Source organism: Alligator mississippiensis, chromosome 1, assembly GCF_030867095.1.
Source record: "Alligator mississippiensis isolate rAllMis1 chromosome 1, rAllMis1, whole genome shotgun sequence".
Taxonomy (NCBI): Eukaryota; Metazoa; Chordata; order Crocodylia; family Alligatoridae; genus Alligator; species Alligator mississippiensis.
In genome coordinates this window covers 291741201-291813289 of record NC_081824.1, presented here as the reverse complement: position 1 = coordinate 291813289, position 72089 = coordinate 291741201, and the positions used below count along the sequence as shown (strand labels likewise).

At 43.6% G+C, this 72089-nt stretch overlaps 2 protein-coding genes across 2 annotated transcripts; both read right to left on the bottom strand.

Moving 5' to 3' along the window:
• Positions 1-40106: 40106 nt before the first annotated feature.
• On the bottom strand, positions 40107-42221 carry OLIG1 (oligodendrocyte transcription factor 1). The gene has a single exon (XM_059720689.1). The coding sequence runs from the start codon at positions 42081-42083 to the stop codon at positions 41475-41477; it is 609 nt and encodes a 202-aa protein (XP_059576672.1). The 5' UTR covers positions 42084-42221; the 3' UTR covers positions 40107-41474.
• A 23241-nt stretch (positions 42222-65462) lies between these two features.
• OLIG2 (oligodendrocyte transcription factor 2) lies at positions 65463-66934 on the bottom strand. Its single transcript, XM_059726440.1, has one exon. The coding sequence runs from the start codon at positions 66932-66934 to the stop codon at positions 66086-66088; it is 849 nt and encodes a 282-aa protein (XP_059582423.1). The 3' UTR covers positions 65463-66085.
• Between the last annotated feature and the right edge of the window lie 5155 nt (positions 66935-72089).

The window sequence follows — 72089 nt, the reverse complement described above, 5'->3', positions numbered from 1 at the left end:
ATTTTGTGCCCAAAGTTTATCTAATGTCACTTTTGACTCTGTCCAATGAAAAGGATTACTTCACAAATCTTGATTCTGCTTACTCCTAGGACCATCACAGCTGGGCTACAACAACCCTAGTGCCCGGTGCCTAAGTCCAATTAGCAATTTAGGCACTTAGATTGTGGAGTCCCACTGCCCCTGCAAGCTGACACCCACCACCAACCTGTTATGTTGGACAGTGCCTCATTAATAGAAAAAGCGGAGCTAATTTTTCTAGAACAGTTTGCAAGATTAGGCTGTAGTCAAAATTTCAGGAGGTCAGATTCAGATTGAAAAGAAAATCAATAAAAGCAGGTGAAACAAATCTTAAAAAAATGTCTGGACTACTATCACTAATTAAGTAGTACACCTTTGCTCACCTCTAGAGTGGTTTGTCATGGAAGGTACACTACAATAATTAACATCTAACTTAACAGGGAAGATGCAAGTTTTGGGGGCAGTTTGACTGGGAGGAGTCATTTTGATCCACCCTATGCACAACCCTACTGTGCGTGCATACTGTACCATACTTGCCATTGCATCATTGAAGACAGAAGGTGGGTTGCCCTACACCAGAGTCCTCTGCAAGTAGACCTGTAACTCCTTAGAGACTTTTATTTGTTCTCCTGGTGGTCAAGGAAGAAGGTGGAGCTGGCCAAAGGAAAAAGACCAAACTCTAAGAGACAGCAGAGTTACAAGGAAAAATTCATAAAGAGCTAAATCATAGTACAATCATAAGCTCTGAATGAGGGGCAGTGCTTGAAGCTGGTTCAGGTGGCAGTAAAATATTAATCTATTTTCTTTGCTGCTTCTTTCAAAAAACACTTGGTTTGATCTTGGCTGAGTCAGGATGTGTTTGGAGGGCAGAAGTATCATCTGATGCTAATATCATCTGTGTTCCTTTGAGAGGTAGGTAATGCTGTAGTGTGCATGACCTCCCAAAGACAGACCTTGGATAGAGGCTTTGTGGTCACGGGAGGCCTGAATGAGTTGAAGGAAATGTAATACCTTCTTCACAGATCAGTATTATAGAGGTCTGAGAACACAATTTTACATTATGGATGTGCCACTACACCAAAACTTGCTAATGGTGTAACCCCCTGTAGACAGTAGGCAATTCCAAAGCAAAGCAATGGAAAGCTCTGAATGGCCTTGCCTGAGGCAATATTTATTTGCACAGCAAGAGTAGTGCACTTGCTGCTTAATGGACAAGCTAAATAAAAAGTTCTTGGCCTGAGCAGATTCCTCCTTAACTTAGAAGAGAGTTGCTTATCACCAAACCTGTACCTCAAATTGTGTAGGGTTGCAGATATGCTGCCCACATGGCTTTAAGGGCAGGATTGAGGTCTCACACTGAACACAGAAAAAGGTGGTAAAGAAGGGAGAAAGGAGGTTAAGGTGAGGGGTCAGAGTGAAAAGTTAGGAGGTGTTTTCTTCTCTCTCATCCTTTGATGTACTTTGAAAAAGAGCAACAGGAATGTATCTGGGTTTGTGATCAGCACCCAAGCTAAGGTTTGGAGTGGAGGTGAGTGGCAGAGGAGGTGCCTTAAAGAAAGGAGTTTAGAGGAGAAAAATGAAGCTGCCTGGGCCCATGCACAGGAAGGTTATTCCAGAGAGACTAGTTGTATCTTGCCATTGCTTCAGTATCCTTCAGTGTGAGAATTCCCTTGTCTTCAAAACTGTGCAACATCGATTGAGAGATCTGAACAAGGATCAAGGGGGAGAAGGTGGTCCTCTAGGAGTGGGGGAAAATTGATCCCTGTGGAAGCAGAGTGTATCACTGAATTATTAGAGGACCCACTTTGATGCGCTCAGTACAGATGTCTCACTGCAGTCTGTGAGACACTCCTGCCTATGGAGTGGCAAAGCACACCACTACTCAGACCAGCAATTTGCATTATCTAACCATTCGGTTTATATTTACCACTAGTGGTTATATTCTAGCAGTTTTAAATATCTGTTTGTTACTAACATACTAGATCACAAGAGCTATTTCAGAATGCACTCAAGGGCTTTTGCCCTCTGGCACAGAAAAAATTTACAAAGCTGGTGGCACTAATATGACATGAACAGAACTCACCTACTTAGTCTCATCTACTTTGTTCCTTTTTTCCCCTTCATCAACATCATTATTATTTATCATTATTTTGTCAGATCACATGTTGTTCAGGACAGCGACCCACTGTATATATAAAAAACACCAGGCTCCTTGTGGGATTCTAGAATAATAAAATACACATGTTCAGAATGGCACTCTGAAATGTTAAATAGCTTACTTTTTCCCTTACCTAATCTGCTTTTCTAAAGTTAAAAACCATGCCAATTTTATAGTTACTCAGAATCAAATTGCCCAGTGGCCTTGGTTTAATCAGAACTGTTGGAGATGGCAAAGACTTATTAGGACATTTTGTTCATCCTCTTGACAATGTGGGGCTGTCCCTGCAGAGTACATTTTTGTCCTGTCTCATCTCAAATGCTGCAAGTGATGGGACTTCCACAGAGGGATTTATGCTGTAGATTAATGAGCTGCAAAACTTCACATATGTTTAAATCATTGTACTTGCTCTCCCTGTTTATATCTTGATTGTCAGTAAGATGGTGGTGTGTCTACGGTCTATTCATTTATCACGCAGCCTTGTAAGCAACATACAGCTAGACTTATAAATTAACATCTGACATGATAATAAACAGCAAAGCGTTAGCACAAGGTGCCTTTCCTCTCAAAACATCTGGTCCCTTGATAAATTGTTACAGTTACCAGTCCTCACCACACCATTGCTCCCTAGAATATTACAGAGCCCGGCACCACACGTGCTGCTATGGATCTGTTCTCAAGTTGTTGCAGTGAGCCTGCCGTATGATGACAATTAGAAGCAGTTAGTGTGCAGATGAGACTCGCGAGTGGCAGGTGGTGAGAATGGGACTCAATTAACTAACATGCACAAAATCCTTTGCTAATGAGGCTGGGCCACCCCAGATGAGCAAGAAAGCATGTGTCACTGACAGCAACAGAGGATTTGAAACTGAGAGGGAGAGAAATTGGTCAACAGGTATCAGCAGCAAGAAAATAATCTTTTCTATTTTACTGTAGTCAGATTAGAGGATAGACTCAAATTTACACACTGAAAGTCAGCAAATGAGAGATCTGTCTAATGAAGAGCTAGGGATAATTTAAGTTCTACTTTTTTAACCCAGCTACCTCTGTTTTTCCTTTTATCATCCTGTTTCACTTTTTTTTAAGTACAACTTCTCTGTGGCAATTAATAGGATATTTTGCAAAGCTGTATACTGCTGGTCAGACCCTGCAAAAGTAACCAAGGTCAGAAAGATCGTTGATGAGCATCCTTTGACCCTCAAATCCAATCCTGTGAAGAAATAGTGACTTATATTTAACTAATCTATTCACTAGTAGCCAAAACAGAGGACATTTTTTTCAGTAGGTCTTAGGTCAGTATTTTGTATTTGGACTGAATATTATTGCAAAAGTTGTCAAAATAAATGTAATTTCTCCATCCCCAAATATTGATATAATGGGTACTTTCTAGAGCAGCTGGAGGGGTAGGATTTTCAGACATGTTTCTCTGTTATTTTTTACTCAGTCACTTAAAAAAACTTTGGGATGAAAATCTAATTTTGTAGGTCCGTATTTCTCAGGGTGACCTAGTTTGCTATCCTCCTCCCCCCATACATTGAAATAGGCCAGCTCTCTGGCTTTCAGCTAAACAGCTACTACCCATGCATAGTAGCTTGTTCTGCCTGGAACAGTTCTCTTGTAATGTGAAGTAGGTAGAGAACCCTTAGACATTAGGTTCCTTTATTACAGACTGTGGAAAGTCCCAACAAAACATGAAGGATGAGATCCTTGGGAGTTCCTTATGCATTGCATTGACTGACCCATTCTAGTAAATCCATTCCAAAAGAAATTGAATATTTCCTTGAATTTAAAATAAATACTGTTTTAAGTCTGCTGTACCAGAAACATACCAACCTCTTGATTATAAAACACACAAAAATACACAGTGATTTCTGAATTAACAGGACTGTATAAGTGAACTTGATGATAACAAGAAAACAGTGATAAAGCTTCCCTTTTGTTGTCCACGCATTACGTTGTGCCTGGGTATTATAAAGCACTCGGATCAGTGTCATGTTACCTACCATATCGACCATACTGCAATTTCTAGAAATAATGAGGCAAATTAGGGATAAAGCAGAGTCTGGATTCTGAATTTCCCTGTAATCCTTTTGAGACCCTTGACAGTATTTCACCCAGTGAGGGTTTGTTGTATATTTCATTGACCTATGTGTTTTTAAGTTATGCAGTGTAACTGTATTTAAAAGGAAGGTGAACTCTACTAAACTATTTCACTGAAGCAGATCAAAAGGGAGAAGTTCAGTCTATTGATTAAAAAGGAGACTTGGTTTGATGCATTTAAAGTGATTCTGAAAGGATTTTTAATTCCACCAATAGGCTTTTAAATTCCTGTTATATTTTCCCCCTTAGAATTATTTTATGCAAGCAGCACCAACCGAATTTCTCTCTCTGAGGCATAATGATAATTAGTTCTATCGGAAACATCAGTTGCGTTAGCCCCTTGTACTGTTCTTTCTGATGGGTTTTCAAATTTGCCTCTGATTTACACTTCCTCTATATTCCCCTCTCCACCCAATGAAGTTCAGGGTCTTTAGTTGATGTTAACCACAGAACAGATACATGTTCAGTGATACACAGAATGTAAATGTTTCATCAAAATATGAAGGTTAAAGCCTGTAGACATGTGTCCTCAATTCAGTAGCTGAAGGAGACTCTTCCATTGTTCCTTAACTTGGATGCAATGAAAGCACCTTTTGCTGTGAGCCAGTCAGACCTCAAAAGAAAGAATCATGGAGTAATTTGTTTGGAAGAGGCCTTAATGGTCATCTAGTCATCTAGCTGATGAGTGATTGCACTGGAAAACCTCCAAGGTGGTCTTGCAGGAAGTGAGGTGATTCAATATGGGGGCATACATCCTTGAATCAATGCAAACAAAAGCTTTATCATGTTGCAAGGGCCTGCTGCAGGGTTGTTTTTTGAATCAGAGTCCTCACCACACTCAGTGATTTAAAGGGACCTGGCCATAATATTTCTTGCTTCCTGTCCCAAACCCATGTGCAGTGTATGGGCAGTTAAATACCTGTTGTATTCTATTCCAAAGATGGTCACTATTTTGAGTGCATGAAGTGATTATATACATACACTCGCATACGTATAGATGCCCCGATTTCCAAATAAGCTGGGCACTTGCAACTCATTAGCATTATTGGATTTGAAGATTCTTCTCTCTCATGTGTGTGTGTGTCTGTGTGTACTTGTGAGGAGAGAAAAATACTTCTATATGTTTTTCTTTTTTGAGGTTAAAAATTAAAACATATATTTTTTACCTCGCTTACTGTAGAGCCACTGTGAAAAGATCATTATTTGTTTATTCATTCATGATTTATACTAACCATAACATGATTTAAAGTTGATTTAAAACATATAATCAGGTCCAAATACCTTTTAGATATGGGGCAATTCAGAGACGGATCCAGATATGAGCTATTTTTCTATGATTCTATGGTTCTGTGTAATTTGGATGCACCTCTTCATTTGAGGCGCTATGTCTGTGTTCAGAAAGTGACAGAACATTTTTGGAGCGAACACAGTAGAAACACTAATAGTTAGCAGTGTAACTTGGGGGCACGTTAGGGGTACCTGGGTGCCAATTCAGAGGGGACACCAGAATGGCAGCCCCAAGCCTGCCCTGCTGCAGCAACAGCCCCTGTTTAGCGGGACCTGGGAGTCGGCAATGCCACCAAAATTGCTGCAGCCATTGCCTGGGGAGATGAATGCTCACTTCCTTTCCCTGTCCCTGCCATGCTGCTCAGGGCACCAGAATTTTAAGCTATGCCTCTGCTAGCAGATAAATAATACAGTTACTATGGAAAGATATTATAAATACTGGAGCTATTTTTTTGAGTGACCTAAGAATTAGGAGAATGCTTTTGAAGGAAAAAGCACTAGCCTGGAAATTTTGCCACACTTTGCTGTATGTTTATGGCTGCTACCTACTCCATATCTCAAATCTTAATGAGGACTAAGAAGGGAGGTGCTTTTATCCTTCTTTATAAAAATGTCCCTCAACTCACGAAAAAATAGGGTGTTCCATATACATATCAATTGGTGTGAGGGACAGTGGTAAAGAGTGTAAAGGAACCAACTCTAAAGGAGGTCAAAAAGAAGAGGCTGCAGGGTGGGCAGAAAGAGCAGGTGTTAAATAAGAGTAAGAAAATTCCCTAAAGATGCTGTATGAATAATGATGCAAAACTGTCAGAGGAACATGGAAGTCTGTGCTTAGGTGGTACCTTCTCCTGAGAAGGCTGGTAGCTGCTTCTCTGAAACTGAGGCAAGACTGGAAAACAAGGGATGGAGGATTGTAAGAATGAGTGCACTGAGGCCACGAAAAATTCAGCTCCTTTAGCTAAGGAAAAGAGGAAGGAAAAATGATCCTGTGAGTGTCATCCTCTGTTGGAGCAAAAAATAAATGATGTATTGAGGAGGAAATAATAATAATAATACCTGAGTATCGGAAAGGGATTCACTCACAGAAAAGGGATCATTGTGCCTGGATGGCTCTGCGGCGAGGGTATATCACCATATATAGCATGCACAGTACTCAGGTATTTCCATAGGTGAAGGCAATTTTTCAAACGGTGGATTCATCCCCAGACGGCTTTCTTGATATTTGCAAATCACTCTGGAGTCTATAGATAACCACCTTCCATTCATTTAACCAGAGTAATGGCTAAATTCTGGAGACTGCTTTGAAATTAGGAAGCCTATACCTTTAACATCCTACAGCACAACCCACTGGGATAAAATGAGACTAGTTGCAAGTCATGCCCATATCTCTGTTGGATAAAATCTGTTCCTATTTTGATGTACCAAGTTTGAACTATGAAACCTTTTCTGGAGGTCAGCATTTTTTTTACAACAGAGATTCAATATCCATAGTTGGTGGCATATGTGCAGTAGACCATGAGAAATTTTCATGGTGTTGCAATTAAAATAACTTCCCAGGCAAGAAGAAACATAACTCTAATTTATAACCTAACTGTGGAGATTACTAACGCACTGCCCACTCCACCCACACAGGGTGTATATCCATTCTCACTCCAACCTATTCTATTATATAGAATATCGAATAGTAGAATGAGGCCACACATAATTTGTGGGGGGGCACAAATGAGCTAATATTTTGTTAAAATGGCTTTTTAGAGGGATATTGGGAAAGGCCTTTTCCTGTAGAGATGTCAGATTCTGGAAATGCTAAAACTTAATTTAGAAAGAAAAAAGAGAAAGCAGCCCAACAAGCTAAAAAGCAACAAGGGGAAGACTGGTTTGAAAAATAAATAAAGCGTTGCTTAACAAAAACGGCAAGACCACCTAATGGCAAAAAATGTCCAAAGGGGGAAAAAAACAATTGAGTATATACTAAATATTCAAGTTACATTATAAGTATCAGATCTTCAACTGGAGTGAATCAGCAATCCATGTCTATAGGGCTATGCTGATTTGCATCTGTCGTGGACAAGAAGTCAAGTAGTTTAAGAACTATTTGATGTTAAGAGAATGGCTGGAAAAGTATTATCATATATTACATTCTGGGACTGGCAATAAGATGAGATGATGGAGTAGTATGGAATAAGATTGATGGGAGCACATCTAGCAGTACCTTTAAAGGGTAAAAAAGAGGTGGACAAATCTGAGCTTTTGAGGTTTTCTTCTCCTTATTGGAGACCTGACTTAGATATCCTGTATTTCAGTATAGGCATTTTTGTTAGATATATTCTTTGTCACTCTATTGGTACTTCCAGTTTTCAGTCTTTGTTTCAGACAGCCTTACACATTTACATTTATGCACTGAAATTGAATACAGAAATTGGCCGTGTATTTTGGATTTTGGGACTTATATTTTGTAAAATTAATAAAGGATATAAATAAATATGAAATGAAGTAGAAAAAGTCTGGGATCCAAGAGTCATTATAGTCGTAATAAATTATGAAAATGACTATGGTTCTGTCCTTAACTTTCCTGAGACCTCTACTCTATGGGACTAGGAGAGAGTGAGTGAAGGCAAATTAATTGCCTATAGCTCAGGGCATGCTCAATTCATAGAAAGTTTAGGCTCAGCCCCAGTTTTTGCCTGCAAGCGAGCTGTCAAATTATCTTTGTTGGAAACTGCATGGAGGTATTGTAGTTAATTGCTATGATAATGCTCCGTTTTGACAGCTACAATACCTGGTTCAACGTGACTGTTAACAAAAAAGTCAACTGTTAAGCATGTTTTCTTAAACAGTGACTGATAAGTTGTTATCTTTCAGCATCTCCAGCTAATTAGACATCACGAGTCAAAGTTAATTTGGTGGAAAACATTTCTCGACTTAATGACATTTATGGGCAATTAGGCACGTTGTAGAAAGGAATACACATTTACATTTCAGCCTATTTCCAGTGCTTAACAAGAATCCACCTCTTTCTCCACTGGAGATTTCTCATTCTCTAAGGAATATGTTCGATACAGACACCACGGGTCCTCTTGTTATTCTGGAAACCAGCAATTGTTTGCATGAAACAAGCTACCACACAGTAATGAGGCACAGACAGAGATAAAATTAGGCACAATAAAAGCTTTTATGTTGTTTAGACCTCTGTCTTGTCATGACAAGCTTTGTACTTAATTCCAAGGTAGTAAAAACAGAGATTAATAGCAGGTTCAGTTGCTACATTTATCCCCTCTTTACTATTTTTCAGGAATGTGCATTATTCTCATGCAAAGCTTGTAAATGCATTTATGTACGGAATTTGAAAACGAAATAATTGGATATCATTTCCCTCTCTCCCCCAGATTTTCTGACTTTTCATAACAGAGCTCATCTGCAGCCAAACTTCACTTTTAAAGGGTAGATTGAATCCTCCTCCTTTTTCATCAAGTCTGAACGTAACTTTGCGATCATCCAGCCATTTGAAAATGAATTTGGACCTGTGCATTTTAGTGCTGGCTGGGCCCCATTTGAAAATCTATCAGCCATATAACTGTTGCTTTCAAGTCTTGTGTTCTCTAGCAGCATTTTCTGAGGTACAACCAGAGCTTAATTCCTTTCTTCTTAACATTTTGTGAGGAGAGAGATTGGGTGGAAAAGGAGCGAGGTTCTTGGTGCCAGGTAAAAAGGATACTGGACCCAGTTCTCCTTTCAATTCTAATTTACAATCACTGAGGGCCACACTTGTTACTGTTTTTCTACAGTAGAGAAATAGGTTTATGTAGGTCCTTGTGTAGGTTGTTTCTATAATGGGATGGGAAATTGTTTGGGCTTGCACCTGAGCAATACTCAGTAGTTTGACTTATCCTCCTCTCATTTTGCCTCCCACATGGAACTGGCTGGGTTTTTGGCCACCAGACCCACTGCATCTGTGATGATACTTAGAAGAATAGTAAATAACCATGTCATCATAAACACAACCTACTGATGTCCTTCCGGTGTGGAGAAATGGTGCCAGGGTGAGTGGCTTGGCTTGCCTTTGCCCCACAGAAAGTTTTTCAAAGAATCTGGGGAAGGAGATGAGATTCAGCTGAGAAATATATTTCCACCATCTATGTTGCTCAGGCAGGATCTGAGGTTTTGTCTTTCACCCTTGAAACAGTAGGTACAGAAATCTATGCATTTTCTAAAGTTAGGTAGCAGTGCCTAGATACTACGTGGAGGGGCATCTCAGAAATGCTGCTGCTTAACATCTGGTCCTGGAATCACTGGGTGTGTCCAGAGAAGCATGGACATTTGTTTCCCCTGGGACAAGTAGCAGTGGCACACCTTATACCACTGCTACTTGTCCCCTGTAACGTGAGCACTAGCATGTGGCAGATTACCGTGGGTGAGGTAGAGGAGGCTAAGGCCAGCAGCTGTGCTGGCCCCAGCAGCCTTGCCTGGGGCCCTGGGGGCCTCCCAGGGCTGTAGCTGTGGCAGGAAGCCTAGATAACAGCCAGAGCATGGCTCCAGTTGGCCAGGCCCCCGTTTTGGGTGGTGTGCAATGCCACCATGTGCACCTCCCTGGTTTTTTTCAGCCTGGGTCTTTTTGACCCTAGGATTGCCTGGGGTCAAACTCCCCCTGCTCCCCATCTGGCGCTGCAAGGTAGCAGTGCAGGAAATGCCTGTATGTGTGATGTGTGGTGTGTGGTGCCACGGACAGGTCTGTGGTCCCACATACTGCATGTCTGCGCTCATCTGGATGCAGCCACTGAATCCTGGCATGTACTAAATGAAATCTGGTTACTCCACTTACAAACTACATTGCTCAGTGCTTCCCAAAGAATAATAACTAGGTCTGCCAAGATGATTTTGTTCCTGGCCAGTGGGGGATTGTCTCAGAGTCCTTACTATGTGATTGCTTCCTTAAGGCTTTACCTTTTTAATACACTGAAAAATAAGGAAACTTGTTTATGCTGCACCAGCATTGGCATGAATCTGGGATGGTTGCATTACTCGAGTGGCAAAGCCACAAGTGAGTTGTCTATGAAAAACATGCTCATATTACTCTTACTCATCATGTCTTGTACCCAATTGTTTGTCTCAGCTGCCTGTTACATTTTGTTCCATATTTAGATCTGGATCTTTAAATAGCCTCTGCATAGTGGACTGCTGCACTGATGCAAAGTTTCACTGGAGTCAAGTGGAGCTCAGTTCCCTGAGATCCAAACTTTTCCTTGGGACGTGGACTGTCTCTTACTGTCTTCCTGGATTATATGTAGTTCAGGGCTGCCATGAACTATTTGGCATACTACAAATAAACATAAAAAAAGAGTTGAAAGCAAGGGTTAGTGCCGTTGATGCAAATGGCTTTTTTTTGTCTGCCCTACAAAATTGTTCTGTTGAAGTTGGACCCAGAGGGCTGAGGTTTGTGTCCAATATATAGCACAAACAAGTGAGCTATTAGTTAACAACTAATAGAAAGTATTATTGCCAGCAGTGTGGTCACCAGTCATCCATGGAACATAGGCTTCAGACCACTGGAATATGTGATCCGAGACCATGTGTTTTGACAAAAGTGGGGTGGAAGGACATAGGAGAGACAGCGTTCTTCTGAACACTTTCAGTAGTTTCAGAAAGGTGATGTCTGTGTGGACAAACAGCAACAAAGTTCTGTTCTGGTCCTGATCTCTTCCAGGATGTTCAGCTTTGGAAATTGAATACAGGCCATCTCTGGTTGTCATACTTCTAGTTTTATTGCTAATGACCTCATTTGTCACAGCATAAAAACTAGGTATGTTTTAGCCTAGTGTAGCCAATCTGGTAGATTATTACTTTTGTGGATTTAATACAGCTAGAGGATCAGGTTTTTAGCCTATATATTTCCACAGGCAAGTAAACACTATATCATGCCTTGTCACAATCATGTTTAAATATGCCCAATTCAATTGTTTAAAATTTCTCTTCCTGATAACGCTACATTTCATCTTAACTGAAAGGTTTTACCAGTAAATGTCAAGTTTATATAGCTACTTACCTACTAGTAACTGCCAAATGCTGTGAAACAACATTAATAAATGACCTTTAAGGCTGCTTGTACATGTGATGGTCGTCATGATGTACACGTGACAAAAATGTAATTTGTGTGGCTTAATGGCACCATGCATTACACATGCTCCGGTTTTGAGAGTTTTAAAAGACTTTTCATGGTTGCAAACTAAACTATATCTGGATGTAGTTTTGTTTGCAAAATTGCAAAATGCAACAATGCAGCTGTCAGCTTGCCCCCAAGCCACGGGAGAAGCAGGTAGGCTCTGCAGAAGAAAAGGATTGGGCCCCTTGCCATTTCTACCTTCAGCAGGCACCTGGCTGAAGGCAGAAGCGATGAGAGCCCCAATCCTTTTTTTTTTTTCTGGAGGATCCTTTCCGTCTCTTCTGCAGCCCCGGGCAGGGGAGACGACAAGATGCCAGCAGGCCGAGTGGCCCTTGAGCTGCAGGGGGCTCCGGTCCTTTTCTCTGCAGCAGCTGCACCCCCTGGGGCTGCTCAGGTGGGCTGCTAGAGGGCCAGGGGCTGCCCCAGCTCGGAGGTAACACCTGGCTGGATCCAACTCTTTCTTGACCCCACCAGAGCTTCCAGCGCCTCATGCACTGTACTGCCTTCCCACTGCCTAGGACCACCCAGGAATGGGCTGGCTTGCCCCTGGGGCAACGCAGGGAGGCAGCAGGAAGGTGGCTGGGTGTGCTGGTGGCCAGAGAAGGCAGCAGTGATGGTACGGAGGCTCCTGGAAGCCTGGGTGGGCTTGGGGAAGCTCGGGCAGCATCCGATCCTCTAGCACCTGCAGATGGCCCTGGGGAGTGCTGCTGCCTCGGAGGTAAGGACCAGGGCCCTCCACAGCTCAGGGGCTGCTCAGGCCACCAGCAGCTAGCCCTATGCTGGGGCAGGGGGCTGGACTCGATGATCTTCTGAGGTCCCATCCAGCCCTAATGTCTATGAATCTAAGAAAAGAAAAAAAAAGAATCAGACCCCTTGCCATAACATGACATAATGTGTCGTAAAAATTGAAACAATAGGTTTCAATTAAAAACCCACAGTTTCAGGGGTTTTAGGAGCTTTTAGGGATTATAAAGATTTTAGGGGTCATAAAATAAAACTTTGGTGATTAAACCCCTGTCACGTGTACAAGTGCCCTGAGAAATCAAAGCAAGGACACACTTAAATTGCCATGTGAATTTGTGTTCTGTTTTGAAAGATAAACATTAGAAATCACCAAATGGTAGTAATATATTTAGCCCTCAGAACAAAGAATCTGGTGTTGAACCAAATAGGGCATATTTTGTACCCCCTCCAATATGTTCACTCAACCTAGTTTATACTTCAGTATATGTAAATAAGCAGCACTTCTTAATGAATGTAGTGTACTTTATACAGCCAGACTATGTAGAAGGTCTGTAAGAAAACCGCAAAATGCCATAGTCAATTATTTTTTAATTACTCAGCCCTTTGGCAATATCCATGTAGAATTCTATTTCAGGTTTTAATTTAAAATATATTTGACAGCCCCCCCTTCTAGTTCAGTTATATACTACTATGTTGTGTCTCACATTCTGAGTGAGCTGAGAATATATTTCTATCTTTTTCCTGTCATAGGGGGAAGAATTTCCCCATCAATATAAGCAGACAAGGATGTCTGCCTTCTGCCTATGTCCTTAGACCAACATGGCTACAACCTACACCCCCGTCAATATAACACTCCTTAGAGCTATCTCTACAAGGGCTGTGGAACAAGACTGCAAGGTATTTAGAATCCTTGTCATAGTATTTGAAGGGCTGCTTGTTTTCCCTCGTGTTCAAAATGTTGGAGAGAGTTATTAAATGTTCTGTTTCAAATGTTGCAGAGGAGTTTGGGGGTGCAAGATATAACCATGTGACCAGTAAGTGGCGCTGTTGATTGAGAGAAAGGAGTAGTCAGAGATTTTACATTAGAGAATTGGTCAGAAACTGTTGCTGTTCCTAAATGTCAAGTGTAAAATGGCACTCAAAAAGCAGATATCTGAAAACTGACAGCTCCATGCTACAACAAGATATTTAGAAGAACCATCACTATTCAACAGAAATGCTGACGGGAAGCAACGCTAGGATTTTTTTCTCCCAAATTTAAAAACAAAAAAATAAAACCTTTCAAGTAACTTGTTGACTAAGCCATGATGTGTGAGGGAGAAGATAGAATAGAAGAGTCTCTTACCTTGGATTTTCTGAGATAGGAGGGTCTGATATTCTTTTTAGAGTTTAGAGAGTCTCTCCCTGAGATGCCAGTTATGTGATGATATCAACCAACATCTAATAATCAATTGATCTCTGAATGAGTTTTTAATTTTCTCGTCAGACTGGTATTTGTGAATGACTCATGTATGATTCCACTGATGCTAATTTAGAAATTCCCAAAAAGTCTTACTTAATTTGCTCCATTGCTAAGGGGCTTAGTGTTTGCTCCATTTGCTCCATTACTAAGGGGCTTAGTATTTTGTAACCTATGGATGCAATCGATTGAGAATGAATGAGAATAACTGTGGATTTTATACCTTCAGAACAACATGTGAAATCCATTGCCCTATGTTAGCTTTTCCACACAGCACTTAGTGAAGATGATGGTACCACCCTTTCCTACTGTGCTTAATGCGTTTTGAGGATGGTTATTTGGTTAATGCATCTAATTGGTACTTGAGTTCAGAGTCCCATTTCTGGCTTTGCCATCACCTTCCTTCAAGATTCCTAATCTCTGTGCATCAGTTTAGTATCTACAAAATGGGATCAATTGTTTCTTCTTCAAACAAGTATTGCAAAGATAAATTAATTTGCAAGATGAGTATATCCTCTATAATGGGGATATATACTTACATATATAATGAAATAGCTGACTTGCTCTTTGTACTTTTGACTTTTGTACTTTTGTATTCAGATGCCAAGATGATGGACACAGTACAAAACCTAGATAGATAATATGAGACTCATAACATTTGTCTGAGAATTGCCTCTTGAGCTTCAGATATGGAGGGCATTACAGTAAAATGCTAGACTGCAGTGACTGATGCCCTGTAAATGCATTTGATGGAAAGAAGATATAATTTCTGTCTAAGGGTGGTTCTGATTTGTAACCAGCAATGAAAAAGTTAAAACTCATAGGGTTATTCATGAATTCTGCTTTTTAAAAACATGTCCTATTAAAATGCAGATTTAGTCTTCCATTTGCAAAGAACATAGTTATTTCAAATTCTGTATGGGAATCCTTTTTTTGTATTTGTATCTTTTGGGTAGGAAGTCCAGCTGCCTCTTGTGAGATTGCACATATCTCTTCAGATGTCAACAAATCATTGAAAAGTGTCAGAAAGGGGGAAATGAAAGATAATTATTCAAACCATGGAGAGCTACTTTGAAAGTGAATAGAACCTGTCAGATAGTCTTTTCAGAACAGCAGTTGGCTGCTTCCGTTGGATATATTAAATGGACATATCTAGAGGCAAGCAATGTTTTAGATTTTGATCAGTTTCAGTTGGATTTTTTGGGACGGGAAAATCCAGAATGTAAGACAATACCAAGGGGTAATTAGTTAGGAAGGAGTTGTACATAAGTTCTGGCACGCTAAAAGAAAAGAGCTCTGTAAATAAAATGCGAGTTGCATCAAGTAAAGAAATCAAATCTTTACATCCTTTGAGTACTACATTAAGAAAAACGAAAAGGATTGGAACAAGGTGGGACTTGACTGAAATGGATAAAGTTTGTTAAAATGTGAAATACAGATATTCCTAAAAGAGACGCATAAAATGAATCTACATTTTTATTGGAGCTGGGAAGATACAACATTATAACTAGCTGTGAAATTATTATAAAGGTGTGCCTAGATGGACTATTTCTTGCTCTGATAACAGTCTTATTAATACTCCTGATACTATAAATTTGTAAACATACAAGTAACTTTATGCATATTCAGTGGAATTACTCACCTGCATAAACTTCCCCATATCAATACTTTTGAAGGAACAGGATTTTTGTCACTAAAATGAGATCCCCAAAGATAATTCTGAAAATTTACCTCCTTTTCCCAGCAGAAATAAGCTAGCAGGCTTGAGACAAAGAGAAGAACAGAGAGAAATGTGGACAGAGTTACATGCAGTCAGGAAGAAACCGTTCCAAAACAGCCATAAAACAAGTTTCACTGTTTCCTCCAGACAGTGACTTAATCATCTCATTATAATGTCCCAAAATGGATGAATAACACAAACTATTTTTATTAATATCTTCAATGTGTAAATGTACAGGGAAAAGCTAACCTGATTAGAGGCTACACCAACAAGTTGGGCAGATTTTAACAATACTAGTACAAGTTAAAGTAGTGCAGCCTTAGGCATAGACTAACCCTTAAATGAATAGTGAGAGGAGAGGCCAGAGAAGAACAGGCAGTACATGAAGGGTAGGAAACTGGTCTGCAGTTAACCCCTTTTCATGGTCTGTCAGCCTCCCTGTTTCTCAAAGCATCCCCTTTTGTGAGCATTTTGTTTGGACTACTTGCAGTTATCTTTTTTCTTCCCTTACACACTTGATTGTAACTAAAGAGTAAAACTTAGAACTGCATTAAATGACCTGTCCTTTTGTAAAGCTTATTCCCTAGAAGGAAAACAGACTGTTTAACAGCCAGCTTCTTGGGACTGGCTGGTGTTTCCATCTTTATTCTGGGGGTAGTTCTGACTCTTCCAGTTTTCTATTTCCTTTTGCCATTCATAATCAAATTAGTATGCACTTTATCTATAAAATCCTGGATAGTACAATTTACAGTGTTTCCTGAATGCAGTTCTTAATGCTCTCCTCTAACAAGAAATGATTATTTCTCACATCGCCCACTATATCCTTGAAGTCCACCATCTTGCAAAACTTTAGGTTTCTTTCCTTGCTTTTAAATGGACCTTACAACAGATTCAGTATCTATAATAGAATACAGGATCTGTTTATATATAGTGCATCTAACATGAGCAGAGTTAATTGTAATACTCTGGGAATTTGGACCAAATACTCTAAAATTCAAATGTGTTCCTCTAGCCTAAACTTTCCAGATACAGACATATGATTGCTATGTTCAAAGTATCAGTGTTTTTTCAAGCTTTATAGTCATGTCTATTCCTCATTTAAAAGTTCCCTTAGGTCTTATTTATTTAGGGCATATATCCTAAATTGTCTAAAAATGACAGTAAGTCAAAACAATTTGTATTCAGTATTAATTCATTCTTGTTTAGCTTTTTCAAAAAAATGTACACATAAAGGGATGTTTCCATACTATCTGTATTGCTAGCAGAAGTCCAGGTCCAAATCCCACCTTTTCCAAGATGTTGAGCTTTTTGGTTCTGGGAATCTGGTTCACTCCATTGCATATGGATGAAAGGGCCAGCTAGCAAGTAGAAAACTTCCAAAATGTTGTTTTTGGCCCATCTCTATTAATACTGTTTTTGTATTCTGTCCCATATCACTAAAAATATATTTATAGCTCTCATGACACCCCCCCCCCCCCCCAAATAAAATGCACAAAGTTTCTAGCCAGGTTTTGATGATGAAAACTTTTGGGCTGAAGTGCAGTCCCCGTCAGATCAGGGTTTTGATTTCTCAGCAGTTTTTAAAAAGTAATTTTGCAAAGAAGGTAAATAGAGTATAAGGACCTCAGTGTTACCAGTATCTCCTGCTTGCCCAGAGGAAATATGCAGAAACAAAGAGGCTAAATTATGCCCTGCATGGAAAATAAAATAATCTACACAAGTGCAAGAAACCCTGAAATATTAACCCGTAGTTACCTACAAGTCACTCTATTTCTTCTTGTGATTGCTAGCAAAGTGTCTCTGCATTAAGTTACCTGCTTTGTCAGGCAGTTGCATTGTAGTCTGAATGGGCTGATCCCAGAACACTCTTCAGTTTGAGTGTTCCTTATAGAAAAAGGGAGCCACTCACCTATGTATTTATTTAGCTGTTGATTGCACTAAGCAAATACTAAGCTCTGCCTTCTCTTGAAAACCTCTTTCAAACACATTAAAACAACCCCAGATGAGCTCGAGCTGACTTGGGCTAGCTGGCCATCACCATGGGTTTCCTGGTAAATGGTGCTGTGGAAAACAGCCTTCCCTATGAACATTTCCCCACTCCAAGATTGTGGAACAGCCCTCCTCCTGCCCTAGTTCCCTACTAGTTCCTGAGGTCTGGGGAACTTTTCCTTTCCATTTAATCTCCTCTGCACAGTGGTTCAGAGCAACTGTGTGCTACACAGGCCCTTTACCCTCATAAAAGTTTGCCTGGTTTTGCAGCTGATGTAAATGTCTGATCCCTAAGTCTAGCTGCAGTGAATAGTTTGCTTGATCATGCGCAGCAGCTCCTTTTTTGGCATTAATTAAAGACCTTGCATGTGTATGTTGCATTTGCCGCCCAAAGCACGATAAGCTGCCTCTCCACTCCTGCAGATTGTAAAGTTTGTACTCTTGGAAAGCCTGTGGTGTAGTAACGTGTTTATTCAGAGTCCAAATAAACCATTGTTCCTGACAAGCAGGTAGCTGCTTCCTGTTTGTCCACTCTTTTATGCCCAAAACAAACTTCACTCAGGCTTTCCTGGGCCTTTTCATTCTCAGCATGTCAACACCTGGCTAAGTGGTAAACCAAGGTGCACCTATCCCCATATTTGAAATAAGCATCTCTGCTTAAGAAACTTAACCACAGCTTGTGTGCCTTCTGGGAAGTTCAGACAGGATAGAGTGCCAAACCAATCCGTGCTTGAACTCATCCTGTGTTAGGAAACTCAAAAGGGGTAACTCCTTTGAAGTCAGTGGGGTTCCAGTTGATAATATTGAAGAATACCACACATTAATTTCCACTGCAGAATGAAGGACTGAATCTGGACCTCTGTTTGTACACTGTGACTTTATGGGTGAATATATCCAAAGGTTCAGCGATGGGTTATGCAGCTCAGCTATTACATGGTTGATTTGGATAGAAAGCATTCTTCAGCAGGAAGGATTTCACTACTTTCTTTGCTTTGCCTGTGAAACTCCCTTCTATGATACAATAGTACACTTGAGCTGGCAAGTTGCATACTCCTGTGCTTCTCTGCATGAAACCTTTGATACTGCTTTTCCACCATCTCTTAACCTACATTGTAAAACATTTGTCCACACAGTGGATTTCTGCTGTATATTTTGCACCTGTTCTGTGCACAGGATGAGACCAAGGCTGGGGGGTGGGGAAGAGAATTTTAAATGTCACTTTTCTTTTTCTAAGTTTTGACTCTCATTCTTTGTGCCACGACCCAATAAGAGAGGTGTGTGGTGGGGGAGGAGGATTAGGTAGTGTGGTGGTTTGTAATCACAGGGGACTGGAATTCATGACCCATGGGCTCCCTCCCAGTCCTATGTGAACTAAGCCCACTGACAAGACTTAAGATCTGATTCTCCTTTCCCTAACTCCACTGATTTAACAGGAGAGACTTTGGACTTCAGCTGGCATGAGAAAGAAGAGAGCCCGGCCTCAGACTGGTACAATGTTACTGCATGATGGGATTTCACAAAAGGAAAAAGCTCAAATGAAAGAAGTTTAAACAGAAATTTAAAAATCTTTTTTTTCAGTGGGGAGACATACTTTCTCCAGGGAGCCTTGCTAGTGGATAATCTCTGAGACTGTGGAATGAGGTATTTCAATCTGAAATTTAAAGGCAGGAAAAGGGAGAAGAAAGTGAAGAGCCAGCAAAAGGAAAAGGTGCCTTTTTCTGGGAAAAGAATTCTGCCTCCTACATAAAAAATATAACTCTGTATCCTACTGATAATTATGTTTTCAGTTACTAGCCTTTCACATTCAGACTTATTTTTTGCTTTTGGCCCATTCTAATTCTTTTTGACTTGGTAATTCTTTTAAAATTATTTTAAAAATGTAATGTGCAGCATAAATGTCATTATTTTCACAGGTTTCTTAAGTGCGTGCCTAGCTGAATGAATCGCTGAACTTTACAAAGTCCTGAATTGCTGGGCCTTCTTTAGTTCTGTGGCTGGAGATCTGTGCCCTGGAATTAAAGCTTGTATAATTTTATTAATGATTATGCTTAGAGACTGCAACTGCAATTGGATGCTTATATTATTCTAGGCACTATAAAGATTGTCTACAATACTTGACTCTGGAAGCCTGAATGCATTAGAGTAGCACTAGGTAATACAGCCACGTTTAATGGCTTGTGGGTTTTTTCCATCCAGATCCCATGGGTGCAAGGTTTTTAATTCAGTGGTGAATTAATAAACTTTGCCAGGGAAAATTATTTATATTTAAAAGGCTGGGAGTTTTCACATACAAAGACTCAGATTTGTTCGTGCAAATTGTTCTTCATGAAAATATGGTACATGGGTACCATGTCACTTACCCTTCCCATCTGCATGTATGGATTATTTTTGCATTTGAGAAAAAAATTGAGGGTGTCATTTCTAAGCCTTGTTAAAAGTATGGTTAATTAGTAAAATTTCATGGTAAATTTGGTCTTAAATTCAATACAAATCTATCAGTGTGGTTCAGAGGCACTGGCAATGTCAAACATTCTTCATTTTAAATAGTAGTTCCATTGCTATCAATTGGAAATTGGTTGCAAAGGAAAAAAACTCCTAAACAAGCATAAGATATGGGGAATGTATGGTTCAGGATGTGTGCCACAAACTTGTTACTGTATTGGAAAAGGTACTATTTTCAGGTCGGGGGAAACCAATTCCCACTGAAGGAAATGCAAAAGATATGGGACATGCTCTGTAAATTCTGGTTCAAACAAACAAAAGGTAAGTAAATCCTGAGTATCGCCACTCTCTGTTTCTACCCTGTCCTTTAATGCTCCACCATGGGCTTTTAATGAGAAACCATCATATAAACTCATGACCCTCATCCTGCTGTAATAGCCAGTAATGCCTTTACAGTAGAATTAACAGTTGTCCCCATGCAATATTTGGGCTTTCTAGCATGCAGCTCTTCACTGATATATTAAAAGAGCCTGCTTAGTGACTTTGAGCCAACTAGTCATTCAGCTCCATAAAACAGGAGTTAAACTTGTATTAATCATTTAGGTTAAAACTGAGTATTCCCACCAGCCTGTAAATACTCACTCATCAGTGGCATTGTGTCTTTAAAAGGATTAGTCTATTTAATTAGATCAATAATTCCTTTTGCTTAACTTTCTTTAAAGGGTACGGTAATACATGTGCTGTACCAGCAAAGATAAATTGCCCTTTTTTTGGAGAACAACGTTTCTTCCATTGAGATGGGCCTTTTTCTTGGGCTTGTTTTTTGCTGCATGAAGCCGCCATTCAGGTAGTGCAGTGCTGAGAGTGCCTTGTTAAAGCGAAGAAGCTATTTGTAAGACTGTGGCAGACTTGGACATCCCAATTGGCAACGAGGAGAAAGAGCTGCTTGTTTTTGGAATATCAGAAAAAAGGCTGGTGCAGGTGGTGATCCATCAGTGAAACATTGTTGGAAGAAAAGCTTGCAGGTGCTGACTCTGAAAATGGATGTGTACTTCCTGGATCTCGCACAAGCTAAAGAGGACTGCCAATACAAAACAGAACTGTACTGTTGCCTTAAGAGTGAATAAAAAAGATGTTTCAATGCTGTAGTCGGATCTGGATGGTTTGCCACAAAGGACAAAAACTCTCCTATAAAATTTGATTTAAATAGTCCTATCTCACTTGTGCCCTTGGTGACCAGATTCAATTGTGCTGGTGTCCCCTATGCAGTATGATATCATAGCTTCAGAGGAAGGCTTTATTTAGAGGTCACATTAGTTTGTCCTGTGGATGTAATCATTTTTTGTGTCACGGACAATGTTTTACTGTGAAGATATGGGCCAGATGGCTCAGCCACTTGCAGTCCAGAGCTAAACAGTGTCTTTATTGTTGGAGAATAAACAGAATCTATTGTCTGCTGCTCGTGAAACTCTAGTGTTCATCACTGTTTAAAGATGAAGTATTAAATTTTCATGGCTTAGTAAAGAATGTGTAAAACAATAAGTAAAAAGGCAGGGGTCTCGCAAACATATACCTGTTGTCTGTTGTTTCCTTATAAACATGCATGCAAATGTTTGTAGCCATTTCTATTATCTGATATAACAAGTGCCTGCCTGCCGGCCCACCCAAAACAGTTCACTAGTGTGATCTACCAACCAGTCTTGTCATCAGAGGGGGGAAAAAGGAGAGACTTGTTTTGGTATTTTCCTATTAGTGGTTTTATACTGCTCACAAATACAGCAGAAAGTTACTAAGAGGTGTTTGGCTAAGCAATGGGAAAAGATCATTGAAAAATCTGTCTTCGCCAACTTAAATCTCTCCCCAACACACACACTAAAGAAACAGCCCCATTTGTCTTGCCTGTTTCAGGAGCTGGTCACAATCTCTGACATCTTGTGAAAATATATTTTGTTCATCAAATCAAAGGGGGATATAATTTTCTTTCAAGGGTTTTTAGCATTTTTTTCTGGACAAAACCCTTCTACCGTTGTAGTCACTCTGTTTTTTTTCATAGTAAGTGGTTGGAGGATTGGTAACTCATATTTTTCTAAGAAAACACATATTTTCTATCTAAGATACCCCAGCTGTAGTTTCCTATATTGCAATGTCAGAAGTATTTCTTTTCTTTCTTTAATTGCAACCAAAGCCAACCTTGACTGGCAAGGAGAAAGTCACTGACAGGTTTGGGTTCAGTCCAGACCTTCTCAGAGATTCTGTCAGCCAACTGTTTGACAGTATGCAAATATATGTAAATTTGGGGACACTGGATGAACACCTGCAGAAAGTGACCATCCCCACTCAGGCTGTGCTCTACCTCCTATGTAACTGGGGTTTTTGAAATGCTGCTTGGTCTCTTTCTGTCAGTTTATTATGCATTTGTCAGCAGAATGTTGGGCTGATAAAAACTGTACTCTTTGTCCTGATGAGCTGCAAAGCTCCATGTGGAACTGCAAGTGCCAGGAATAGTGAGATGGCTCCTGTCCAGCCCTTGTGAATCCTTTCTGTCTTTAGGACCTTAGTTTCAGTATCTGAACTCTTTTGGGGTTGCCCGTGTCAAGGAAGGCCTTCTGTTTTCCTGGGAGTAAAGACATAATATTAGTTGAGTCCTAACAAAACAAAAAGGCTCATTCTCTCTAGCAGCTGGAACACTGGGCTTGTAGAAATACTGGATATACTGCAAAAAATCTGCATCTGATTTGTTTGAGCTAGGAAGGAATGAGAGGCACCTCGAGTGAAAACAAAGCAACTAGTCACATACCTTTTGAGAATCCTGAATGGCATAATGATTGGTCAGGGCTGCAAATTAGCACTTTTACCGATCACTAAGAGTTTTGCTACAGGCTTCACTGGACCATATTCTGGCTCTGTGTGTCTGCATGATTTGGCATAGGGTGACTTTTTCCGCTGGGTGGCTCTGTATGCAGTGCTTGTTGTCTTATATAATGAAAAAACCCACAACATTTAAAGCGCCTCCTAACACATACATTTCTGCATAGCTAGGAAACAGTGATAAAACCAGGATCTCCACATGTCCAATAAAAGCTTGACTTGCCATAGTTGCCTAAGGCCAAGTGAAACAATTTCAGCCTCAGAGTCTGAGACTATGCCTGGCAGTTATTTACCTAGGATCAACAATAGACTCTTGAATCCAAAATAGTACATTTAATTATGTTTTAATTTAAATTAAATTTAGGTTATATTTAAGCTGATGGTTGGTGTGTTCAGCTTTCTCAGCTTGGTTTGAGGTGTTGCATAGAAACAACTCTTCTAACTCCTCAAAATTTATCTGGCACCCTCCCTGAAGTTCTGTCACAGTTGGAAATAATAGTTGTAAATGTTTTAAGGGCACCCTTCAGACTTTATTGATGGATTCTCTTCTTTTTTATATTAGTTTGAATCAAGAGTTATTTCACTCAAGGTAGTGGAGTTATTCAGAACACACACCAGTATATCTCATTTTGATGAGTATCTAATTTAGAAGATGTGGGTGGGTGTGGCTAGACCAGCTAATATATTCCCAAGTGTGTCTTTAAATAAGAGCCTTGGTAAAAAGGGAGCTCTTGAGATGGGCAATTGTTGTAAATTAGTGGGGGCCAGCCTTTTTGGCAGGTGTGCCACAACTAAATTCTTATACCCTTCCTGAATGCCACTCCTGTCCTCTTCTGCCCAATCTGCTGCTCAGCTTTCTGTTCCCTGCCAAATCTGCTGCTCAGCTTTTTCCACCCAACCCTATCTACCGCTGTGCTGCCTACTCCCTCCCTGATATAAATACACAGACTGTCTGTGCCACTTGTGACATGCAACCCACCAGTTGGCTACCCGTGTCCTAAACACTGACATGGAGTTTGGGTTTTTATTAGTTGCTTATTCTGGAAGGGGCCAAGTGGCAATGAAGTTGCAGCCAGTAATAAACAGAGATCTGTAAAGAGTGGGAGGGCTCATCCTTGGCTACTGTAAGCAGAATAGCCCCACTGGAGGCATGGAGCTATGCCATCTTAACACTGCTGAGGATTTGGCCATACCTCATCATAGAACTGATGGCAAGAAAGACAGCATCTGCTAGAGTTGCTTAAAGTGAAATGTCTGTTGAGTATAAAAATACAGCAAAGTTTTTGCTGCAAAGCCAATTGGATACCACTGGTATTTAAAGTCATTGCAACTGTTTCTATGATTTTTGGGGGGGAAAGGTGAGGGGGGTGCAGAAACTGTGTCCCCTGCATTGAATTAGATAAACAGCTCTCAGCATGCCAGCCAGACTTTCCACTGGCACAGATTTTTCCTCTTACTGATTGGAATAGGAGCTGAGATGCCCTGGTTCTCCCTCAATGTATTGCCATATCCTATTTAAATGAGTCTGCTCTTTCTCTGGAGGGAGAAAGAAAATGCTCCTACTTTCTGGCTATTTTGTTTTTTTTTCTTCTACTTTGGAGCCCAAGGTAGTTGCATTTAAGCAGCTTTAATGTCCATTCACGGCTGCTGCTTGCAGAGTTGTGGTCACTCAGGCAGCAGTAACTTTGAAAAAATGATCCGTCTACACCCAAACAATAACAGAATCCCCCTTTTTATGTTGGCAACGCCCACTGCTTTCTGTTCATTTCAAGACTCCCCACGTAGATGCAACTGTTTGACCAGCCTTCTTCTGAACAACTTAATTAAGCAAAAGAAAAAGTGTCAGTTTCTGCCAACCTCACAAAAACAGAACTGTGGGGGTAAAAAGGGTATGCAGCAGTAACCCACATTCCTGAACTGGCTAACTAAGGGAAAGCTTTACTTTATAGCACTGCCAGGAATATTCTAACACTGCATCTCTATTCAGATTATCAAGGCATAGTGTTTTTGGACATCATACCAAACACAATTAAAGCTGTGGCAACCTGAGTCTTAACTGTTGGGGCAAGAGTTACTCTGAGAATTACAAATCTTGCCACTGTGAGCTACACACATGCGCGTGTGACATGCGCACGCGCTCCCCCCCCCCCCCAATTTGTTCTAAATTAAGCCTGTGCGACGAAACAGATTTTGTTAACCATATGAAAACAGGTCTTTTCTTCCCCGCTTCTCCAAGATGGAAATGTACATCGGGAACATACCAGATGTCATACATGCTCCTTGCATATGGCATCCTTCTATAGACGCTGTAAATGCTCAGTCTTAGATCAAGTGCTCCCATTTACTTCAAAAGGGCTGCTCCGGTAGTAAGGTCCTACTCCACCTGTGTAAAGATACCAGACTCTTGCTCTGAGCAGCACTTCAGTGCCTCAGCTTACAATATTGACTCTGAAGGGGGAAAAAATCAGGTCTTAACTAAGGGGAGGCATTGTGATGTGACATCCTGTTGTGCTCTGTTCTAACGCCTGTTCTAGCAGGCCTATGGAGCGCCTTGGCTTTGCATCCCTTAAAAAAAGTAGGAATTCAGTTTTAGGTGTGGAAAGATTTGCATTCACATTTAACTTTTCATGCTGTGTATAATGCCATTGAATGCAATAGACTATTCACAGTGCATAAAATAAAACAGGATGTAACCCTTTCAGAGACTGCTCCCTTCAAAACCCACTGTTTGGGTTCAGATAGGCATGAGCATTTGCTTGTATGCATGCTTCTTTTCTTTTCCAACTGCACATGGAGACTTGTGCAGTTTTGGGCTGTGGCCTAGGACACAAATGATTCAGGAATCATTGAAATAATAATGAGAAAAGGAGTCCCACTGAGCCCTTAATTTAGAAGCTGTACTGTGGCTTGTAGGAATCCACTGGCCCTGGGGTTTGTTATCTACGATAAAAGCTTAATAAAAACTCACTCAGAAATTAAATACATAAAATAGCTGTGATCACCTGTAATGTTAATTTTTTTTCCAAATGTTCAGATTTAGACAGATACGGGAATACAAGGTACTTTACGTAGGTGCCTTCCATATAAGAACACATACCTGTGATGGACAATAGTACCCCAGACAGGAAGAAAAGCATTAGAAGAGTTCTGAAAAGCCTTATCTTTGCTCCCACCAGATGAGTGGGCTTGTAGCTTCAGAATTCAAGACTTAGTGGCACTCTGTGCTGGCTTCTAGTTGGTGCTAGATATGCTGTAAAACTGACTTCAGGGTTCAATCCATAACTGCTTTTCATTTTATTCGTCGAGATCAAGGGGTAGTTGGCTGTCATGAGATTTGCAATGAATGTGAAATGACAGCTGAGCCAATATTTAAAGGAAAAAAATGAAAAATCCTTTTTGCAACCTCTGACTGCTTCATTCTTTCAACACAACAGTACAGGAACCATGGTCTTTATTGTGATTAATATCTGGGAGGCTTCTTAACAAGGCCAAGCTTGATAGGTGGCTCTTGTTGGATGAAATTTATGGCCTGGTACTTCCTCCGTAAGACTTCCCACGTTGAATTGTTGAACATTACTGACCCTGATGCCCAACACAAGGGGGGTGGGGAGTTACACAGATGTCTGGTAACTGTGGAAGGTGCAAAAATCCAGAAGAACAACCTGCATCAAATCCATTGGAAGCGGCTGGTTAACAGAGGTCAGGGGGAGGCCTAAGCCAGTGTGTGAGCCTCAGTGTTTTGGTGCAGTTTGTTTTTTGATTAGTGCAGTTCGTGACCGGGCCATCCCACCTGAATAACAATCAGTCTGATTCACAGCAGGCCTGAAGAGGGCAGGGATGCCTGCGGTGCTGTGCATATGGAGCCAAGCCCTGGGAAGTTTAGAACCTTCCAAAACCCAGATGGTTCTGTTTGACACATTTGGCAAAATACCAGAAATAACCTATTATGATATAAAATCATCAAGATCTTGCCCTGACTATATTTACAGAAACAGAGCCATATGGGAAAGTTAGTGCTGCCGTGGGTTAATGAACATGCACAAAATGGAGATTTGATGCTGCTTAACAATGCCATTGTTAAAAATTAGTGCCTGCAAATTTGTGTTTTACCTGACAATCACTGCCATAAATATATTTCTCCTTTCTCGATAAAGAAACATACAGCAGCCCCTTGACACTGCCACCAGCTGAGGGGGTGATGCTGGGAGCCCCTTGACAGGAGGTGGAGAGTATCAGTCCTCCAAAGCAATCTGAAGCAAAGCATGCAGGGAGGGGTGAAAGAAGTGGACACGTGATCCCCCTTTATTGTTTCCGAGGGCATGCTAGCAAAAACCTCTATCTTTTAAATTATTAATTTCCCTTATACTGCTGACCTGAGTCAACTAATGCAGCTGAATTTTTCAATTTAAGGTGGGCTGGCTCAATAATAGACTGAAGGCAGAGTAGATATGTGCCTTTATAGACTAACTAAATAAGATAAATAGAGAGAGCACAAGCTGTTATGAACCCACGTTCACTTCATCAGAATATCAGACTGTTAGGGAATTATCCAGGTACTTCCGAACCTGGCTACTGTAGGACAAGTGCCCTAGGTTTTGCTGTGAAACCAGAAATGATGCCTCAGAAGAGAGGTAGCACTGATTGGCTGACTGGCTCCCAGGACTTCTGAGATCTCATAGTGCTTTTTTGGAGCCGTGCAGAAGTTAACTTTGGTGCCCTGGACAGATTCCAGTTTTGCATTGTAGTGAGTTGTCAGGATCTAGAACCTTGCACAGAGAGGCAGAGCCATCCTGTTGTCTCACAGTGGCAGGCCGACCAGCAGAGTTTTATGAGCTGTAATACACGAATTTATAAAAAAGGGTTGGGTTTAAGCCAGAAGCAGAGACAACAAGCAGTGAGAAGACAGGGACACATCCTTTGACCAATCAATCTCAAGAGTGTTTAGGCTGAGGAGTAGGAGAGTAGTTGTTTAATAATTAGGAGCCAGGTAAGAACACCACCTGTCTACAAGCTAGTGTTACATTTTGCTTACCCAGTTCCCTCAGCTCTTTCAAATCCATGGCATTTCAGTCCTATTCTTTTGTTTTGTTCTGTGCTTTAAAACTGCATGTCAGTGGTGGATGAATTCTGGCTAGTGCATAATTTGTGTTTCATTTTATTGTATATTGCAACCTCTGGAGGCAAAGTGCATCATGTAATGCAGGGGCGGGCAATTATTTTGGGCAGCAGGCCGCTTACTGAGTTTTGGCAAGCCATCAAGGGCCGCATGACAGGCGGCCCAGGGCAGATGAATATTAATTTTCTAATTTTTTTAGGGGTCCTGCGGGCTGGATAGAATGGCCTGGTTGGCCGCATCCAGCCCCTGGGCCATATTTTGCCCACCCCGATGTAATGGAAGTCAGTGGATATTTATACTTAATTATTGTTAATTGCTCAAGGACCAAAAACTTGTAAGACTGAGTTTCTAAACAAGAAGATGCTGAGCCAAATGATTAAAAGCAAATCAATTACATAAATACCTCATGGTTTTCTTTTGAAAACTCTGCTCTAAGTCACTTTAGTCTCCTGAGTATTCATAGTATTTTTCAAATAATTTGTAAACTATTTTGATGAAGGCCAAAAATATCAGTTTAAGCTTCCTAGTGCTGTTGTATTCTTTCATCACATCTATGCATTCCAGATACTAATGTTCCTTTTTTCTCCTGAATATTCGTGTCCTTGGGATTATTTAAAACACACTTCTTCCCTCTAGGTTAGCAACAGGGAAATATGAACAGGAGCTCTGCTTTCATATGTATACTTTCAAAAATGTGATCCTTAGCATAGGACTGATTTGGTTATTTCAGACCTTTCAGAAGTGATGAGTGTTCATATAGGATGGTTACTATTACAGATTGGCGTGCTGTGTGCATCAAGTAGGAGAGTGTCTAGCTGAAGTGAGACAAAAAGCTAATGTCAGAAATACCATGCTAAAAAGAAGCACAAATGCATCATTTAATGCCTTGCTTCAAGAACATTCATTGAATGTCTTCCCCATAAGAGAGGTATATATTATTCCTTCCTGCATCTGTATTACCTAGGTATTATTAATCCAATTTTGGAGAAGGAGAAGCTGAGGGAAAGAAGTCATTTGCCTTGCCTGAGGGCAGATACCAGGTCAACCAGGATTAGAACCATGCCCATGTGTGCAAAATGATTAGTCGCTCTATTTCCTGCTTAGACAGCTAGGTTACTTACACAGTGTCAAATACCTTTGCACTGAGGTATCAAATGCAGTTAAGGCAAGCACAAAAACTGTTCTAAATGAACTCTGCTTTCACCTTCTTATGGTTCAAACAATTGTACTATTTACTTTCTCTCTCTTTACTTTTGTCCTTCAGCTCCTGTTGTTGCAGGTAGTAGTAGGCATCTGTCAATCCTTCTGGATAGTGGTGAATGCGTGAGTGGTCACCTACACATTTGACTTGTATGCCCAGGTAGGAGCTCTGTAAAAGTGGAGGCTGCCCAGACCTTCCACCTCCCCCACCCCTTTAGAGGGCTGAGACAGAATCCAAAGGCCATGCTGTGTCCAGATGTTCAGTGCCTTGATGGCTGTAGTTATGTGTACGTCTGAGAATCGTACCCAGGTCTCCCATTTGGCAGACAAGGATGCTACCACTGAACCATAACAGCAGTAGACTTTTGCAAAAAGAAGCATCTGCTATATTCACTAAGAACAGTTAGACTAGGGCTTCTTGTCATCTCTGGCAGAATACGCATGGGGTTGGACCACAGCCTTCACATGACATTAAATATATGCAAGACAGAGCATATATGGCAGATGCTTGGACTTGGCCAGCTCCACTGGTGACAAGTTTTTGATGCCCATATTAAAAAGATTTGAAATTAAGGGGTTGCCTTTACTGTAAACTGCAGTGTAGTGTAGAAATGCCAGGGTAGCTTTAAATGAACTAGCTTGGCCACTCGAAGCAGCCTAGCCATAGCTGCACAGTACTGTTTCTTAGCTGGTAACTAGGGACCTACTTAATTTGTGATTTCCCAGTGGGAGGCAATGGTCATTACTGCCTTGCAGCCCACCTGGGAGGTGAAAGTGCTGGCTGGTGGGGCAGCAGGAAGAACAGCCAGCAGCCAAGATAGTGGCTGCCCCCTTACTCCTCCTCCTCCTCTGCCGAGGCCTCTCTGCCAATCAGTGGTGAGGCGTGGGCTGCATGAAGGGCAGCCAGCAGCCAAGATGGCAGCCGCTCCCACATTCCTCCTCCCCCCTGGGGCCTCTCCACCAATCAGCAGCAAGAGGCAGGGCTACCAGGAAATAACTGCGAAATCAGGTCTTTGTGCCATGACCAGGCTACAAAATTTCCTTTGTCTTGCTGTGAATTAAGTAGGTCCCTACTGATAATGCATCTTGTGTGTCATTTTCCTTGAAGAGGATTGAATTTGGGTGCGGTTGGCTTTAGGCTCTGTTAATTTTGGTTTGTTTTCCTTAACTTCAACCTGGCCACCAGTTTTTTCAGTTTTATTTCTGCAATTAGCAGTATCTGCAAAATTAGGAGACCTAAAAATCAGGCAACGTTAAATAGATCAGTGAACAATGATGCAACATATAGTGACTCTTTCTCTTTCTTCTGTCCCTCCCAAATCCTGTTTTGGTTACATACGCATATGGGTTATGAACCCAAAAATAAAGAAAAACACTCAAGACATATGCAGGAGGTGAAGGAATCCCATGAATTTCAGGAGCATTAGGCTGGTAGGGAAAGGAAATCTAGTAATCATCCTGGGACAGAGGATTTTACATACAGAAGAGGACTTGGTAATAGCATGGAGAAGAGGATGGAACCATGTACATAGAACAGGAGCCACAGATAAGGTGCATGGAGGGGAATAGGAGCAGAGAGGAGGGAAGGGAAGAAGCAATGTATGTAGGGCTAGGAGTCACAGAAAGTGGATTTCATGGTGCATCTCATAAGGGATCAGCCTCTGGGGAGATGAAGTAGTTGTAGTTTTTAATATATATACGTCACAAGTGGTGCTTTGCATATATTACAATTGACAAAACACTGATGAAAAATGAAATGCCTACTCTTTTGCTGATTGCATTCAGGGCCTTTGAGGCAATGTGCGTGCCACCCTTCAAGCTGCTGGAGTGAGAGTCAGTTACTATAGCTGTTGCATTCCCTCTTCAGTTGCCTGAGAAACGTTTTGAATATCCTTACCAACACCTCCTGGTTTCAAAGTCCTCCTCCTTGCACTTGAGATTCTTTGTGCCCTGAATCCAGTGTCCGAAGGCACAGACGGAGGTTAAGACCTTGTTCCATATTCTGCACTGCTTAGCAGGATCCCTCTTCAATGCTCTTACCCCAAGCAGTAGATGATCATGTTTAGTGACCTGTCACACTAGTACTTCAGGCTTTTGTGTTGTGAAATTGACCTTCCTCTTTTTGATGTGAGAGGATTTGGGCTGTGTCATTACAGCCATCAGCCTGCCAAGGTTAATGGAGCAAAGAGAGAAAGCTGTTTTTCCATAAGCACCATCAGGTCTGAAATACCTACACCTCCTAGGGAACATGGGTTTAAATACCACCAGGGTTGACTTGACTCTGCATTTCAAAGGCAGAGCAATAGAGGACCATGCAGTTTATTGTGTGTTTTGCTTCTGGGGGGAGACTATAAAAATCAAGGTCCTGTTTGCTCTGCCTGGATTTATAATTACATGTATCAGTAACTGAATAATGGTAGCAATATTTTGGAGCCCATTGGAGTACTAAAGCCTCTTTGTTTTCCTGTCAGGGCTGTATTCCTTGCTGCACCCTTGTGGTGCTTGTGTTTTATCGATATTGCCAGAGCAGAGGGGGAGAAGAAGGAATCCAGCTGTTAAGAGAGGAAGTCACCATCTCTCACCAAACGAGCCTTGCTTGCTTTGTACTCCAGACAGGGTCAGAGCCAGAAGCCCTTCATGTAGAACTCCCGTTACTTAAGGCCAACAAAGATTCTCTTGGCTTCTCTCAGCTGCATAGTACCAACTGATAGCTGTATTCCTGAAGTGGTCTTGTAGCAAGTATGGGTCAGATTCTTAGTTATTCATGTGCTTAACGATAGCAAGAGACACATGGTGATTTTCAGAAGTATCTAGCTGTGTACCAACCATTGAAACCAAAGGGAGTTAGGCACATTTGAAAAGTCTACTAGAGGCCTATCTGCATGTTTAGAGACCTATATAGCTTTGTGTGTCTGACCCAGAGGAACTGCTCCATCTGTAGGTCTAGGAATAGGATCTCACACTGGATTTGATTCTTGGGGAAGAGCATATGCCAGGTGCAAAGTGTTCTCCTCTACCTGCTCTGCTAAGGAAGGTTCTGCTTGGCAGGGACCATGGTGGTAGTGTATAATCACACTCACAGAGGGATGGGGATCACTTTAGTTTAGATTTCATCCATGATAAATGAATGCTGTCTTCTTACCAGTGGGAGATGGCCAGTTCATCTAGATACATACCTTTGCCCATTACTAGTGCCTCCATCTGATTTGTGTTAAGTAAGTGGACTGGGGAAGCATGGCAGTAGTGCTTTTTGCCTTGCTTAAAGGGAAATAAATGCCCATGAGCCATCACTATAATTGTTAAGTCTTTGGATGTTTGAACTGTAAAGCTTTTTGTACTGTTGACATGGGAGATGGGTTTTCTCGGTTTGATATAGGGACTCTAGAGGAGACCAGATTGTCCAAGCCAAGTCTTGGAGACTCATTCAAGACTAATGAGTAAAACTGGGGAAAGGGTTCTCCCCTCTCTTGCTTGGGATTGCAGATTGGCTTCTCTGATGGGAACAAAGAAAGCCAGTAGACTCAGCATGGATGGCTTGTTATCATCCATGGCTCTGAGGATATTACCTATTAGTGCCAGCTAATATTGCCACGGTCTGTCAGAAATCAGCGCTGGTCCTTTTCCAAAGACAGGCCTGAAACTGAGATTGGTTCAGGGTACTATAGGAAAGTACCTTCAACTGTTTTCTGTATGAATTTCCCTTTGGAAAGGAAGATTCAGGATTTGGCAGTAGCTATTGAGAATGATGGGCTCTAGTGACGGTTTCTTGAATACTGTCTGGACTGGTGTATGCATCTGCTCTCCTAGTAAAATGCTATTCCTGAGAAGTGGTGATATTTCCAAGAACAGGACTCAGATGTTGATCCTTGGCCTTTAAGGATCAACTCACAAGTGTCATGCACAATCCTCGGTGGTTTTAGAGTCTTTTCATGCAGGACTAGTCCAAAGTTAAACAGGCTGAGGTTTTGTATGAGTGTTTCATCCCTTTGTTGTTACTTCTAGGGGCTTGGTCTACTTGGTCTGAAGTTGGATGCAAACATTTTAGTTTTGTGAGCTGTCTTGCTATCTGGAACAGTTCAGTAAAATAAATAAAAAGTCCAGACCTGCATCCAAAATGTGAGATGTATATCCATTTCCATTTTAAGTATATTTTGTCCCCATCCCCAATATGTGGCCTGAGCCACAGTGACTCAGTTTAAACAGGCTTAATCAGGTATTTTTAAACAGGGTCTCTGGGTGGGTAGAGTCTTAAAATTCCATTTCCTTATTTTATAAGAATGTGGTTTTGTCATTAGCTTTAATTCCCTTCATGTAGATCAGCAAATTTGCTATCTCAGTCATGCTCATTCATGTATGTCTCTAATTTTTATTTGGGTTTACAGCACAGTTCATCTGATATGGAGAAAAATAAGTACAATTCTTATGTTGAAGGTGACTGACATAAGTGATAGGGAAAGAAATCCAGACAATATTGACCAAAAAAGTGCTAATCAAACATGGAACATCTGACAAGGCCTGAGTTACTTGTATTCTTCTCCCCAGGTCTCCTAATTAGAATGGGTATTAATACACATTCAGAATAATTTCCCTGAAGCCAATAAAGTTACTATAACTTTAAACTGGCATAGCTGAGTTTGGTGCAGGAATACTGTCTGCTTCCAGTGCTTCCAGTTGATTTGGTCCCAGGGATAGCTGTTGGCCCACCTAATCACTGGTATCATTTTACTCATAGAATTCTTTAAGCCTTTGTAGGATTAGACCCATAGCCCATTGTTTTCAGTAGCTCATTTCTTGGTGAAGGGCAAACCCATAAGCTATAAAATGTGAACTTTCTTCCTCACTCAGCTCATGAGCAAGTTGAAAGGTTTGAGCCTCAAAGCTCTGAAGCCCTGATTTTTAGCTAGCAAGAGCTGCAGGACATAAGCATCTCTGAGTATCAGGCCTTGGGCATGGATTACCAAAAAGGATCTTAGAATAATGCAGGGGCATTCAGATGGTCTGAGCATTTCATTAGGTAATTAAAAAAAAAAAAATCTCAGTGTTACTCTAGACCATAAACTTAAAGTTGAGTATTCCACAAGTGGGATGATGGAAAACTGCATTTCAGGTAAGGTGTCACCCTGGGGCTGCAGTGATTCCCCTGGGGGCAGATGAAAAATAAACCAGCAGGCCACTACGGCAGCTTTTGATTACAGCTTGTCTGTCCTTGTTGACCCTTTTCTGCTGGTTTTTCTTTTTTTAAAACTTGAAAGAATTAAAAAGTACAGCTTCCATGAATAAATATAACTCTTACCTCCATCTTATTAACTAAAAGCAATTTAGGGATAAATACAGTGAATGTTAACAAAAAGCAGAAAATAGAAAATTGTTTAAGTGGCCAGAGAAACTTTATCCCATTGTGATGCAAGCCAAGCTATGCCAGCTATATGTAAATGTATGCAGTAGTCTCTGTGCATGTGTCCACTTTGAAGTTGCCATCTGAATTTAATTCTGCCTTTGTGATTAAATCAGGCCATTACGTTTAATCTCACTTAATAGTAAGAAACGCTCTTTGTTGTTTTCTATAGGCAACATATTCTGTCCCTAACATATACAGCTTGGCATTCACACTTTACTATTAATCCCCGATGGCTGATAATTGCTTCATCTCCAAGTTCTCTGTCCAATTCACAAGGGAACTGATTGCAACTATTCTTCCCCTATACATTAATGCACTGTTTTGGTCTTACTTCTTTGGCTCAGTGAACCCTATCAAGCTGTCCACATTTTCTGGGCATGTGGGCGTATTGTAAGTTGTTAAATTAAATTCTGCGCTGACCCCCTAAACACCAGAATCTATTAGCACTGCAAGTTAGCTGATTGACAAGTGGGGCTACTTTTCCACTCCAAAACCTGAAATAAAAAAACAGGCCAAATAAGGCTGAATATTTTGTTTCAAGTGAAAGTCTGAGGTCTTCTGCCTGCTGTCTTTCTACTTACATTTTCATTACTGCAGCAGGATCAATTGTATTATACCATAGTGTTGTTTTATTGATCTTGCATACGTCAGTTGTGAAATTTCTCTGGAAGACAAAAAAAAGACTAAGTAGCTGGAATGTACCTTTAATTTTCTTGAACTCAGAAGCAAATGTAGAAATTTCTTTTTAATATATTCAATAGAAGGCAGGGATTTTTTTTTTTTTCTGAGAAGCCATTTCTATTTCATAATTACTGAGCTTCCACAAAGTAGCCCGAGCTTGCCTTTTTTTCCCCTGGAAATGTAAAAGAATTTACATAGATCCCTGCAACAAAATGAAATTCTGAAGCAGAAACATAAGTAGTGTGGAATGTGTTTTTTAATATCTTGTTTGGTTTTCCTTTCCTTTATTAAGAGTTTCACATTGAAACAGACTTCTAGGCTTTTCTGACAGAAGAAAAATAGATTGACAGAATGAAAAGACACAGCTAAGGAGAGATTTCTACAATGAGTGATATCATGAGGTAATATTATTCCCTGCATAAAATCTTAGTCCGGACATCAGCTGTAAGATAGTTATTGACTGATTGTATCATAAGCTATTTTATATTTGAAACTGTTGCAGTTATTTTTTGCGTGGCACTCTTAATTTTGATTTGGTGTTTGCATTTCGTTGTTCATATTAATAATAATTCTTTAAATTTTTTCAACCCCAGGTCAAAAGGTACTGAATGAACTTTGTGTAATTTAAATGACCAATGTCCTTGTGGGGGATGAAGTAATAGATATCAGCAAAAAACCAGGGTTCTTATACAGATAACAGGAATACTTCAAGTTGTGATAGTTGTTTCCTAGAACACCCAAGAGTTAAGGAAAGGCTCTCGTGCTTAGGAAATAAGTCAATTTATTGTTAATGGACGTTAGAAGGAAATTACTCTAAACCACCATTAGCCACTCATCATGCATGAAATCCCACAAAGATTGCTTCTCTCTTTGAAACTATTAACTATCTACATGAAGTCATTAGGTGAACTGGTCAGACAGTGTGGACTCATGTGACAGCGATATGCAGATGATGCACAGTTCTGCCTGTCCTTCACTACTGCCATCAAGGTGGCACTGTGCTTGGGTGAGATAATTCTTGGATAGAGAACAACTGGTTGAAGGTGACATTTTAGTTGAGTGTAAACATCCACAAACGGTAAATTCACTCCCTAGTTTGAGTGCTCCTAGATTTCCCACTCATGCTAAACTGTCACAAAAAGCACCTGCCAATAGCTTCTCCCAGCTCTACCACCTATCCCTTCCTGGTGGGTTATGACCTAGGCTTTGCTGCATTCTGGATGGGCTACCCAAATGCAACATGGGCATGAAGTCATCAACCCTTAGGAAATTCCAGGTAGCAGAGAATGCTGCAGTGCATCTTTGAGTAATATGGGCTACCGCCTGCATCAGATTCTTCCTCAACTCTCTGTACTAGCTTCCCATAGTCATGGGCCAAGTTCAAAGTCTTGGTCCTTACCTTTAGTATGGCCTGTGCTTGAAACGTCCAAACGATTGTCTTAAACTTCAGCATAAAGACGTTGAACAGTTTAATTTCTCAGTCATTATGGAGCTTTGTACCATAAAGGTAGACCTTATCTGTGAAGGAGACAGCACTTCCTGACGGGCCAGGGCAAGCCTGTGAAATAAACTGTCACAAGAATTGAGAACTGTCTCAGACTTCACCACTGTCTGCTCTGAGGGCAAGGTGTCTTCTTCAATATAAATAAAAAGTGATATTATCCTCCTGCATAGCAAAGCAGAATTGAAAAATTGAGTTGAATGTACTCTTGTCTGAGTTTTTAAAAGTCTGCTTCCAATGTTTTGCTGTCTTTCCTGTCATATTTCTAGGAGATACATTGTAGAAGAGCAAAAGCCAACAGAATATTTCACATAGCTCATTGGCTTCAGACTGTCTCTTCCCTTGAACTTTCAGATCTATAATTGTATTAGTTAGTGTCAGCCCTGTTTCTTACATATTTCCTAATCCTTTCTTTAGTTCTTAGAGTTAAATTCAACATTCATTATCTGTTTCACAATTTTTTACTTTCTGATTTATTGTTTGTTTGGTGAGGTTGAAGGGAAATTTAATGTCGAATGATCACTCTGAAATCAGTGTAATTTATTAGCTACTTGTAGAAAGAACAAAGCAGTGTAACCAAAGGACGCCCAATCACTTGTCTACATGGCAGTTTCAAGACAAAAGGAGAGTCTAGTTTAAAAATGTATACTCTGCTCTAAAAGTTACTTATAGTTCTGGAATAGTGTCTCCTATGATCTGCTAAGACTTCCGCAGTTTATGCTGAACTATGTACTGTATTTCCATAAACATGAGTGCACATATGCTCTGGGGCTGAGTAATTTATTCAGAGTGAGTGTCTACCCAATGACTTTCAATAGTTCACTCCAAATCAGTGTCTATCAAAGGTGGCAGATGCTTTTCTGATTCTGTTTCAACTGTCTCTTTTGCTAGTAGTTACATGACTCCTGTGAGACATTTTAATTAATTAATTTACATTGGTAGGTTTCTGTACAGTTACTTAACAATAGTCACTTTATTTCCACCATACAACCACTGTGTCCCATCACACGTTGCAATCTTACTTTGTACAACCAAGTAAACGGTTTCTTGGTGGCTGGAGACTCCACTCTTAAAACAGGAATCTAATTAAATAAGAGTAAAGGATTTTGTCACTGTGGTTTCCAAGGGCCACTCTAAAGAAAAATGGTAGGGAGAGAGATTAATGGCCTAATTCAAAAAACCCTGCTGGTTTTGTCTTGTGAGTGATTTCCATTGCAATGAGCACTTCGGGACTTCTCTGTTCCAAAGTAGTTTAAATGCTGTTTAATAAATCAATAATGTCTTGCTGAATTATCTATCTGTCCTGATATTTATATGACCTCTTTTACCATTTTCTCTAAGCTGTGTCCCAGCAGGAGTCTGCATGATATTACTTTGGGTTAGACAATTCATTATAGGCAGACCCAGCACTGATGCTTGTATATCAAGTTGCCCGATGCTTTCCGTCATCAGTTATATAGAATAGACATTAATTAATAATTGCCTCCATCTGGTGAGATTTTAATCAAATTATTAACAGGCTGATGTGGTTTACTTCAGCAGAAAATGGATAAAAGTGATTTATTTTGGAACCTTCCACCAAAACATTGTTTCTGTTGTTTTTAATTTTGACCAAATCGAAACTACTTGCTACAGAGTGTGTATGTGTAAACACCAGCATTTATCTGCCAAAATGAGTAACAAATATCTGTATTTAACCCAAATGAGTTCTGTAACTAAACTTGCTAAAGTTCACCATGCTGGTTTTCTTCTAGTGCTCAGTTTGTATTTCGTCTTGCCACAAAACAATTGCCAGTGAGCACAGATTTAAGGATGCAGGTTGTTGTTGTGTTTAAAATACTGTTCTCCTTGTCACCTTATCATTGGCAGTGTCAACAGTTCAATATGTGAACAGTTGAGCTTCATTGCCTAGATTTTAGTGTGCCTTAAGGATTAGCTGAATGCTTTATTTGAAGATAAATGCAATAGTAACTGCCCATATATATGCATATTTTGATGAGCAGTAGATATTAGATGTGTGCTGAAGACATATGGAAACTCATTCTTTGGTGTGGGTGAGGAGAAGAGGATTTCTTTCTTAATTTACCAAAGGCTAAACCCATGGCTTAAATTTTTCTTTGTGCTCCATCAAAGGAGCTTAAACCAGACAGAAATGGTCTCTAGGCAGTACCCATGGGAAAACGTTGCCTAGTTGACATAGGGCCAGACTCACTCAATACTGCCCCCTGTTGGCAGAGAAGAATGGGAGGCCAAAACAGGCAGCATTTGGAACCAAAGTGGGCACATCTACACGTGCACTTTAATGCACAGTAGCTTATTTTACTGCCCATTTAAGTGTCACGTGAAAAAACGTGCAAATACACTAATGCACAAGAAAATAGGCCACTAAGCATTCAGCATCTCTAAAAAGTGTGTGCTTTTGCTACTGTGCATTAGGACAGCCTAATTTTCATTTATTTAGTACCTCACATTGGAGGAACTAAAATGAAATGTGCATTAGGAAAAGTGCATTAATGCACATGTAGATGCACCCAGAGAGACCTGCATATATGCTCAAGCAGGATTAGAGCTGCTCTAAATTATACCAGGAAATGGACAGGCAGAATGCAAAGAGAAAGGAAAACTTATTCTGGGACGAATTTAATCAATATCTAGTTAATTTCCAAGAGTTTGGTCTGCACAATTAATATCAAGGTGCAGATTACTGTTAGGCAAAGGGACTAGTAAAGTGCTTTCCTGGGAAGAAATGGATTTATTCTCACAAGCACCCATATGAGAAGTAAGTGTTGTTTTTTGTTCAGCCAATCTTTTAGTTTCATTGTTAAAACCACGTAACCTACACACCTTATGCTGCCATCAGTGAAGATGAATAATAGTCATTTTGCCTGTCCAGTTTCAGGTTGAGCTTGTCATGTGTAGCAAAGTCACCGTATATTTTCTCATTATTGCTGACCACTATAATTAGTATAATAACAGGCATAACAGAAATGGTCCACTGACTAATTTTATATCTAATTGTTTTTGAGGAGACATTCCTCAGATTAAATTAAGATTATTTTTATGCATTTAGTTACAAAAACTAGTGTGCATCCTACTTGTTTTTCCCGTTTATAAATACAATTAGTTCAGTATTCATCATATTAAGTGTTAAAGCTATTTGTTCTATGCCCTGGATACCAAGCAATAAGAGTTTGGATTTAAAATTGCAGCCAGGGGAACATTGTTGACTAGTAGTTCAGTTATTAAGAAAAGACCTGAAAACATGCAGGAATATTATGATATTTTATTTTCTATTGTAACCGTAGAATTCCATTTAAAAGGGTCACACAAATATAAAACACTACAGAGTTAAAAACTTGCTACAGAAAAAAAATAAGCAACATAGAACTGAAAAAAACCAAGAAAAAACATTCCCAGAGATAAGTGCATAAATATATAAACCAGTGATTTTCAACTCTGGTGCCATGACACCCTGGGGTGCCTTGAGACCTTTTCAAGAGTGTGACACAATATTAGCACTGTTAAGTGTGCAAACCTGATTCACAAGATAAACCCAGAATAAGAATCCACAGGGTTAAAACTGTTTTGCCCTGCTGTGGGCTGAGTTCTTTGCAAGGGAAGAAGTGCTCTGTTATCTTTCTGCCGTGAAAAACTGAGTAAAAACTAAGAGATGATATTTTCCCAGGGATTCCTCAAGTCTATCAAGGGGTGCCGCAAGCCTAAGGAAGGGGTGCCATGAGTTTATCATGGGGTGCCTTGAGTTGGCGAGGGGGGGGAAAGGTTGACAACCACTGACATAAACACTGGTTTGGCATGTGTGTTTCTGTTGCTTTTCAGACAGCAAGGATTTCTGTTCGCTGGGGTGTCTTATTTAATACACAGGTTGTAAAAACAAATGCTTAAAAAAAAAAAATCCTACAGCCTTTATGTCAGAGCCTGCATGCCAGCACAGGTTGTCTGTGTGCAACAATCTACAGGGATGTCACAGCAGAGGCAGTGGATCTGGAGATCACTCAGGGTGAGTGGGAATCCCTTTTTCCTAAGCGGTGCCTGGGGCAATGCATAGCATCAAGCTTGAAGTGGGTTCCTTATTTAGGAGCAGGAATAAGGAACCACCCACAGGATCAGGAATGCATCTGGATCTGCTCCTTGGGAAGCTGGAGCTGTTCCTACTTGTGCTCAAGAGGGCTTGTTGTACACACACACACTTCCACCCGCCTCAGAGAGACAAGGAAGACACAGACACTGTCTGTCTGGCCCCCCAGAGGGACAAAGTACAGGGAAGGTGTGCGCACCCACACACACATACTTTCTCCACCCTGCAGAGGGGCAGGAAAGGGACACAGGCACACCCAGACAGACAGACAAACACACACGCGCACACCCACACACACTTTTCCCCTCTCCCCCAGAGGGACAGGGAAAGGACACACACACATACTCAGTTTCTCCCTCCCCAGAGGGACAGGGAAGGGACACACACACTTTCTCCCCTCCCCGCCAGGGACAGGGAAGGGGGGAGGTGTGAGCGGATCTGGGCCCCCCGGTTTAGCTGCCCCGTCCCCTCCCGCAGGCGGCGGGCAGCGGGCCAGCAGCGCCCTCCAGGCCGCGGCCGCAGGCGCCGGCCCGGCCCCGCTCACTTGGGGAAAGGCGCCTGGAGCGCGGCGAGGCCGAGGCCGAGGCCGGCGGGCACGAGGTGCGGGAACTTGCAGCCGGCGCACGTGCAGAGCCCGGCGGCGGCCGGCAGGGGCCCGGGGCCGCAGGACGGCTCGTCCAGCGACAGCGACAGGTACTTGGCGGCGGCGGCGGGGCGCAGGCCGTCGGCGGGGCCCAGGCCGGCGGGCGCCAGCAGCACGGAGCCGGGCGCGGCCAGCAGCGGCAGGCCGGCCAGCAGCAGGCGGGGCCCGGCCGCGTCGCCCAGCGCGCGGCGCAGCTCGTGCAGGGCGCTGCCCAGCAGCAGGATGTAGTTCCTGGCCAGCAGCAGCGTGGCGATCTTGGAGAGCTTGCGGCCCGGCGCGCCCTGGCACTGCGCCGCCGAGTAGGGCAGGATCACCTCGCGCAGCGCGTCCATGGCCACGTTCAGGTCCTGCATCCGCTTGCGCTCGCGGCTGTTGATTTTCTTCCGCAGCTGCTGCTGCTCCCGCCTCGGCTCCTCCGCCAGCCCCGGGCCCGCGGCGGCTGCGGCGGGCGGGGGCTGCCTGTAGCCGCCCAGAGGCACGTGGGCCGGGCGCGGTGGCCGCAGCATGCTGGGCTGGGCTGGGCTGCCTCCCGCCGCCTTCACGCGCGGCTGCAGAGCGGCATCCCGCGGCCGGGACGGAGGGAGGCGCGGGCGCGGGCCCGGCCCGGGCGGCTCCGCAGCGCTCCACCCGCTCCCGGCGAGGGGAAGGGGAAGGGGAAGGAGCGCGCCAGGGCCCTTTAAATCGAGCCCTCGCCCTCGGGCAGAGTGGCACCGCGCAGCCAATGGCAGCGCCGGCCCGGCCGGAGGAAGGCTCTCATTGGCTGCCCGCCTTTCGCCGCCCAAGAGCAGCTCATTCATGGGCAGGCGGGCGCGGGAGCGCGCCCCGCTGCCCCGTCCCCTGCCCTGTGGACGCGCTCTGCCGCCAGGCCCGGATTAACCCTGCAGTGGGCCGTAGGAAAGTCCATGTTGGCTGCAAAATGCAGTAACGAAGTGAAACAAAGCCTGGACTACTTTTTTGGTGACAAATATGCATCATACAATGAGGGGTTTTGGAGGACTCATTACTGTCTGCCATGAAACTGAAAGAAAGGTTTGTATAATTTCTCTGTCAGCAACAATTTACCATGGTAGCTTATTAAATCCTTCTGGAACGGGAAACGTGTGGCTTGTAGGACGGATAACAGCAGAGTTTCAAATATCTTCTTCACAGACCTGCTTAGCATAGTTTCCAGAAGCAAAGAAAATGCATTTCCAGCAAAAGGCACTCCATGCCATGTTGTTTCCTTTCTTGTTTATGAGAAAACATATTTGTTTAAATGGGATACTTCAGTCTCACCACCCTCATCTTTGTGGACACACACAGAGTAAGAATGCATCTGAAATTCCAGTGAGTTCTGCTCCCAGTCTTCATTAGTACTTTAAAAACGTCAGTATTCTCCATCTCACCCCAGAACTGCTCACCAAAATCTGTACATGGATTCAATACATTGGACAAAAAGCTTTGTATGCTGTATGACACATAACAAGAAGTTATCAAATAGGTTTTTGGGTCTGCAGTTCATGGTGATAGTCTTTTGTTGGATGAACTTGCCTTGAACATACACAGAAAAAAGGTCAGAAATTGATTAAGAATCCTTATGCTCAAGAACAGAACTATAGTCTTGCCCTCTTAAGGTCATTTCCATAAGGTATAAAGATAAAAGCCATGCTTTTTGGTGCAAATTGGGATGCTCACTTTAAACAGCCTAGATCCAGTTCCAGGTGTTAACATTTGTTTATGCTCTTGTATAGCAAAAAGCGACCCCCCTCACCCGCAGAGGAATAAACCTAAGTTAAGGAGTTTGCCAGCAATACAGAACTGCTAAAACTGCTGTCCATCAGCACCCCACCAGGCCCTGTCATAGGCAGCATATCATGGGAAGGACTGCACTGTGCTCTGACTTAGGAATGCACTGTGCACTGACTTAGCAGCTGACCCACCAGAGGCCATTGCAGCCAGAATATAGGTTAAGCAGTCCTCAGGCTGTTCTAACTTGTGCCAGGACTGGGCAAGGTTTCAGCTGTTCTAACTGTACAGGTAGTTCAAAGCTGGTCTGCACCCTTGCCAGTTGCTGCACCAGCTGGAGGAACAGGGAATCTGGGGCTCCTGTCTTAAAAAATACAACTCTTCCTCCTCCTCTCCTTACAACCGGGCTACTCAGACCCAGGGAATCACCATCAGGAACCAGCTGAAGCTGAGGAAGGGGAAGTTCAGTCCTGGAGTATATCTCTAGTGAGTCAGCCACTGTACAGAGATATGCGTGCTCTATTTTCTTGCCTCTTTCTCTTGAAAGTAATATAGCAAATAGTTTACTGGATATAATACACCAGTATCAAAGCTCTAGAATCACTGCTTAGATTTATTGTGTAGAAAAGTCTTTATGGTAGAGTCAAAGGTTTTATTTGGTGATATCTTATATTGGACTAACTGTATGGTTGGGAGGGATGCTGGACAATCTTTCAGGAACAAGTTGCCCTTCTTCTGGTTTAGGAAAGAAGTAGACCCAGGCTAGACTAAATAACAGAACCCTTTCCCACAGTGGTTTGTGTTAGAGGTTTTTGATGGTAGAAGGACAAATTGAATCGCTTAAAAAGACATTTTAAAACCCATAGTTTTAAAATTGTTGCTGAAATTCAATTGTGCTCTTTTATAATATTAAATTATATAATATGACTCCCCCTTCACTCCCATTCCCCTCTGCAAAAGGCCAGGGATAAAAGGGGAAAAGAGAAAGAAATTGCAGGAGAGTTTGTCTCTCTGAAGACAACACAAACTTACCATGCTGTCTTCTGAGCTGGAAGAGCATAACTGTAGCCATTAAGTCTAGTACTTTGTTATTACAGGCAAGCACATCATATGATCTCTCTCACAAATGTACTGAGCTCCATCTAAAAAGCATTTAGGCTTTTGTCCCTACCACTCCATTGGAAGGCTGTTCCACATTCTGATCACCCTTACAGTTAGAAAACTTGTTCTAATATCCAGCCTCTTACAGATTCACATCCAGTTTATATATATTTCTTATGGTGCCAATGGTGTCTATCAAGTAAAAAAGTTATTTTTTTTCCATGGGGTTTGTCTTCAGAGCCCCTCTCAGTCTTAGCCTAACCAAGCTACATTCTTTGTGTCTTGTAAGACCGGCTCTCCTTTCCCTGATCATCCTTGACAGAAGGTAGAATGAAAACATTAGAAAAGAGGCAGAAAAAATAGAGGAGGGTAGGAAATTGACTCATTGGAGAAGAGGTAATAATAGGAACCTCACATCTTAAAATATTGCTTTGTCCAGTGGTGCTCACCTCTGGCCCATGGGCCAAATCTAGAAGTCCGTTGACAGCTGTAATTTACCCCTGATTTTCACAAGTGTGCATGAAGTGGGTTCACTATCCATAATTACCTTTGGCAGTCAGTGTATGGGTGTCATGACAGAGGCCATACCTTGTACCAGGTACTTTCTTGTCCCCCAGGACATGCTGTACTTTTTCAACCAGAGGTGAGGATTAGGGCAGTGGTGTGTGAATGTGTGTGTATGCACATGTGCATGCATACTTGTATTCGCATACTTAATAAGCATACATACATGAACATTCAGATTCTACCTGTTAAGCATCTAAATCTATGAATAAATGGCACTGATATGGTTCTAAGTCTCTAAGTTTGAAAAAAGTCCTGAAAAAAAAGTTAGTGCATCTGTTCTTGTAATGCACCATCATCTTAGCCTGAAGCACCTAAGTCACAAAAAGGATAAGAGGAAGCCTATCTGCTTTTTGCCCAATAGTCAAGTGATGAGAACATTGGACCAGAAAGTCAGAGACTTCAGTTGTAAGCCCTACTCAGCCTGAGGGGTTTGAAATTATATCTTTGAGGAAAGTACCTGAACAGCAAGCTCCATCCAGCCAACAGGGCACCACCCATTCTTCTTGTTGAAGCAGGCCTCTGGGCAGGAAGAAAGGCAAGAGTCATGGGACCAGAAGGAAGAGGAAGCCTGACTCTGTAGCCTAATGAAGTGAGGTTTTCCCCTGGGAAGGAGGAAAGCCTGGGTTCATCATGAATGAAGTCTATTCATAATATTTAAGGTATTTAATCATTAATTTAACTGCAACCTATTAATTTAACTGCAAATAAATAACCGTGGATGCCAGGAGCCATGTGTTGGTGACCAGAACAAGCTTAATATAAAGCGTTTAGTAGCAAAAAGGTGGTTGTGAACATTCATAAAAGGAGAGAGGGCTTTTGAATGAGCAGGCTGTTTAAAGTCCATAGCCAATATTTAACAATTCTATTTTTTTCATGTGGATTTTCATTAGCATTCACTTTTCAAGGTACAGTTGTATGAACATGGGGATCATGCAAAGAACATGAATCATTTTTTTGATTATATATCATAATTTCTTTGCTTCCTTCCGTTCTGACTTCCCAAATGGTAAGACAGTTTTACTAAAAATAAAAAGAATAATACCCCTTCTAAAAAAAGGAGGTGTTTTTCTTTTTCCATTATAAACAAGTTTAAAATAGACAATCAAATGCTCACTTTAAGTTCAATATACATTAGAAATAAAAAGTGCATTGATGTGGAAAACAATAGCCAGTCTTTTTTAAAATAGAGTAATCCAGTGTGCTGTGAAATCACACATGCTAGTATATAAAATCGATTTCAAAGAGTTGGCTTTCCTCACAAGAAAAATATTCTTTGAGTCTTTCTTAAGTCAGTAGCCTCTGCCAAATGCTATAGAGGCTTACACTGATACAATGAAAAGGGACAATTTGCTTGGAAGTCTGTGGCTAATTTATAACACAATGCCCGATGTCATGGTCAGTTTTGTTGCAAAAAATTGGCAGTTTAACTCAGAGCCTCAGTCAACCCAAAAAGATGTGAGTGATTCTGGCTGAAGCAGCTTTGCTTCTTGGATGTTCCAAACTGCTAAAACAAGTCCTTTCATAGTGACACATGGCCAAGTGTGTTCAAAGAAATGAGGGGAAAAAACAAAGGTAGCTCTGAAGTCATTTCCCTGCACTGAATCCAGCCATCCGGTTTCCCTCTTTCCCCATTGAATGGACAGAATGCAACAGGAAGAACAGGAATGAAAGAGAACAAACAGGCCGAATGTATTGGCAGGGAGGCTTGAGAGAGAGAGAAGACAGGGGCAGCTAGATGCTCAAATTCTATTCTTTGTTTTTAGAAAGGAATGAATGATTAATTATTGAAATCCAAAAGGTAATAAATGTGGCTAACTGAAGTACTGTGGCCAAGTTCCTAGCGCACCTGCAAAGGCATGAGGCTTTGTAAGTCAAAGTAGCCCTCTCTTTCTGGGGAGCAGACAGCATACAGTGTACACAGAAGGATACTGTTCTAACCTTCACCTGGTTTGCTTTCTGCTGGCTCAAATCCTTCTCAACATGTATAATTTCCACGTCTTCTTTCTTTCTATAGAAAGCAAAACTCCAGTCTTTTGGGAAAGAAATCAAGGACTTCCAGGTGTCTGAGGAAGGTGGGATCAAGCCCTGAAATTAAAGAATGTAATTTCATTAATATATCTACATTAGTTTCCCAAGTCAATATTTTTGTTAATGAAACGGACAAAATAAGCATGGAAAATACAGACAGCAAGTGTGTTCAAGTATGTATCAATATCCTGGCAGAACTGCCCTATAGTTCTTGATTGCATATTGTAACACATTTTTTTTTTTTTTTTGCAGAACTGCTTTTGTTATCAATGGGCTTTCTAATCATAGAGAGGGCTGCTGAACATCCAGTAGAGAGTCACACTTTGAACTGGAGAGATTAGACTTGTAAAGGTTCCCAGGCATTGCTTTGCTCGATACTGCAAGGCTTAAGTAGCTTAGATGATTAGGTTCCATTTTTCAGAAGTGATGTAGACTTGTAAGGCTTGTTCATGGGACAGGCTAGTGCAGAATAAGCATGTCTACCTGCAGAGTTGAGGTGGAATACCTGTTGTGCTTTTACTGCACACCCGAGTTTTTCCTCATTAGCTTCTCAGTGTAGACAAGCCCTGAGGCTCACTGAAAGTCAATGATGTTAAGGCTCTTACATGTCTAATACACTTTTTAAAAATTGGACTTAGCCATCTAAATCAGTCAGGCTTTGCGGCCCTTTAAATATCTTGGCCTTTGTCCCACATGCAATTATTTTAAATGTAGACAACCCACCCCCCCAGAACTGTAGTGGGAATATAATGGTGAGAAAATGGCAGGAATCAGAGGCTGCGTAGCCACACATTTTTAGCTAAAATGGGATTAAAACTTGGTTCCTAGTTTGTTCACCAAGAAGGACTTGACTGAGTTAAAAAAAAGATTAATATACCAAACAGCTAAAATGACCAATGAACAAAAGACACTCTAGAGATTTCCTGATAATTATCCCCCCAAATGCAGTGCAAAGCTTCAATTCCTTTCCCTTAGCTGAATTTTAACCTCTCTCAGAGGTGAGTTGTCCTTATAATCCTTATATGGCACATTTATATTTGAGAAACACTGTTGACAGATTACATACACATCTTCAGTTATATAAATATTGTTTCACTACTTGGATATTATGTACAGTAATTTCAGGAAAACAGGTGCAATAAATAAATACAGCAATAAAATGAACAATCCTGACCATTTTTTTGCAAATATTGTTATATTTTATATAATAGCTATAAAAAATGTTTTAATTAATTATTCATAAATAATCATTTAGAATGCAGCAACACTGTGAGATGATTGATCTCAGTTTCCTTTGATCTTGTGTGAACATATGTACATATATTAATATTATACTACTAATACTATATATGCACATATATGCTGGTATTATATATGCGTACACTATGCTTTATAAATACGGATTATAGGTAAAAAATAGATGTGTTTTATAAGAGGGCCCATTGGGTTTAGCTAACCAGCCTTTTGTAATTTTACTACATCACTCAGTCTCCTGATTTTGCCGTGTGTGTGTGTGTCTGTGTGTGTGTGTGTGTGATGAGAGGGGACTGATTTTTTCCAAAGTGGAATCATGACTCAGCAGCACCAGATGTTATATGTTAATACCAGAATGACATTTGCCAGTGGCAGGAAATTTCTCTCAGAGAAGCTTTTTTGTAGCATCTTAAAGGGTCAGATTTTTACATTGCAGAGAAATGGAAAGCACATTCAACTTCTTCCTCCTTCTATATTTGGTTAGTTTTACCAAAAATGGAAGTCTTTTTGGATAAACTAAACAAAAAGTTATGCAAAAAAGGAGAGTGATCATGGGACTGTCTTTTCTTTCAGAAGGTTGATGTGTATAGCAAACAATGCTGGGGGACAGCGTGGCATAGCACATTACAGAAACCTCACGCTGAATACAGAACAGTTTTGGTATTATAATTAGTAGCCACTGCACATATGAGGCCCAGAATGCTACAATAAAGATGAATTAGCTCTCCCTTGTCATGGAGTGATCTATAGTTCTATACTTTGTTCAGCCAAAGTCATAATTGACAGCCCCGCTACAGAGTGGATTAGTTTTCATAGTGTCCTGCTTGAGCTGGCCTCCATTAGGGGGTATACAGAAAATGTTCATTTTTCATATTCAGTAAACCACTTGCATTTGGTTAGGCATGGCTTTGGCTTTTGGTAACAATATCTCAAGAGTTAGCTTCTGTGTTTGTGCTATGAATCAACATACAAAAAAATAAAACATATTCAGACCCTGACTTTTCCAAAATAAGTGACATCTGAAAAGTTATTTATTCAGGTTATGACTGTACCACATCTGTGGTGAAACCCAGCTCTTCATGTAAAAAGAAATTAAAATGTTGTTTAAAATGTATTAGAGTTCAGTCCTTCATTGTGCCATCACTCACCTGGGTATCTAGAGACTGTGTTATATGTGGCCTGTTACAGCATACATTGATGTTTTAAAGGAAAGGTTCTCTGTACTAGGCCCATAGTCATGTTTATGGTTGGGGGATGAAAAGAAGAGTTACTCCTAGCAGGTGGCCTCAGGTTTTGGATTTTACTCAACGTGTTACTAGCAACAGATTTCCCTCCACAAACTCCAAAATGGAATCAAGACTACAGAGTTTACCTGTCCAAGAGGTATCAACCAAATCTAGGATTTTTGCAGCTCCCATTGTAAAAGTGTATCAGGTTTTTGTGAAGCAGAGGTCCCCATCTGATTTCTTATGCTGAACCTCTAAAATGTGGGTGTCTATGTATGTGGTGGGATCCATTCTGATCCCTAGTTTTAGATAATTGTGACAGAATTTTTGGTAGCATAAAACTCATGAATGAAGCGCATTCAAAATGGTACTGGGTTAAAATGACAAATCGGCTCTTCTAACACAGCATGTGTTTTTCTTTCCTCAAAAACTGATGGCCACAGCAAATCAGTTGAAATGCAAGAAGGGCCTGTCATGCTAGGAGGAAAACCAGGCATCTCCATCATGCTCAAAATTTTTCATCCGGGTTGATAGACTTTTCTGTACTGTTATAGCTAGCAAGGTTTTATTACTGTTTCAACAACCCGGATCTTCAGACTTTTCAAAATCAGACCTGCTATCACAAATCATGCTGTAAACTACTTACTAGCCCAGGGGCGGGCAATTATTTCAGGCAGAGGGCCGCTTACAGAGTTTTGGCAAGCCATCAAGGGCCGCATGACAGGCAGCCAGCGACAGATAAATATTAATTTTTAAAATTTTTTATTATTTTTTACCTCACTGCTGGACTAAGGTTAAATTTATAAGCTATTGAGAGAACTGGGTTTAAAACAGGTGCTGTTTCACAGTGATAGTGTGTATTGCAGCAAGTAGAATAAAATATCCATATTTCTTGAAATGTTGCTCTTTGACCTCTATTAATTGCTGTTTGCAGTTATCTGACTTTCACTTATCCCATACCTAACAACTTTCAACCAGGCCAGTAATCTCTGTGAGATGTCTGTTCACTCTGGAAACACACGGAGTTAAAATGTACTGCATATTTCAGAAATATTTGGTTGCTGAAGATAGATGGATGTCCATTGAAGACAGTCTTTGATGAAGGTTTTGCTTTAGATCTTTCAATATAATGTACAGTATTGTTTTTTAGTGACATAGAATGACTTTTAAATGTCATGGTGTTTTGCTTCTTTTTTAATGGATGCACTGTTACATAGTATCTTACATGTTGACTGTCTTTTGTTTTAAAATATGTACTACATGTATAATGTTCCCATACAGACAAGAAAAAACATCAGCAACAAACAAGATGAAAGAAGAAATAATGTCTTCCAACATGGGCAAAGAAGGAAGAGGCTGCTCTAAATTCCTGGGAGCATCTTCAAACAATATTGTGTCCTTAACTCAAACAATCCATATGTTTTAGTATTATCTAAGGCCCTGATCTGAAAGATTTATGCCTATCCTTAATTTACTAATCTGGGAATAGTACTACCAAAAAAAATGAGACTGCTCACAATTCCTGAAGTCAAGGGTGTGGGTAAGTTTCTGTAGAGTCAGAGTCAAGGTAGAGGCTTATTGGGACAGTTGATAATCTCTTATACAAAGTACAGTGAAAACCTGTCTTTTTAAGATATCTTGAGTGAGAGCATCTGTTTTTATCAAATTCTTGCTTTTCCTTCTTTCTATGAGAAATATATGGAAAAGAAATACTGACAGGGTACAAATGATAGCCAACATAATGAATCCCTCAGAAGGATGTGTTTTGTTCATAAATATAATGTTTTGTTTACTGATTTTCTTTTTTTACAATGTACAACTAACTGAAGAAAAAAAGGAAAGTAACAGTGGGCATTTAGATAATGTTCTAACAGTTTCTGAGTAGTTTTTTTCATTATCAAAACCTCCTTGTGTGCCATTTTTATATAATATTTGAGCTGGAAAGACAAAAAAAGAATATCAGAAATATAGATTCATTTCTGAAGAGCCATTGTGCTACTTTTGGCAGTTGCAGGTGACAACCCTAACAAGTCCCCATGAGCAGATGAGAAGTTTATAGGCTGTTAATAAACTGTAACCAATCAGTGAATGCCTGCTGATTGTGTTCAAGCTGTTTGAGGCCACAGGTCCTTGGGAGAGCTTGCACTTGCTCTGCCTTTATTTCAGTATAGCCGAAACAGAAGCATGTGGCAGACTCTTGATGTTTGTTATAGTGAATAGACATATGTCCCTCACACTAGCATGTAGAATATCTAATTAAGTTACACAAAGATAGCTTATACCCAGGGGCAGTTGCAAACAAGACACTGTCACACTCTTAGGAATACAAACAAAATGAAAATTGGTCTTAATACATTATAATGAATATATTTTAAATACATTAAACTTCATTTACTAGCACACACAAAAAGTCCAAACTGATTTCTTCAAATAACATTTTATATTTCCTTTTTTTGGCAAGCAAATTGGCTTGTATAGTTAGGATTAAAGAGAATTTTGTTAATTAACTACTGAAAAGTTTCCTCTTTAGCCTCAAGAATTGAAATCTTAATTGTTTAATTAGTATGTGGTTTAAGTCATTTTCGCCTAGCCTGGCTCCTATGGCCTTAAGTTCATAATGGTATCTTGGGATTGAAGGATATGTTAATATTGATTGAAAAGCACATTCTCCCTCCCGTTTTCTTGACTAACTTTCTACACTTCTGACAGAGACAACTGCTTTGAATTTGATTGGGTTTGGTGATTGTTTTTTACTTCTGTGAAAACTATTTTGGAGGGATGGAGGGATTATTCTGTTTAACAACACCAGCATCAGAAAAACGGTGCAACCTGTATGAAGACAAAGCCTCAGAGGCAGGAGCCCTTACTCCTCAGGTTGTTTGAGGAGGTCCCCCAAGATTTCACCATGCCATCCTTACAAGGCACATTTCTGACCCTTCAAGGACAGTATATGATAGAGGTGCTCAGTCCCTAGCCCACAGGCTATATCTGGGCCACAGGTCTCCCCAAGGGTCTGGAAATTTGGCAGTGGGGGAGTGGTAGCAGTTAATGCTACCACTGCTTCGCTGCTACCAAATTTCCAAGCCTCACAGGCCAAATGACATAACCCCATCCATGGGATCTGGAGCTGGGGTAGCTGGCGTGATCTGGCAAGCATGGGGGTGGAGGTGCAAGGTGGAGAGCTCAATGTGCTGCATGTGGGGCTGGGGCTAGGGCTGGCATGGTGGACTTGAGCTGGTGGTTGGGGCCAAGGCTTTGGGTCTGATGTGGTGCTTGGGCCTGATCCAGCATGCTCTGGATTGGGCCCACAGACTGTATTTGGCCCACGGACAAACCCAGACCCAGATGGGCCAAAAGGTTGTGCACCACTACTGTATGTCATGGGCACGTAGCTTGCTTCCTCTTCCAGGAGAGTGTCCATCACTTTCATCTTCTCCCTGCCTTCTTCATACACAAACACAGTGAAGCAGTCCTTGAGCTCAGGGTGTCATTTCTGCTTAATTTGGTTTTGTTCAGACCCTCTGTTCAGATGGGTAAGAAACAGCTGCATAAAGCTCCATTCTGTCAACCCTATGCAGGCAACACTTGCATTGACTTCAGTTCTGAAATCACTGGGAGTTCAAGCAATAGGAAAATGTCATGACATAGTGGTAAGAATATCAAAGTCCTGTCTCTTCTAGCATTAGCACAGCTGAAGCATTGTTGAAAAATGCATCCTGATTTCCCCTCTGTAAATGTACCCTAATGATCCAAACCACCTGCCTTGTTTAAGAAAAGACAGGACTGATTTGTAAAGAATTACAAAGCAATTCTATGTGGAGGACCCCGGACACATCTGGGATCTTGGAGGTGTCTGACTCCAGTTTCCAGGCTAACTTAATGCTGTCTGCATTGCCTGTTGTTATTATGGATGCACCTTTTTCAAAAGTGTCCAGTAGGATTTGTGTCTCAGTACCTCATGCCCACCTTCAGACTGACTTTCAAAGAGCATACACATAGCACTTCTGCAAATCAGGTCTCAGGTGTCTCAGCCTGGGCACCACGAAACTGAAGAACACACCACCTGTGAAAGGTTTTGGTTTCAGTGACTTGCTCAGCTCACATAAGAGCTTTATGGTAGAGGCAGGGGTGGAATCCAATTTGCTAGGGCAGTACACATGAGACTGCCCTTTCTCTCTCCTGCAGTCCCCTGTCCTTTATCCTTAGTCTCCTTAATCCTAACTGCACACCTTTCAGCTTCTGAAATAAATGAGATACAGTCCTCCAGGCTGTAGCTCTTTTTAGTACACAACACTGATTCATCCCCAGAACAGATTTATTCTACTTATCTAGTCTACTGAATAAGTCAGGGTTCTGTAGGAAAAAAAATGCTATTATTTAATCATAAAATCATACAAAATATGTACACAAAGGAGACTGAATCAAGGTAGTACAGGCAACAGTCATACTGGCATGCATTAAACATTTTAGGCTTTGATTTTTTTACCTCTGCTCTTGCTATATTTTTAATCAATAATATCTTAATTGAGAAAATGATATAGTACATACTTAATATGAATCTGTGATGGGAAAAGTCTAAACAATCTGTCTCCTTTGCAGCTGCCCTAGACGGGACTCATCTCTTTTATGGGTCCTCTATTCCGTTCAACATCATTTTCCCAGTTATAGTGGCAATGGCCTCCAGAATTGGGAAGTCCTAAGAAGCTTTATTTTGTGCTCTGCCTCTATGAATCACAGCCTTGGGTTGGAGGCAAAAGGTGGTTTCAAGCCATTTTGTACCCTTAGGATTATTGAGCAGCTCAGAGGATCTCTACTTTATGCTACTTTGGGAGGGCTGCCTGGGGGCTGCTCTACAATCCAGAGCAGGTCAAAGAGTTCCTCTTGCCCATGGATTATAGCCACACTGCCTAAGATGCACTGAATGAATTCTCCCCCTTCCTCTGTCCATTCCTGAACAGTGCAGAGGGGCTTCAATCTGTGTGGTGGGGTTGGGTGAGAGAGCAAAAATTCTTCCTCCTCTGTTTCTAGGCTTATCTAAATTGAAATTCAAACAGCAGAATCGAGTAGTTTAATTAGCACCTACATGTATTAAGTCCAGTCCAATGTGCTATTATATGTTTTGCTGTTTTATCCACCTTTGGAATAGCATGCAAAGCATTTTTGTTTCTGTTTTAAGGCAGTCTTTTCAGTTCTGTTTCTCTAAACATGTCAGGCCCAACTTTGCTTAGTTCCATCAGAAAAAGATCCCTGTGGAAGTTAAAGGGGTTTTACTGAGCAGACTGTGGCCCAGGCTTTGTAAATAAATGAAAGGGTGTGATTTCCAAGGAAACAAAGATCTATATCGTACTGAAAATAGATTTTAACAATTGCTTTCTGCATCTGTAAAAATCTCAAACAATCCTGACACTGTGATCAATCTGTAGGCTGGTGATGTCTGGTGACATTGATTGATTTTTTTCCTGCTAATAGGATCAACATAGAGAATATATTAAACTAAAAAGCACGCTTCTGACTTTGAGGAAACACTCTGTGTATTGGGCCTGATCCAACTGTATTGGTTTTGGCAGGGGAATACAATGATTGATGATGGCCAGGGAGCTGAGGGCTGTTTAGAAGAAGAGTTTGATTCCCTTGCCTTAGAGAGCTCTCCATGTGCATGACACTGGTTCCCTGCTGGGATAGGGACAAGCATAAGAAGGGACAATGGAGCAGGGTGGCCCATCCAGATAACCCCTTTTAATGCATATGGTGAGATCTGACCTGCCAGTTCAAGAAGAGAAGGCAAAAGGCTGATGGGAAATTAATTCTCAGGAGTTTGTCAAGACATTTCCAACAAGTGAAGATAAATGGCAGAACAAAACTTCTAAAGATAAACCTAAGAATAGGGATGAATGAAAAAGGGAAACACTACTTTGCATTTACATCCATCTTTGGGGGCAAGGGGTTTGGGACAAACTCCAGGCTATCACAGGATATTGCCATATCTGTGTAATATCTTTGCATTGTTCATAACTCCTGAAAACATACACACATCATCAGGTTCCAGAAAAATGTTTGGGATGAATAGATTCAAATTAATCTCTTTCACTCTTTTCAATCTTTTACTCCAACCAAAGAACTTTGTGTTTACAAAACTTCGGATCCAGTCTTGTTGCCATTGAAGCCAATTGTAAAACTCCTATTGTCTTCAAAAGTGCAATCCCTATAATAAGAGCATTTTTGTTGCATCTTAAATTTTCAGGCTGAACAACTAGTGTGTCGTATATATAATTTGATGAGTATGGAACTGGAATGCCATCCTTCTCTTCATTCCCTTCACCATGTGTGAGGAATTCCTTTAGTAAATCCTATTACAAACCACGAAGTATTTTTAAGAAGTGTTTGTTTTAGGAAATTAATTTTCTTAAATGCTGCAGGTTATTGGAGTACTTGCATGATTAAACAGACATTTGAAAATTGCAAAGACACGTATAGGATGAAACATTCAGAAAGTTTCAGCATTCACAAAGAACTCGATTTCTATCTAGGTATCTAAATAAGCAGCCAGATTTCCACAAAAAAAAGTTTAGACCATTGGGTGCTGAGTTCTTTTGTAATTCTGGAGATGTGTCACCAATGAAAACTATGGGGTACTCTGGAAACCCTGCCCCTCAACTCTGGGTGCTGAGCACAGACACATCTGGCCCTGGGTTCTTTTGAAAACTTGGGTCATGGAGTAGGAACTACTCATGCCAGGGAAAATAAAAGTCTATGAAAGACTCACTTGGGAACTAAGAGTAGTACAGATGTAGTAACAAGCGTCCATAAACCCTCTGGCCTAGTGACAGTATCACAGCTCATTTATCAGAAGACTGTGCCAGTTAGGATGATGTAGGTAAGAGGGGAAAGTCACCACCTACTATGTGAGGAAAGCTGGTTTTGGAGAAAGTCAGTAGTTTTGGAAAAAATTAAAAGGATAAATATCTAATGTCTTTCCTCTGTGGAGACATGAATTCAAATCCTGGCTCTTAGATAATAAGAAAAACTGAATCTCATGGTCTACAATGAAGGGTGCTTTCCCATCCCTTCATTGTAGCACATATTAATTAATCCAGCTCTGATTCCATCTATTGGGTTTCTAAGTGCAATCCTATTCCACACTGCTCAAGTTCCTGAAAAAGCATTAACCCAAAAGGTGGATGGCTGCAGCTACTCACTTCATTTCGAGACTTAGTTTTAAGGCTAAGATGATGACACATTACAAAGAAGACGTTATTAATACTTTTTAGGCCTTCAAGCAGAGTAGGATAAGCTCATGCTTAGATGCTTTAATAAAATGGAACAAGGTCTGGCAGATGATATATAGTGGTCTTATCCTCACACAGATGAAGATCACCTTGATCACTTTGCCTCTCTAATGCCTGCATGATCAAGCTTTTAAAAAAAGGATGAATTAGAAGGCCTTCTCTTCAAGTTCTGTAAGAAATGGGCAAAGTGTACCTGGGAAGGAGGTCTGGTACCTCATTAGGATGTCAGGCTGTCCTTCAGCAGACATTTTGCAATGCTTTTTACCAAAAACTGCATGTGAACCTCATATAAACCATAACATAACATGGCCCAGCAGAGGCCCGGATTTGTCCTAAGCAAAAAGGGCTGCCAAAAGTACTGAAACTTTCAAGATAAGACTGAAATTTTAAAAGCCAAGAGGGTATGGATGCTTCTTCCCACTAAAATTAATAAGTTTATTAAGATTCTAGATCTCCTTAGGAGGCTTTGAAAATCTCATCCCAAATAATTAACCTTGATAATCACTCAGGGAAAAATATAGAGACAGATAAATTATGGTTTGTTTATTGAAAACGTGCAATCAGGTAATAAAGTATATCAATCAATGACAATATCAAGACCTGTGAGTGGATTGCCACGGTCTTAGCATTCAGTTTGATTTTGAGCAGGTAGAAGAGACATGGCAGGCAAACTTCCTAGAGGATTAGGTTTTTTCTCTACACGTGCTTTCACTGGGGGCTTTCACCGTGATGTGCTAATGCACAGTAGAATTAGGCTACTGTGCTTCCAGCATCTTGTCTGTCAATCTTACCCCATATGAACTAGCAGCAAAGAGAACCTGGCACCTTTTTTCATGCCTCACCTAAGTTGTTTCTCTATGATCAGCAGCAAGCTATGCAGATGTAGGGGTGGCATTGTCAGGCCCCGCTTGGGACAGCCCCCTCCCTTTCCCATTGCTAGCAAAAAAAAAAAAAGACGAGGTTTGCCTGACTCATTTGAAACTGGAAACGCTGCATTGGCAGACTGAGTACTTGCAACCATCTGTTGCAGACTGTAATGCGTTAGCACAATAACATCATGCTCTGCCCAGCTATGGGTCTGCATAGAGTGAATGTGGTAGAGGCAAGACAAAAAGGGGTGATGGTAGGGAGAAGGGGAGTGGGGGAGGGAGTGTTTTCATAAGGAAAGCAGAGATCAAGCCAAATGTCCAGCGATCACTGCACATGGAGGGGCTCTTTCCTAGCATGATTTACTATCAGGAAAGGGGCACTAATACACAGTAAACTAAGTCTACTGTGCATTAGCAGATTAGGACAGCTTTTGCCATGATGCACTAATGTGCAGCAGAATTAGTCTACTGCAATTCTAGCTGTATTCACTTGCAGCTCATCGGAGGAGTTTCTCAACTGGTGTTTGCTCCCTTTTCTCCTGCCCCGGCTCATGGAAAAGTGTAGGATCTCCTTGCATGGCTCCATTTTCGCCTTGCCCTCAATGGGCTGGGGCTTTGCCCTGAGTAGGTTGGACAAAGTGAGGACCTGTGGATCTGGGTATCTCCCCAGCCAGGCCCCTTCCTCTGCTCCTGGCTTCTCCCTTGCTGGCACCTCTGGCCTGGCTTCTCTGAACCAGCTGCTGGGCAGGGTTGGCAGCGATGGGCAGGGGGTTACCCCAGAATGCCAGTGCTGAGTGTGGGACCCTGGTACCTGAAGGGTTTCCATGAAACATCAGTTGCCATCAGCTCAGCAATAGCCTGAATCCTGGTCCCCCTTCTTGCTAAGACAGCAGATCGCCAGTGAGCTTTGGAAGTGGAGGAGGAGAGGGCTCCAGTGGAAAAGAAATCAGTGGGAATCCCTCTCTCCCTGCAACACACATATACACACAGCTGGGTTTTTATAAACTCATATTGAAAATTTTACCCCACTGGAAGATCCTACTGCAGGGCAGCCCTCAGCACAAGCTGGCTGGTAGAAAAGAGCTGTTTGAAAGGGGTTTCTACACTGGAGCACATATGTACTATATACTCTGTACTGTGCTCCGATGTGGATGCCTCACATTCATTTACATCGAATTAACACCGGTTGTGTTAAATCTACACAGGTGTACCTCCATGCACTGCCTGCCACTGACAATATATCGCAGGCTGGGTTTGCTTGAAATCAGTTCTCCCTCTGTTGAGTCACTGGAAGGGAATCAATGTATTTATTTCAGGTGGAATCATGGACTCCTAGAGAAGTGGGGCTGGAAGGGAGCTCCAGAGGGCATCTAGTCCAATCCCTGCCTGAGGCAGGGTCAGCTCGTCCAAACTGTCCTGTATCATCTACACTCATCATAACATAAGACTACCCTCAACCCTGACACAAGATAGACCTAACACCCTAACCCGCCACACACAGCTCAAGCTGGGGAACCACAGCAGTCAGCAACCTACTTCCATGAAATGTTGGCAATATACACACAAGAGGTCCCAGGTAGAGGCCATGCCCAACCCCCAGCACAAAGGAAAACACTGCCCGTGCCCCCCCTACCCCACACACACAGTCCGTACCAATCTGACTGCGAGGTAGAATTCTTCCTGACCCCAAACCTGGCGATCAGTCTGTCCCTGAGCAGAGGGGCAAACCCCCCCTAGCTGGGAACCTCTGGCTTTGCTTCCAGCAGGAGCATTGGAAGACCCCAGCCACAGTCTCCAGCCTTGACTGTAGTGCCTATGAGGGAAAGCTTAAATTCCCCCTGACACAAGTGTGCTGAGTTACTTGAGTGGATTGATTCCTTTCATGGATCGTTGATAGATGATAATGTATTTATGCAGGGATAACAGGAATAGATATTCTATCTATCTATCTATCTAAAGATAGATATCCTATATGTTGATATTTATCTAAATATATCTATACATATATCTATATAATAATAACAGTAGTACTAATACTAATACTAATAATACCGGTAGAGGTGCAGAGACAGAGCACACTGTGAGCTGATCGCACATGCTTATGCAGGCCCCCTAGGCCCGAGTGTCAGTGTCTTTGGTGGGCTCCGAGGGCAGCAGCGGGTGGCGGGGCAGGGAGTGCAGCTCCGGCCGCAGTGTGCAGCCCTGCCCTGCACGGGGACGCGCTGCAGCCTGTGGAGAGGGGCCGGCGCGGGCCAGGCTGGCGGCTAGCAGCACAGCAGGGCTCGGGGCCCGGGAGGGCGGCGGCGGGAAGCCGAGGTCTGAGGCAGGGGCTCAGTCCGCCCCAGGAGACGTGGGCTGCACCCCCCCCCTCCCAGGGCAGCACAGAGTGGGGGACTGGGCTCGGGGGGGGCGCCCAGGGTGACCCGGTCAGTGCATCCTCCTGTCCCTCTGAGGCAGGACCAGCCCAGCCGCCTCCAGCCCCTTGGCTTTTCCTCCCGCCAGTGGGCTGAGTGGGGCTCGGTGCCCGGCTGCAGTGGGCGGAGGAGCCCGCCTTGGCCGCAGGCAGGCGCGGCGCGGGGGGGCTGAGCGCCTGGCCCCTGGGGGCTGCTGAAGGCAGCGCGGAGCCTTTGGGCGGACACCCGGCTCAGCGCGGGGCGACACACGTGGCGTTTGCGTCGGTTCGGGCTGATCCTGGGATAACCCGCCGAGCGCTGGAGAAGGGCTGTTGTCCCTTGCTAGGGGCTGAAGGCGGCGATGGAAAGCAATGGGGGGCGGATACTGCCCGGCTGGAGGCTGGATCGGGGGGAGGAGGCAGAGGGGAAAGGACGTGGCAGCCCCCCTTCTCCAAGCCGCTGCTCCCTCTGCTTCACAGCCGGGAGAAACTTCTTCCTGTGCAAGCGCTAGTTCTTCATAGCCAGTGCCCCCATCCCTGCCCGGGGCGCTTGAGGCCGCATTCACCTTCCTTGATGGCTTTAGAGAGGAAGGAAAGGGGAGAGGGGAGAGCCCGGGCTCAGGCTGGTGGCAGTGGCCCTGGGGAAACACGAGCGGTGAAGACCCTGGGGCAGGGGCCTCGGCGCCTGCACGGATATCCTGGACCCCCAGCGCCTTTGCAGCTGGGAGAGGGACTCCTCCGCTCCCAGCCATTGCCCAGAGAGGGCTTCCGGTTCTTCGCAGGAGAAAAAACCCTGCACTTCGGTGGTATTTCTATGAGGGGGGGAAGGGGGGAATTAGGATTAGGGACTGGAAGGTTGCTCCAGAAGGCATCTAGTCCAACCCCCGCCTGAGGCAGGGTCAGCCCTAGCCAAACTGTCCTGTATCACCCATCATCTGTACTTGACATAACAGAAGACTACCCTCAGCCCTAACACAAGGCAGACCTAACAACACCCCAACCTGGCACAGGTAAAGCAGAGGAACCACAGCATCCAGCGCCCTGCCTCTATTAAATATTGACCGTAGATGGTCGAGGCCCCAGGTAGAGGCCATGCCAACTCCAGTGTGCAGTGTCCACCTGACAATATCTTGCCCACGGCATTGATTCTTTTTTAATGGAAACCTTATAGAAAAGGAATTGACAGATATAACTCATAATACATTCTGGAGGGGCTGACTGGCCGAAATGATGCCTCCCCCTTGTTGGATCCTGATAGACCGCTGAGGGACAAGTAGATAGGAAGAATCAAATCAGTGTCTACCTTTGCATATTGGGTCTGTCCTTTGGGACCTCTAAGCCATCACCGTACTCTCACTCAGCTGTTTTTCTGTCTTACAAAAGCACGGGTTAATCAAAATATTCCCTCGCCCAGACACGGAGGAGAGGGATGGGAGCGTGGGAGGGGGGGAGGTTAGATATATATCACACGATTAACCACGGGGCAAGCTGGGGAAAGAGCGGCCCGGCCTCAGGGCCAGCCAGTGCTAAGTGTGGCACCCTTAACTGAGAGAGCTAGTTAGCCATGTTAGGCAGGCGGAAAGGGTAGAACTGCACCCGGCAGGATATCTTGAATCAGAGATCCTATTCAATTAGTCTGTAAGGTGCACGCCTTACCCCGTCTCCTACCCTTCAGGGAGAATCTGGAGGGAGCCAACCTAGGAAAGACTTGGGGTCCTTGCAGTGACTTTATTATACCTCGCTCTCCTCTGCAGCCTCGAGATGCCATCACCGGACTTGGTCGAGATCACCGAGGTGTCATCACCAGCCGGTCCTCAGCCCAGCGGGTCCTCAGACTGCTGGATCTTGGGTCCTGGGGACCCGGCTGGGCTGTCAGTTTGCTGCCCCCTCCTCTGCTCCACCTGTTAGAGAGACCCCCGCCCCCCGGGTTGAAGCCTGGTTACAGCCAACAGGTCTAGTGGCCGCGATCTCTGCAGAATCCCGTCATCTCTCAGGCTGCTAGCACATCATTGCCTTTAATGGAGACAAAGACCAGCTCCTAATGACCCCCCTCCCCCCCGCGCCCGCCAGCTCTCCCCAGATCCTGCCCTTCCCGCGGTATCCCTATCTCGCAGCTGAATTGGGCAAGCAGGTCTGAGCCTTGCCCCTTCCTGCAGATGGGCGAGACCGGCCAAGAGGTGTCCCCTGAGCACGAGCTAGGCTTGCGATCAGGCTGCCGGGATCGATGCAAGCCGCATCATGGGTTAATTCAGGGCTCTGACCTGGTCTCAAGTTGCAGCCAGGAGGTTTTAGGTTGGATACTAGGAAAAACTTTCTCTCGGTGGTGAAGCACTGGAACAGGTTACCCAGAGAGGTGGTGGGGTCTCCATCCTTGGCGGTTTTCAAGGCCCGGGTAGACAAAGCCCTGGCTGGGCTGATCTAGTTGGGGATGGTTCTGCAGTGAGCAGGGGGTTGCACTAGATGACCCCCTGGAGTCCCTTCCAACCCTAACTGTCTATGATTTCTATGACCTGGAGGCACTGGGGACCTGCCCGTGTCCCTCGCGGGAGCCGGGGCAGTGGAAGAGGCGCAGCGTGCCCGTCCCCCTGCCTCTAACGGGACAGCTGCAAAATGCGGCTTGTTATGGGGGGCACACTTTCCACGATCGCCTATTACAACCTCCGGATAACCCTGCTGTCATGTTTTCTCGCCTCCTGGAAGTGACGGCTGTGAACCTGTGCGGGAAGGGGCCCGATCCCGCACTGCTCCCTGGACACAAACTGCAGGGAGGGAGGTAGAGAGGATCCAGGGCTTGGGGAGGATGAGGGAAGTCCTGTGGCAAGACACCGTCAAGTGTCCCTGAAGGACAACGTGGCTGCTCTGGGCAGAGAGAATGGGCCTGGCTGCTTTCAAAGGCTGGGGAGGAGGCAACTGTAAAACTCCTGGGTGCAGCCAGCAGTGACCCTGGGGCAGGTCGTTGCTCTGATGCCTCGCCGTGCCCAGGTGCCAGGAGAGGAAAGGGGACCCTTTGGCCTCTTGCTATATCCTGCTAAATCTCGGGCTCTGCAACGCGGCAGTGCTACTGGTAGCCGGGCAGATGCTGATGGCTAATTCCAGATGTTAGTAGCATCAGCCCGGAGAGATACACCTTCAAATTTGGATGCACTGGCGTGTCGGCACCTTCAAAAGCGCCCGGAGCTGCTGCCCTGGCCATCCTGGGACAAGCACTCGCCTTTTGGGGGCGGATCCAACCAGCTTCGCCCCGATGCGGGAGGTTTCCCACGGAGGATGCCAGCAGTGGCTTGGGGGTGCAAGCCTGGCCCCCGCGGCCGGCTGTGAAAGGCCACAGCCCCGTGCCCGTTTCCTGCAGCAGGCAGGGGGGCGGCGCAGGGGTGGCCTGGGGCTCCGCGGCGGGGCACACCGAGATTGCCCCTTTTCCAAGGGCCCCGCCGGGAGGTGCGGGCAGTCGCTGCTCAGATCAGCTTTACCAGTGAGATGCTTAAAGACAAGGCCAGAGACGGGCTCGCAGAGGGGGCCTCCTGAGATCCCCCCATCTCTTCCCTTCTGGGGGCCCAAGCCGCCCATCAAGCCCGGCGGAGCGAAATGAACCCTGCGATCCCGATCCCTGGCAAACACAGCCACGCGCTTCTCAGCTGGCCCCGCGGGCGGCCTGCCTGCCAGTCCCAGGGCAGAGGGATAACGGGGTTGGCAGGGGCTGGGTGCCCCCTTGCCGGGGGGTGGGCCGATCCCCTTGCTCAGCAGAAGCACGCGGGGCACGGGGCTGTCGGGATCGGGCCCTTCAGGGGCAAGGGGGGACAGGGACCGCCGAGGCGTCTCCACGCCGCCCGGCTGCTGCGAGCCCCCCGGCGGGGAAGGGGGGCTCGCAGATCCCGATGCTGCGCCCACGGGATGGTCCTGGGGTCCTGCGCCCCCCTCCACTGCCTTCAAAACGGAGTTGAATGCGATGGGCAGGGAACGAGAAGAGACGGGAGCAGTCTTGGCAGCGCCGCCCGGTAGTCCCAAGGGGCAACAGAGATGAACTCCCCTGTGCCCTGGTGCACCGGGGGGGGGGGCAGATCCCGGAGCAAGCAGTGAGGGGCCACTCTGCAGAGCCCCAAACCCAGCACCGCCCCCCCACCATCAGCACCCTGGTTCTCCCACCTCCCCCCACCCAGCTCAATATTTCCTCCCCCCCCCCAGAGACCTCCCTCTATCTCTGCTCTCCGCTGGCTTGCTTAGGGGACCCGCAAACCTTTGCATCTTGGCTATTTCGATGTCTCCCATAAATATCAAACGGGAAAGCGACATCAGGCCGAGGTGGGGAAGCCCTCGAACCAAAAACAAAAGCAACTCCCCCCCCAAACAAACAAAAAAAAACAACCGAAGAGAGAGAGAAGCGGCCAAGTGATCCCCTCCGCCTGCCCCGACCCCCTTCCTCATCCATCTCCCCCGCAGCTTCGCAAACTGCTGACCCGAGAAGCCGCCCCCACACGTCTTGCCCTTCTCCCACCGTCAAGGCTGCCCAGAGCACAAAGGGAGGGGAAAGCCGGCTTACTTAAAACGTCTTATTTATTTTACGTCTTTAAAAATCTCACCAGTGGATCGATCACTCGTGTGGTGGTTTCTTTTTTTTTTTTTCCTCTTTTTTTTTTTTTGCAACCAAACAAGTAATAAATATTATTTAGCGACTTTTTGTTCGTTTTTCTTCTTTACAAAAATAAACCGATGATAAAATCTCTGCGAGAGGGGCAGCGAGAAGACCAAAAACAAAAAACAAAAACACAAAACAAAACAAAACAAAAAGAAAGAAAGAAAGAAAGAAAGGTGTTATTCCAGGAGCCGAGCCCGACCTCTCAGTATTGCAACACAGGCAGCAGCGGCGGGAGAGCACGGGCTCTGCAACTTTGTTAGAGGGGGTGGAAAAAGGTGGGGAGGGGAAGTGTGTTGCGGTGGAAGGAAGGAATAACACTCAAAATCAAACTGAGGGGAAACCCTTGCCCTTTGACCAGCTTTACAGTACAAGTGCACACATAGGGAGAGAAAAAATCTCCAGCCAAACGGACTGGCACCAGCGCCCGGCAGAGTATTACAAGCCTCCCAAGCAAAACAAGCTCTTCTCAAAACTTTACGGGCTGCACGTTCACCAACATCACCCCCCAACCAAAAAAACAAAACAAAAAACCTTAAGTTTGGCAAAGCCTGGGGGTTGCACTAAAATGACCTCCCATGCAACCTTCACTTGCTGCTTGGACTAGGTGAGCTCGAGGGCCCTTCCCGCATTGCTTCTCCAGGGCAAATGTGCCGGCAAGCTTGTGCTGGGAGGTGCTGTGGCTGGGGACGGCTGTTGGGAACCCCTTTCCACCCCACCTAGCAGAAAATGTCTGTCAACCCCCCCCCCCACCCCCAACAAACAAAAAAGCAAAAACCGGGAAAAGCCCCCTTACCCCTCCCCAAAAAAACCCCTCCCCCAAATAAAGCTTGCTAAGAAAAATGTTTCCAACTATTTAAGTTGGTCTAATAAAAGATATCAGATTCACCCAAAGAACCTTCTCCCCAAAATAAGACACAAAGGACTCGATGCCCTCTGGAGCTCCCTCTCTCCCAGCCCGGCTTCTCCAGGATCCCGTAGGATTGGATGTCTGCAGGACACGTTGGGACTGGAGACGCTAGGCTTTCTCTAGGACAGCGCTTCCCAAACTTGTCCTCAGCACGGCCCCATTTCCCCAGCAGGTCCCCCACCCCCGCGGCCCCATCGCGGGTCGGGCCGCCCAGTCGGGGACCCGCTGCTCCACGTGCCCCGAGCCGTCTGCAGCGCCGGTGCCTCGGTCCGAGCAGCGCCTAGAAGTAGCCGAGTTAAAAAAATAAAAAGGAGAGATGCACATGGATTTATTTCAACCCTCCCTCCCGCCCCTTCAAAAGAAAACGCCGGCGGCTTGCCACGGCAGGTGGGAGCAGAGCCCAGGGAAGGAGCCAGGTGCTGGAGGGAGGGGGAGCCGTGCCGGCCCCCGCGCTCAGTCCGCGGGCGGCGCGGGCTCCGAGGTGCCCCGCCGGGGGCTGAGTCCCGCCGCCCGCCGAGGGGGCTCATTTGGTGTCGCCGGTGAGTCTGGGCAGGCTGGCGGCGCTCATGCCGGAGACGTGGTGGTGCGGCGGCGCGGGCACCTGGCACATGCTGCAGGGGCACGGCATGCCCGCCCAGTGCTGGAAGCCGCCGCCCAGCGGGGCCGAGGCGGCGGCAGCGGCCGAGGGCGACTTGAGCAGGCCGTGCGGGGGCCGCATGCCGGGCAGCGCGGCGCCGGAGGCGGCGGGCGGCAGCAGCGCGTGGTGCACGGGGTGCGGCGCGGGGTGGGCCGGCAGCGGCGCGGCGTGGGCGGCCACGCCGGCGGGGCAGGCGGCGGGGTGGAAGCCGGCGTGGTGCCCGCCGTAGATCTCGCTGACCAGGCGCTTCATCTCCTCCAGCGAGTTGGTGAGCATGAGGATGTAGTTGCGCGCCAGCAGCAGCGTGGCGATCTTGGACAGCTTGCGCACCGACGGCCCGTGCGCGTAGGGCATCACCTCGCGCAGCCCGTCCATGGCGATGTTGAGGTCGTGCATCCGCTTGCGCTCGCGGCTGTTGATCTTGAGGCGCAGCTGCTGCAGCTCCGGCTCCGTCATCTGCTTCTTGTCCTTCTTGCAGCCCGGAGGCGAGGCGGACGACGAGGACGAGGCCGAGGATGCCTTGAAGGCCAGCTTGTCCGCCGCCGCCACCACCACCACGCCCGCCGCGCTCATGGCGCTGCGCAGCTCGGCGCTCAGCTCGGCCGCCGACTCGCCGGGCGTGGAGCTGGACACGGCGGCGCCCCCCGAGCCCGCCTTGCCGCGGCCCGGCACGAACAGCTCGTCGGGCTCTGGCGAGGACGCGCGGCTGGAGCCCAGGCTGGCGTCCGAGTCCATGGCCCCGCCCCGCGGGCAGCCCCGCACCGCTCCCAGCGCGCGGCTCCCGGCCCTGCGGCCGCCCCGCCGGCGCCGCGCGCTTATATGGGGCCGGAACAATGTGCCCGGCCCGCAGCCGCGGCTGCGCCAATGAGCGCGGGCGGCCGCGGGGCCGGGACGCTGATGTCACTCGCGCGGCCCCTCGCAGCTGGCGGGGCGCTGCCTCCGCCCGGGCCCGGGCCGGGGCCGCCACACGCACGGGGGCGGCGGGAGGCCCGGCCATCCTGCGCCCCGACAGCGCGCCACTTCTTGCGGGCCCCGGGGGGAGGGGGCCTGACAGGGCCGGGGAAAAGTTACGTCGCGCCCGGCCCCCGCAGCTCTGTGCGGGCGCCCGGCCGGACCCGACCGGAGGGAGCAGATGGGAAGCCCGGCCGGCCCGGGAGGCGCTTGTGCCGCCAGTGGTCTAGCCGTGGCCTGGGGCTGGTCGCCTTCGTCTATGCACACCATGCGCTTGCATGCAGTGTGATATGCGCGTACAGACTTCGTAGCCATCATATGGGTATGGATATGCACACGTACATACATACATACATAACATAACATAACATAACATTTATATGTTATAAATATATATGTATGTATGTATACAGGGGTGTAGGGTGTAGCTGTGTTGGTCTAAGGACATAGGCAGACAAGATTCACCCAAACAACTTTGTCTGCCTGTATATATGCCTGGCATTACACACACACACACACACACACACACACACACACACACATGTATAGATATGTGAGTGTGTGTATAGAAACAAAGACCAGCTGCTTTAACATACATACATACATATATGAGTGTGTAAAGCCAAGGGCAGCACCATACATCCATACATACATATATGCATCTATACATACATAGGTACATACCACATATATATATATATATATATATATATACATATATATATATACACACATATATTATATACCTCACGTGTATACCATTGATTATTGTTCTGTATTGATTGCTTATTATCTAGTCTTTAATTTATCTGGTTACATGATACCATTTAGCTATTGCCTATTTATTATCTATTATATAATAGACATATTATATGTATTATATGATAATTGATAAGCTATTGATAAGCTACTATATGATCATTGATAAAACTATTGGTTATTATCTCTTATATGATTCACGTGTTTCTATCTATTCATAGCTTATTATTCTCTATTTGAGAATGTATCTATTTCTTAGTATCTTTTGATTGCTTATTATTACCCACTACATCGTTTAATGGTTATTATCTGTTCATTGCTTCTGAGCTAGTCTATAATTTATTGCGAATGATTAATTTATTGCTTATTCTTGTCTATTATATCATGTATCTATTTATGCCTATCTCTTCGTTGCTTATTATGACCTGTTACATCATTTTATGTATTTATTATTTCATCATTGCTGATTATTATCTATTATATACTTCATTTATTATTAACTCGTGATGCCTTATTATTATCCACTATATACTTCGTTTATTATTATCCCTTGATTGCTCGTTTTCTAGGATATAATAATTTAGAATGATCTATTTATTGCTTATTCATACCTATTGTATAATGTATCTTTATTGCTATCTCTTCATTACTTATTAGGACCTATTGTATCATTTTACCTTTTCATTATCTCTTCATTGCTTATTGCGATCTATTATATCAGTCATTTATTATCTCTGGACGGGCATTATGTAATTCATTTATTATTCACTCTTGATTGCTTATGATCGATTACATAATTATGTCTAATGATCTATTTACTGCTTATTATTAGCCATGATATAATGTATCTATTTACTGCTGTCTATTCATTGTTTATTAGGATCGATTATATTATTTTTATCGATCTACTGTTATCTATTACTTATTATGCTCTATTATACCACGTTTATCTATCTACTATCTATTCATTGCTTCTTAGGATCTACGATATCATTTTATCTATCTACGGTCTATTAATTGCTTATGATCTATTATGTTATTTTCTCTACTCTTCTCTGACCTATTCTGATCTATGTTAGGTATCTACTTATTATCCATTCATTGCTTATTATAATCTATCTATCTATCTATCTATCTATCTATCTATCTATCTATCTATCTATCTACTCATTGCTTATGATCGAATATATTATTTGATTTATCTACTCTTCTTTATGACCTATTCTGGTCTCTTACATTAGGCATCTATTTGTTATTATCTATTCATTGCTTATTATGATCTATGATGTCATGGTATCTATCTACCAGTCTCTGTGACTTATTCTGACTGATTACATAATGTATTTATTATGATCTCTTACTTATTATTATGCATCGTATAATTTGCTCTATTTATTACTATCTCTTTCTGGCTCATTACCTACCATCTAATTGATCTATTTATTTAAATATCTCTTCCCCCCTCCCCCCCATTTTTTGGCCGCTTCTAAGCAAGTCCCGGCGGCGGCAGCGGAGGAGGCGGGTGGTAAGTGCCCGGCCGGGCCGGCAGGTAGCCCCGCGGGGCTGAGCCCCGCTGCCCCCGCCGCCGCCAGCCCGCCGGGCACGTGCGGGGCAGGAGGCGCGGGCTGCCCCCGGCCGAGGGCGGTGGCGGCCCACGCGCGCTCCCGCTCGGGTGTCCCCGCACGGCTGCGCTGCGGAGGCTGTGCCGGGACGCCGAGGGACCGGGCTCCTTGCAAGGAGATGCCCCGGCGGCGGGCATCTCCCGCCCCGCCCGAGCCCCTTGTCTCCGAGCTCCAGGCCGGCCTGATGTGGCCTCCCTCCTTTCCCCTTCCGCCTGGGCCGCCCCAGGGAGCCGGGGGCTTGCATGCTCTCTGCCCCGGAGGCGGTGGGTGGGAAAGCTTTGACATGAGAAGTGCCATTGACTGGGTCGGACCCTTGCCCCTCTCTTGTGTTTCCCAGGGGCAGAGAGTGGAGGCTGAAAGGGAGAAGGAACTGGGTATGGACAGGGCTTTTTTCCCCCCCACTGCCCCTCCCTCCCTTTCAGCTGCTAGGATGTAGGGTCTAGCAAATTCTGATTCAGAGCTTTCTCATTTGCCCTGTAGGAAAACATGGCCCTGGGTTTTGGAAAAGGCTGTCAGTATGCAAAATCACTGCAACATTGGCTTGAAGTGCTGTTTAGTAAAACCCCTTGCTGGGGTCGTTTGACCCCAGCAGGCTTTCCTAACCAGAGCAGTGGGGCTGGACCCTATGATCTCACGAGGGCCCTTCCAGCCCTAATCTTCTATGACTGTCATTTAGGAACACTGGTTTTGCATTCACATTTGAACTCCTCAGTAGCTACCAGTGCACCTTCCCTCCAAGGATCTGTCCAACCCCCTTTGAATCCAGCTAAACTGCCAGCTTCCATGAGGTGTGGTGGCAAGGAGTTCCACACATGGATGACATGTTATGTCAGAAGAACATCCTTTGGTTCATTTTAAACTTACTGCCTACTAGTTGACGTTCGCTTTTCCCTTCCTGAAAATGGGACACAAGGACAGAGTGATATGATACACCTTTGCCTGGCCGGCTAGGAAGGTGATGCTCAAACTTTCCTTTGCTGTAATCTGTCACTGGTGATGGTCCTGACCATCATCATCATCCAACAGCAGCAGCAGCAATTATATTATTAATAATCCTCATGGCACAGCAAAGCTACCCCCTACTGGAAGCTGCATCCAGCAAAAGAGATGATCCCTGTTTGCAAAATGTACTCCCTCCTGTTACCTTATCCCATGTTTCTGCCACAGTTTACCACCCAGGACAGGGGAAGGCTGGAGGCTGCAGTGTAGCATAAGACTGTAGAAGGTGATGCCTTGACTGCTGGGGAGGCTGGGAGGTAGCTGGCCACCCTCAGCTGTTTGTGTTTTGGCTTTCACTCTGTCTCTCACCTGTGAACCCCAAGCTACCACTGTCTTCAGGTCAGCCCACAGACCTGGTGTTTAGGAAAAGCTTCCTGACTCATGAGTATGGTACCTGCTGAGGATACTGGGGCATTTCATTTTACCAATGAACCAGCGGGCAGCATCATTTCATTGCTTAGGACAATTACAAGTGTGCATTGCTGCCTTAGGCCATTAAAATATGAGACTATCTATAAGCTATGAGAGGTGAGGAATTTATTTAGGTTATTTTTGCATCTAGGTTTAAGGAAGAGCATTTCTAACCTGTCCAGCTGAAATCATGGCTTCAGTTCTGTTCTTGTGAGTGTCTTAATTCATGAAGCTAATCACAAAATTCACGTGTACTTCTTTGGGAACAAGACTGGCCCTCTAAGAAATGTAACTGGGCAATTATTGCCTAGTTCAATGGGGCCTGATATTGCCAGCTCCTCATTTGATTGGCCTCATTGAAGTCAATAATAGAGGACTCCCAGAGGAGCCATTCACCCCAAGTTGCTTTTGACAACAAAATGTGGAACAGAGAACACTTGATTACTTATGAATATTTATTGTTTTTGAAATCACACTTATAGGTAACTAGAGCATGAATGGAGACACTCAGGAGATGAGATGGAATGCTAGCCTAATAAAAATCAGATTATTGCTTTCATGTTTGAATCATTTGGAAAGGCTATTAAGCATTATTAGTTGTTATTGTTTTGAACCGTTAATATACATGTAATGAGATGCTTCTTAAAGGCCACTGTCAGGATCAGGATTCCTTCATTCTAGAAGCTGTTGCTGCACAAACACCCAGAAAGTTGTCCTTTCCTGACAGGCCTTGACTGTCACTCTGTTAGGATTGGGAAACTGAAAATAGTTCCAGTGATGGTTCTGTGGAAGGCTTGGAATGGCAGCCTGGTCTTCCAGACTGATAGTGGGATGAGGCACTGGCAATCACTGATTTGGTTTCTGGTTGCTACACTGACTGACTGAGTGAACTGGGACAACTTGTTGTCCTGCACATGAGGATCACAAAACCGCTGCACAGCTTAGTTCTCATTCAAATTCTCTTTTGACTTGAGGATTTAAGAGATCCCTGGATCATGTACGAGCTCTCTTCATATTGGTGAATTTCACTCTAGAAAATGATCTGCCAAGTTAGAAGGGGGCAGAGGATTATGATCCAAAATCTACTGACTTCAGTGGTTTTTGGATCTGGCCCTGAATGAGTGTTTGATCTATATGGAAGACCCAAA

What these genes read in the sequence shown, in the direction of transcription:
- OLIG2 (XM_059726440.1), bottom strand. Translation starts at nt 66,934, where the DNA reads ATGGACTCGGACGCCAGCCTGGGCTCCAGCCGCGCGTCCTCGCCAGAG.
- OLIG1 (XM_059720689.1), bottom strand. Translation starts at nt 42,083, where the DNA reads ATGCTGCGGCCACCGCGCCCGGCCCACGTGCCTCTGGGCGGCTACAGG.